This window comes from Pteropus medius, unplaced genomic scaffold (genome assembly GCF_902729225.1).
Source record: "Pteropus medius unplaced genomic scaffold, Ma_sr-lr_union100, whole genome shotgun sequence".
In the NCBI taxonomy this organism is placed as follows: domain Eukaryota; kingdom Metazoa; phylum Chordata; class Mammalia; order Chiroptera; family Pteropodidae; genus Pteropus; species Pteropus medius.
This window is the reverse complement of record NW_024353908.1, coordinates 2,612,091-2,671,276: the sequence shown is the minus strand read 5'-3', so window position 1 is coordinate 2,671,276 and position 59,186 is coordinate 2,612,091. Positions and strand designations below refer to the sequence as shown.

At 38.2% G+C, this 59,186-nt stretch overlaps 1 protein-coding gene and 2 pseudogenes across 2 annotated transcripts; 1 reads left to right on the top strand and 2 right to left on the bottom strand.

Moving 5' to 3' along the window:
* Window positions 1–6,078: 6,078 nt before the first annotated feature.
* On the bottom strand, window positions 6,079–35,020 carry GYG1 (glycogenin 1). Of its 2 annotated transcripts, none has more exons than XM_039851742.1 (7): window positions 34,826–35,020; window positions 32,413–32,543; window positions 30,415–30,589; window positions 29,963–30,125; window positions 19,595–19,721; window positions 9,039–9,258; window positions 6,079–6,942 (listed from the first exon to the last, which is right to left on the bottom strand). In XM_039851742.1, the coding sequence occupies exons 1-7, from the start codon at window positions 35,003–35,005 to the stop codon at window positions 6,769–6,771; spliced, it is 1,170 nt and encodes a 389-aa protein (XP_039707676.1). In that variant the 5' UTR covers window positions 35,006–35,020; the 3' UTR covers window positions 6,079–6,768. The 2 variants fall into 2 exon arrangements, with proteins under 2 accessions (XP_039707676.1, XP_039707677.1); XM_039851743.1 differs by having other exon boundaries at window positions 32,413–32,548; window positions 34,826–34,959.
* On the top strand, window positions 25,480–25,599 carry LOC120593834 (uncharacterized; annotated as a pseudogene).
* Window positions 35,021–57,633: 22,613 nt separating the features above from the next.
* LOC120593814 (uncharacterized) lies at window positions 57,634–57,752 on the bottom strand (annotated as a pseudogene).
* Window positions 57,753–59,186: the final 1,434 nt, after the last annotated feature.

Here is a 59,186-nt window from a genome sequence, read left to right as displayed (position 1 = left end):
ACGATAAGCAGATACAGTGTTTTCTTTCATGTTAATATGTTTATGTTGTGTGAAGTAAGGGAAAGTGGTCTTCTATATAAAGCCATAATATTTTACTTTTTAAAAGGTAAATTATTTCCAATCAGATCTTTTACTGGTTAAAATCGATTATTTTCTCTGTTCTGCTCCCTTCTCAACCTTCCTGTTCAAGAATGTGTTGACAAATTTAAACCCATTTCTACTGTTAAATATGTAAATTGATTTCTACATGAAAATACAATTTTAATAACATAGTTTAATGTATGTGGCACAGGCCACCTCCATTAATCTGAACCAGGTATTCAAAACTTTATAATAATTAGGCTATATTGGGACTTCTACATTTATAAGGGGAGCAGATGTCAAAATGATTTCTTAGCCTGGTGGATAAAACAAATTCTAGGGCATGTCTTTGCATATTTGAAACCCAGTCTAGACTACTCCAAGAGGGTATTTAATGTGATCAGAAGTGATGCTAAGAGTCATCAAAGATGTTATATGTTGTTAAATATGTGCTTGTTTACTAAAGCAGAGATATGGCATAATGTTTAGGGAAGTTTTAATTAAGTTTGCCATCTTTTCAGCATTCTAGTTTATTAAAATTAAGGCAGATGAAATTAACAAGGATACAGCTTCCCAAATACTTTAACTAATTTATACTTTTTGTTCAGGGGAGGGAAGGGCTATTCCCTAATAATACTTGGAGGTTTTTAAAAAGATTGCACTAGTATCAATATGTTGATAAAAAAGGTAAATAGTTCAGGAGAAATGGTCTAGTGAATGGTCTAGTTCTGCTTGTGGATGCAGGTATAAATTAAGTGAATTAAGATAAACATTCACTTTATATATGAATCATAGACCTTGATCAAGCTAATCAAAGGATCTGACTTTTGTGTAGGCAAATTTGTCTTATAGCAAAATATATCCACCATTGTTCATAAGAGGATAAAGAAATTTATATATTTATCACCTCCACAAAGTATGTTCTTGTAATCTGAGTTACTGTTTTTTTACACATTTTACTAAGTAACCCTTTGTATTTTAGACTCCCTGGAAAAGATTTTGCAGTAAAATTGTACAGTTTTGCATGTAAGAGTTACTACTTCACCTTAATTAAAGCATATCCTTAGAAGATGAGGGAAGGAAATCTGTTAGCCCAGTTCAGTGCCTTTCCAGCCTCATAACTCTATAGTTTTATGTGCATTTTCTATTTTCTGTGGTAAACTTTCATCCTTTCTGGTTCTAAGTTAATAGCTTTCACTGAATACTTATTTAAAATAAGAAATTACATAAGCTTTTTCACTTGTTTTATTTCATATGCTGTGTAAAAGGGAACAAAATGTAGTAAGTAAACAAAAATTAGTACCGAGTGATGTTTGAGTCTCTGCTCCCCACTTTGATGCTTTTTTTCAATTGTAAAAAAAAAAGCTTTGACTCTTGTGAGCTTTTCTGATAAAGACGGAGAGTTCCAAAATACACTTAATTATTTGGATCGCATATTGCGTGGTCATAACAATAAGGCAATATTCATTATCTGAAGACTAGGTTTCCGTTCATCTTAACTAGGGACCCAGAAGTCAAAAAATTCCTCTGACCAGCTAAGACGACTACAGTAAACCTCTATACTGGACTTGGTAGAAAAGTTCTAGCATTCAGAGGCCTTATTACTTGAACATTTGACTCCTCCTATTTTTGTTATATATAAACAGTAGTGAGAAGTGGTAACTGTAAGACTGGACATTGAGAAATAAACCTCAAAAACGTAACAGTGAACACAATAAGTATCAAAAGAGTTCAGCCACTTAGTATAGGTGTTAAAGAGACCTTACCCTTATAGGGATATGTTGACCCTGAGCACATCTCAGTATCACAGCATATTCATAGTAGAAGTTTTGCTTCTTTTGGTACAATAAAACAACTGCAAACAGGATAATTTTACATAAGCTTGTAAGATACAAAGGCTATTCAGTAAGTCCTCACTCAACGTTGTTGATAGGTTCTGTGACTAAGCAAATGATGTATAGTGAAACCAATATAACTACAGACTGATATAATAAACAAGTTAGGTTCCTACAGCATCTCATCAATGTTATAATGAAACGATTTGCTGTATGTTGTGAAGCTGAATTGTGTCCAAGTCAAAACTCACAACTTAATTTCTATCCATGGAATTTCTTATCCGTTTATTTTTATATTACAATATTTCAGACAGCCTATTTAAGAAAACCTTTGTAAAATGGTTTGTACTATTTCATAATACTATTTTGTACTGTTTCCCAAGTCCTATTTCAAGGCCACTGCTCTTACCTACATAACAAGCAAAATGAAAGCCTTTCCATTATTGTTACTCCCCAGATTTCTGACATTTGTATTTCTGGTTATATACAGAGGTTTCTCTGATCTCTGCCTGTTTCTCTGCTCTCATTGTTTGGACTGTAGATTTGTTTAATGCAGAGCTTCAATAGCTTTGGAATTGGAGCATACAAAAAATCTGAATCAAACTCTTTTGCAGATTATCTCTTTCTTATTCTCTGATTATCTGCAAAATGAGGATACTATGTATATATCATAGGACTGATAGAACTGAGATGTAAATACTGAATGTCTTTCCTCTTTTTGCTTTCTTAGATTGTTTTTACTTAAATGAGATTGAATTTCAGCATCTGAAACCCAGAGAAATCAGTTATCAGATAACATACCCAAGTATAAAAGTAAACTATAATCCATTTTTGTATTTGATAAGCAGAGACAAAAAGCAAATCATGTCAGACTAAGGAGAAAGCAAGTCTTACTTAGTTTAATGCTCCAAGTTTCAGTGACATTAAAAAGGTAAACAATTATATTTATAGATGTGATTTACGGTACTTTTTCCTCTCTCATTCAAGGAGCTCTTTTGTAAAAAGCCTTCACTAATTAGAAGTTGGAGCCCCTGCTGTGCAACAACCACCTCAGCTCTTTAGTCTTCTGCTAAAAAGTTGACTCCCTATTCTATTTAGTGTAAATGCTTCCTTAATGTATCAAGTGGTTCTCAAATGTCATTTGGGTCAGAGTCATGTGGAGTGCTTGATAGTTGGAGTGGAGATACTGTGGCCTCAACCAAGACCTATTGAAATCTGAACCTGTAGTGATAAGGCCCAAGAAACCGTACTTAAAATTAAATCTGTTTTCAGGAGCAGCCAGGTGGAGACTCAAACTTAACAAGCCCCTAATCTTCAATTATTCCTTTTCCCTCACTCTTCACATCCAATCTGTCAGCAACTTCACTGCCTTCACCCTGGTGAAAGGTAGGTTGTATTACCATTGTCTTTTCAGGAACACTACAATAAACTGGCCTTCTCATCAACACTTTTGTCTTCATTCAAACTATTTTACACCAGCTGCAAAGTAGTGTTCTTAAAAATAAATCACAGAGGTAAGACAGTTAGATCATCTTTTAGAATAACTGCAATGGATTGAAGCAAAAACTAGATTAAAATTTATTAATTCATCGTGGTACTATAACAACCCCCCCCCTCAAAACCACCTTCGCTACCTTTGGAGGATGCTAGGAAACCAATTCCTTATTTTGTATACTTGTGAATGAAGGGAAAGAATCAAGCATTATTCCTGCCTTCTTTATAGAAATGTAACTCAGGACAACCAAATTATTGATGAATGGAAATATATAGAAATATTTCAGCTACTAAATGGGAATACCACCATTCTGAAATCCCTATGAAATAATGTACCTAGGCAGTGATCATCAACAGCAGTTAATATAAGAAGGTAACCAGAGATTTAGAAGTGGCCAACACCACTATAAAGTATTGCTTCAGATATACACCTTAATAGAATACAGGGAAATAGAATACGTGTCAAATTGCAATCAGCAAAATGCAGAATGTGGGAGGCTACAGCACAAATAATCTAGTTTCAAACTGCAATCAGCAAAATGCAGAATGTGGGAGGCTACAGGAAAAATAATCTAGTTTCTTCAATAAATTGCAAGGAAACAACGAATGAATGGGTAGGGTAAGGAAACAGAAGATACATCTACCACAGATGTATCCTTCAATTGCAATATATGGACTTTACTTGCATCCTGATAAGAACAAAGTGGAAATAAAATAATGGAGGGCATTTGGAATTAATAGTTTTATGGTGTGATAATTTTCTGAAGTCCTTATGTTTTAAAGATATATATGGAAATATTAAATAAAAAATTCTTTATATGGGATTTGCTTCCAAAAAGTTTGGTGGGGGGAGCTGGTAGAGATATAGATGAAACATAATTGTTGAAACTGCTTGATGGGGTTTCTTTATACTCTTCTGCTTACTTTTGTGTGCAACTATAATTCCCCATTAACAAAAAGTTAGATATAAATTACATGAATAAAACTTCAGTCAATTGCTATTGAATTCAGAATCCAAAGCCTATACCTTGGCCTATGAAGCCACTACTTCCCACGCCATCCTGTCTTGGAATCTTTTTCTTCCACTAGGCCTTTGTTCACATAGTTCCCTTTGAAGGGAATATTCTTCTTTCCCCTTTGGCTGTCTCATAGCCTCTCTTTCTGGCTTAATCAGCATCTTGTAGGTCTTTCCTGACCACCCTGAGGCTGGATTTTGCGGGTTAATTGCTGTCAGTGTATTTTAGCATAAATTGTAATTACACTTGTTTCTTCCTTGGTCTGTGTTTCCTACTAGAATATAAGGAACTATGTTTGTCTTGTGTGGTCCTGTATTTCTAATGCCTGTCATATGTGATATAGTAGTGACTTAATAAGTGCTTGTTGAATGAATTATTGTGTTGTCTGTCTTAAATGTGTATGTCAACTCAAACTGTGTTTATGTAAAACTAAGATGACTAAATAAATACTTTGGTAGATGTTATTTTTGGAATAAGCTCAGGTAGTTCCTTGAAACCAGATACATATCTTTATGACCATTGGGATTGTGAAAGCAACATAGGGCTGAAACGAATTTTGAAATTATACAGATTGTCCAAAATTAAGGCTCATTTGTATGACTTGTAAATTACACGGTAATGAAATTAATTTCCATTTAGCCTTATTTCTCTATGCATTGGGTTCTCATAGGAAGAGCTCAGCTCATCCCCTCCCCAACCTAATGCATCTTAAAGATCTTTGTACCTAGCCTATGACACATGGAGGCACTTAAATCTTTGTATGGTAGTGCTTCATGTACTTGAAGATCCCAACAACTCATTCTCCACCAGCCCAAACTGTAGCTCATTTTATCTTCAGAAATCATTTATCGTTTAATATCTTACAATTTTAGGTAAATCCTCAGAGTCTTGAATTCTTGTGGTAACCAGCCTCCAAGGTGGCCCCCGATCCTTGCCTGGATTCCATACCCCTGTGTATTCATTCCCACCTGAATAGGGAGGGCTGATCTATGTAACCAATAGGATATTGTGGAACTAAAGGAGAGTAGCCTTTAAGGTTAGGTTATAAAAACCTAACCTTGCAGCTTCTGCCCAATTAAACCTCCAAAATTTCTTCTTGTGATGGTCTACTCTCCTGTTTTCATCAATAGAATGATTTCTCATTACTTACTTTAGTTTTAAAAGATCATTTTGGATCTTATTCTCCTCTAGCTTGCCATCCTTGCAACCTAGCACCATCTGTACATTTTTAAAATGTGCATTACATTTCTTTCATGTTCAGTCAGAAATAAAAACACTAGAAAACATTGGGCCCAATATTGATTCTAACAGTCCTGAAAGATTGAGTATGTTTAGAGACTGACAATGAACCTATGATGATTTTAAGGTTATAATATTCTAAAATCTGAATACCCATTTAATATGGAGGTGCAGTGTGGGTGACAGATTAATTTGATCTCACTTTCATCTATCAGATCCATAACCATCTCTGGAGAACACTAGATTTAATTATCTTTAGTTAGATGGAAACCAATTTTTAAAGCATATATTCCACTGTCAAGTTTTACACCAGTTTTAAAAACACCGACAAATTCTACAAATCATGAAAAATTATCTAATACATTTGTAAAGGGTAGTGGGAATCCTTAACTTACTTAATTAGACAACCAAGATATGGCATTATGTCTTTATTTTTCATACAAGGTGCCGTTGCAGGTAACCAGAGAATACACTGTTGTTTTCAGATATACAGAACTGAACAAAAGCATTTTAGCATGCTGCTTCATTGTACATAGAAAACTGGTGATCATCTTCAGACACTAAGGCTAGGAAATAAAATGAGTTAATGTCATTTGTTGGTATGTTTATGAATCAGCAGTGTTATAGGCTGCCTTTACCTCAAAGCAGAATTAGAATCATTCTGGCAGCTTTGGGCAATCCTAAAATGCAGGTCTAGTGAAGCAGGTAACAAGCGAGCAAGACAGGTAACTATGACCCATTCTGAAGGGAGACTGATTTGGTGCCTGGCTCAGCACATTTTAAAAGAGTTGATACAGCCATCTTAACAGTTTAAGACTGAGTTTCCCTTACCACATAAGTTGGCAATCAGCATGATTGAGAATTTCTGAAACATTAGCTGAATAAGCCTAGGGCTAAAAAAACAGAACACTGTCCATATAACAGAATTGCTACTTCACTTTTACCTACTTCTCACCTGTTGTCCTACAAAAACACCTCATCTGATGAATTAGTGAAAGCCTCTAACAACTGTAACAAGACCTTTCTTAACCCAGCTCTAGAAACTAAGTATCAGAAATAAGTGCCTGTGAAGTCAGGATGTCCAGGGGAAAATGGCAGTGTTTCTACTGGAGGTAAGTGTCAAGTTTCCTCTTGATGTTATCAAAGGAATCTGCTCCCATGTAATCAGCCTGGCCCTGTTCCCACCGCTCCTTCCGTTCTTCTGAGGATACTAAAGGCTGTGCCGTAGCCGAGATCTCCCCAAGGGACAGTTGTGATATAGCTCCTGAGACATCCTCCTAGAAATGAGAGCATAATCAGAGACTCCTTGAGAGCTGAAAATCAGACTGTTTTGAAGAATGCAATAAATTGAAGAAGGTGAGAAAAGCCAGGATGAATTTATCATGCAAAGTAGCAAAAACTGAAAAGTATTACATGAAACAAACAAAAAAAGACACAGAAATACAAGGGTCATATGATTTTTTCCTAACGAAATGAAGACTTCTTGACTCAGTGAAAACGTTGGGAGAACAAAGTAATTAGGGTTAATGTTTAAGTTCTGCATACCTTTCTACAGAAGCCACAAGAGAAAGCCAGTGTATAGACCAAGTCTGAAAGCTGCAAACAGTTCATTAGAAAGTGTAAGATGGATGGACAAGGGAACATAAGTTTCACGATAAATTCTTGATCTGTGTGGGCTCAGAAAGGTTGAGAACTTAAACAAAATGATACCTCCGAGGCTAAGCTAAGAATCTAACCAGAGCCACACCACATACACTAGTTGTCATGTTATAAAAGTGAGAGCTAAACCAAATTCATCTTCTTGTTCAAGCTTATTACCAAGTAGCATCTATTCTTGTAGCTTCTATTAATTTAATCAGCTTAGTTTTGAACAACTGTTTCAATTCCCATCTTCACCTTTCTTGGTTCATAATTCTCAGTCCTTGGGTTGCAGAAGGAACAAAGTAAATGTGCAGGAAATGGAGCAAACCTGATCTACCTTAAATTTGATTTTCATTATATAGATAGATATGCAGTTAATTTCAACTGTACCATAAAGGAATATCAAGGCTATCCTTCAAAAAGCTCTGAGGTAAGAAGGTACTGGAAATCTTAGCAGAGAGAAAGGCAAATGAATACATATAGGTATTGCTTTTGAGAAAGTGGTAAAGCAAAATTTTGATTACCTGTTTTTGTTACTATATATAAGTGTATATGTATGCATTTGAATAAAATGGAACATTATGGTATTTGGGTGGATTCCATGGGACCATGTTATGGCTGAGGCAACATAAGTCCTTCCCTTAGATTAGCCTGGGCTTTGTCTTCCACTTGCAATGGGAGTGGCAGAGAGGATCCTCCAGGGTCCTCAGCTCACAATATTTTTCATTAGGGTAACAGTCTCTCAGATCTGGATTCGAGTCCCAGTTCTGCTACTGACTAGTCTGTTACACAACTAAGAGAAGTTATGTGACTTCGTTAAGCTTCAGTTAATATATAAAAGGGGGATATTAATAATAACAATACTTGATAAAGTAGTTGTAAAAATAGGTAACTTTTCTTAAGCACTTACCATGTGCCCAGCAATGTTCCAAGTACTGTACAAGTGTTATTTCATGATCCATAGAAAACAATTAGAGTAAGAATGTGCAAGTTATTTTTCCCTTTCTCCTTTTTATATTTTGTTACAAGTGTTAATAAGTGAAATGGCTAAAATGTATACCATAGCAAAGAGACAGATCTCTTATAACCTTAGTCTCTTATAATTACAGCAAGGTAATTAACTGATCAGTTAGATTTGATTATAATTCACCCATTCGGTTCTATTCTTTTCATCTTAATCAGTAGCATAAAAGTTTAATTTCTTAACCTTTTCTAATTCTTCAAAAATAACAAACCTCAGAAGAAGACCTTTAAAGTCACAAAAGATGCTTAACAGTTTGTTATTATAAATGTTAATATGTCCACTTCCTCTTACAAGATTTCTTTAAAATACATTCTTCTGAGCAGATAGCAAAAATAATATAGGTATTTTTAAATGTCTGCAGTTTCTAAAACATGAAGTGGGTCATTCTTTATTTTTATAAACAACCGCTTTAGGAATAATCTTACAACCTTAGGACAATGGGCTAAGAATTTTGTAGTTACAATATATGGGTATACAGTAAAACCTCTAAAACCCTTTCTTATGCTCTAAGACCTAATGAAATTTGCCACAAAATCTACTGCTTTAGTCTTTGTTGGTAATATTTCTCCTCCTCTGAGTGGATATTGTTTTCTTTCCACAAAATCTTATTTATCTCTGTTTAAAATACCATGAAATACTCCATCTACTGGCATACCAAGTTTTTAAAAATACAGCATTAGTTATCTGAAAGGAAAAAACAGAACCTACCACATTTAGGTATGAGTGGGTGTCTTTGACAAGGCCAAATTCTTGAAGCAGAGGTAAAACACTGGTGGTAAAGATGTCCCACCACAGGTTGAGAAACTGTGGATGAATCATGGTGGGATCATGGGACTCACTTTTGACACTTTTTGTTTTAGGATCGTAAGCGTAATTCCACGGTTTGATTCGTCCCAGGAAATGCACAACCTTGGCATTTGCACCAAACCTGCCAAGTGAACACAAGTTGAAACGGTTAGTGGACTCTGAGTGCTTAACAAAAAGATAAGCAGCACTTTGTTCCCTAGCCTTAACAGTGCACCTTCCATTCTGCAGTACTGGTTGGAAAGGAAATTGAGTTCACTGAAAAATTTTTAGACATGTTTTTAAGTTATTCAATTTTATGTTAAATATACATAAAAACCCAAAAGTATCAGTGGATCAGTGCAACAACAAAAACAGTAATTCATTGTGGATGGGAAAGGTATGACCACTTGGGAAACCATTTGATATTATCTTAGTAAAGTTGAAAATGCTCATGCTCTGCTCTATGTACCCTAACAAAACTCTTACACAGTGTAACAGGAGACATAATCAAAATGTTCAGAGCAGCAGCATTGTCTGAAACGGGCACAAACTAAAACCAACTGGAAAGACTGTGTTAGGTGTGATTACTTTTCAGCAAGTGTTCACTTCTTTTCCCAGTCTCCATGATGGAGTACACTTTCCTTCCTCACTGATGTTGGGCATGCTCATATGACTTGCTCTGGCCAACTGAATGTGGGCAGAAATGACAGTGTGCCTTAAAAAAAGCATTGTTTTTGTTCACCCTCTCTGGGACGCTGCAACGTCTGCCAGCAGAAGAATGTGCCCTGGGTAAAAAAAATGAGACACACGGAGCAGATGTGGATTAAACCTGTGACCTGGCTCCGAACCCAGCTGGGATTATCAGAGCTGTCCTAGCCTTTCCACAAATATGAGCAAGAAATGCATGTTTACTGTTGAATGCTACTGAGATTTTATGGTTATTCCATCCTTTTTTTTTTTTTCATTCAAAAATATTTATTGAATATCAGCTCTATGCTAATCACTTCATTAAATATTCCCACTTTATAACTGCTCTTTCGACTTTTTAAGTTTCCATCATTTTTTTCCTAGACACAGACCCATATTCTCATTTGGTTGAAAGGAAAAGACTGAGATGAGGAGGCACACATTATCTGTGTTCCCCTTTCTATCTCTGGCAGAAAACTTAGCTAAAGATATTTTCCCTCATGTAATTTCAAAAGCAAGTATCACTTCTTCACCTTAAAATTTTAAATGGCTCTCTGTGCCTGTCCTATGTATTAAAACCCAAATTCATGACCTGGTTATTCACATTCTATTGTTTTTAAAGGACAACTTCTGGTATATTCATATCATGGAATGTGATACAAGAGTGAAAAATGAACTATAGCTATACACATCATGTAGCAAATGAGTGAATTTTTTAATTATACTGAAAAAAAAATACATACATTCAAATTAAACACCTATGAATCCACTTATATAAGGACAAAACCAAAAAAGTACTATTAAAGACTAGAAAAGCAATCTATAAATTTCATGGTAAAATGGGACAAATCCATGGGTGTTGGGCTCAAGTGTTAGATTTTAGTGAATTTATCCTATAGGCAACCAAAGGATTTATTTGATCATGATATACAGAAATAATACAAACTCTATTCATGTTACTTTTCCTGTCTCCTAAAATTTTTTAATGTCAGAGACCTGTTATACAGCTATCATTATCTAAGAGTCTACTATGTTTGGGGCACCAATTATTTAAGGACATGATTGGGAATAACAGTCCTCCAAGTTAGATTTTACTAATGAGTTAATGGAGGCTCCTAGAGGCTGAGTTGCCCAGAGCCATACAGCTATTAAGTGACAGAGATGGGATTTGGCAGTTTTGCCTCTCTCTTAAGCCTGAGCTCTTACCATTCTACCATGCTGCCATTCCAAAACTATTCAAGAAAAATAGAGCCTATTGTAAATTTCCTCCTAAGAGTGACTATCCCACAGTGCATTTCTTTTGAAAAGGAAGTAGATACCCGGTATCCACAAGTTTACTCTTTGTTTTATACACATAGTATATTTACATACATAACACACACACACTCACACACATACACACAAGTACTCAACTTTATCCTTAAAAGGATATGAAATCATAATGCTCAAATTTGTGCACAGATATGGCTATCAATTAAATAAGCAACTGTTATGTGAAAGGCACTATGCCCAGTGTATGGTCCCAAGAGGCTTTTGTCCAAACAGCAAGATAAGTCATCCATATAAAAATAAATAATAGCACAAGCAAGGCAACAATTCAAGGCTACCACGGCAATGCTGACATTAAGAGCTATGGAAATTCTAAAGCAATTTAGTGCAGGTAGGGGTTTTCAGAAGAGGCTTTGTACAGGAAGTGGGACCCAGATAAGGCCTGGGAAAAATGGGCAGGATTAATGTAACTGATTGGGGCTAGGGTACTGAGGGGCAGAACAGAAAGAGCTCACGAAGATTCAGGAGTGTGATGGCAGGGAGATTCATGAGAGAGAAAGGGAGAAAGATGCTGAAACATAAAGAAATCAAGTGCAGGCTTCAGATATTATTGGTTCAGGGTATGGTCAGCCCTATTTCTGGACAGTAAGGAACAGGAACTCTTTTTACTGGTATGAAGATATTACTTGAACCTAACTGCCACACACCTAACAGATCTATGGAAATGAACAGGGGTAGAAGGAAAATAAGTTTTAGAGCAAGGACTCTGAGAAGAGCAGGCTTGGGTAAGTCACCGAACATGGAAGGTTTTGGGCTGGCCCAGCCAGGGACCTTTCGGCGTTGGGGAAGGTGAGAAGTAAGATGCCTACTAAGTGGGAAACATAGGGCTCAGGAAGCTGGAAGGGAGGCGAAGACAGACTTTGAAGTTGGCATAAGGTAGCTATGCACAGGATGTGCCTGGAAATCACCTGGGGCTGCCCTGGGCCTAATATAAGGGGCCTAACAACACTGGCTACCCTATATGAAGGTTTGTAAGTTATACAGTTAAAGCTATATAACTATATAACTATGTACTAACTGTACAAACAGAACAGTATTTATTTACACAGAAAAGCAGTCTGAAGGACTTGCTCTATTAGCGTTCATAATAAAACACTTTGTTTACAAAAAGAAGAGCAAAATGTTTCAGTTTTTGTATCTAGAGTTTCAATTAAGATATAAATTTCATGTAACTTTTTAATGTATCATATTGCCTGAGAAATTTGTTTAAAAATAATTTTCTATTATTTTAATCAATTTATTCAGTCATTAATGGAAATCCAAAGTAACCATATTAAAATAAAATAAATAAGAGCACGAGTCATAAGCACAAGAGGAAATTACTACTTTCTTCAAAGAATATTTTATCCTAAATGCAAATTTGGGAGTGTTCCTCATAGAAGGGTAACCCAGGATAGTTTTCTGGCGTTAGCTCTCCCTCACCAAAGGCAACAGTCAGGTACCAGTTAGAGTTAAGGTTACTTGCCTAAAAGCAAAATAGTTGATGAATAAGAAGGGGAAATGTTGATGTCAGAAGATAAAGTCAACTGACCTCGACCCAGAACAAGGATAACCAGAAAATTTACTGACTCACTGCCTGATTTATCCATCAAATTACCAGCCAGGAACAATAAAAAAAAAAAGGTTGGTTACATATCACAATTGTCTCTAAATTACTGAGAGCCATTCATTCTGACCCAGTAATGGGGATTTGTCTCAGCTTGCACACATCTCTTAAAATAAGTGTTCTAATTTTAACCACACAGAATCTCAAAAGAGACGTCCAGATCACAAGACATAGTTTGAACCCGAGCCAGCAATAATACTGCTTATGTTAGCCATTAAAATAATCCTTGTGACCTAATGTTACCAAAAGATCAGAGAGAATTTTCATGACTAGTTTAGAAGTTGAGAAATGTAGCTGGTAACATGTGGATGAGACTATAGAACTGTTTAGAATGAAAAAAATCCATCACAGTGCACACAGGGACAATTTAATGTGAAACTCCTTATGTGCAATGTTCAATTAGGTACCAAGAAAGAGAAACTGCACTGCTTGTGAGACCCTTCTCTGGGAAAGGTGGCAGCAGTGCTAGCCATCCTCTGCCCACTCCAATGACTCGTGTTCTCTGGTACATGGCCACTCGCTCTTATACCTTCTTAGACTTACTCTCACACAAAGACCCTCCTCCTACAACCAATTAGCCACCTCTCTTTTCTCATCAAAAAAAAAAAAAAAAAAAATTCCTATGCTTACCCACTCAGTCTAAATCAAGTGTCTTAAACTCAAGTGCCCATAGGGTGGGCTGGTCAGGCAGAGGAGTGGACCTGGTGAAGCGGGGACTGTGGAGCATGAGCAAGCGCATGTTCCATCATCAGAAAACAGCTGCTATCCAGAAAACAACTGTGGCCACCAGGGACCCACCCAATTCTTCCTTGCCTTTCAAGCTAAATAACCCTCCCAATTGTGCTCTGGAAATCAGTACGAACATCAGTACTCAAAGCCAGACTTCAATTACCTAGACTAGGACCTACCAGGTCGGCCTCTCTTCACAAAGTAGGCCAGGGAAAGCCCCACAAAGCCAGGCCACCAGGGAGACTTTCCTGGGGTTAGTATGTCATTCTTAGTCTCTCTTGGCTCATTCATTCATTCATTCATTCATTCATTTAAAACAATAAATCCACCTCCCTACCTGCATCTGTACCCATGCACTCTGCCTTCCTTCATGGTATTGTCCTGACTCTCTTCTGAAGCTGACCTCTCCACTATGCACTAGGATGCATCCCCTTTCACCTACTCAAGGACATCCTGCCAGCAAGTCTCCCTTCAGCTTTCTGCATTATAACTGTTCTCTCTCTTTCTCCCTCCTTCATCATTCCCATCAATATACAAACATGCTGTAACTTCTCTGATCTTTACAAAACAAACACCACCCTCTTGATCCTACATCGCCATCCAGCCACCAACCAACTTCTCTGCTCCCTTTTAAAGAAAATGTTCAGAAGAGTTGTCTACATTCACGATCTTCAATTCTCTCTTTTCTTGGATCTGCTTCAATAGGCTCTCTCTTCCACCATTCCACCAGATGTGCTCTTGCTGAAGTCACTAGTGACCATCACATTCTAGGTTCAGTGCCAGTTCTCAGTTGTCCTCTCTCAGACCCATCACAGCATCTGGCACAAATGGATCACTCCTCCCCTCTGTGAAATGCTCTTTGCTTGGCTTGTGCAGCACCTCTCTGACCCAGTAATGGGGATTTGTCTCAGCTTCCCAAACCTTGGAAGCTTTGCTGGGCTTCTTCCTACCATGCTGTTCTCAGAATCTTGAATCTGTTCCTCCTTATTTCCTGCCTCAGGGCTCAGTCTTTAGGACTCTCTTCTATCATAATCATGCTCTTGGTTACATCATCTTGTCTCATGGTTATAAATATCACTCATATGCTGACAACTCCTATAGTTATGTCTCACCCAGACCTCTCTCTTCAATTCCTAACTCTTATATCTACTAACCTGTTACACATTTTCACTAGAATGTTTAATATGCACCTCAAACTTAACACAACCAAAACTTAATACATTCAATACATCTCTGGTCAATGCTTGCTCCTGCCAACCTGATTCACCCACAGTCTTTCCCAGCTCAGGAAATGGCAATACCTTTATTCCAGTTGTGTAGGCCCCAAACCTGTAAGAGTTATCTTTGACATCTTTCTCCCACATCCCATTGAATATCTGATTTTTTTCATAAGAAGTTGGAATTCTGGGTTTCATGTGAAATTCCCTAATTTTTAAGCACTGATAATAGCATTGAAAAACAACTGTGAGAGAGACAAAACATATCTGTGGGACAAATACAGTCTGTATCTTACCAATTTGCGACCTCTGAGGAGAGTATGACTACCACTCAATCTCATGAACTTTCTCTCCTACTGAGATGGTGTTTCTCAACCAGACTTCTGTCCCTGAGATATCACTCTGTGTGCCCTCTTTGACTATTGTCGGAGCAGCCTCTAAAGGCTGGGCTGGGTCTGACGGGAAGCTCTTCCTTGGTGATGAGCACCAAGGTGGGAGAGCGGAATAGGCAGCAGTAAGATCTGAGGACAGATCAACTGATAGAGATAAACACCTGAAGATGAAGTCAGATGATCAGATGGCCATGATAAGAAATGGGACATCTGGGGCCCAACAGGCATCACTAATGCCCAGAAGGGAGAAATAAGACATCTATGCAATCACCACTTGATTCTTCTTCCACACTCAAACCATGATGGATTGTGCCATGTGATGTACAGGAAACCCTGCAAACTTACGCAGTTGCTAGGTTGATAAGGCTCTAACTCCCTCCTTCATCTATGAGGCCTCCAGTAAGCAGAATGTGTGGACTCCTCTACCCTGCCAACTGAATGAAAAATGGGTGAGTGGACCAACGAAAGGCTGAAAAAATAAGAGTGATCCAAACTACAATGCCTCAGAGTTTCAGGTAAAGAAGTAGGAATATGAAAAGAAATGAACACTGAAAGGCTATGGCTTCAATGACAATAGTCATGGGGAAAGCTGGAGCCAAAGGCATCTCAAGGACCAAAAAAACCCAATCAAATCAGAAATATACAAGAACGATAGAATTTAGTACACTGAAGGTTCGGTATCATTTTTGGAGAATATTAATTTTTAAAGAGGTTTGATAAGCTCTTAGTGAATAAGCCACACTCCTAAAAAAGAACTAACAGATATGAATGTCTTCAGAAAGGTTAAAAGCAGTGAACAAATGGAAAGAAATCTTTTACGTTTCTAGACCTAGTTTCTGAGAGTAGGCCAGGCTAGGTCTCAGATCACATCTAAACTCAAATAAAAGGGTAAGTTAAAAGGCTTATTTGGAAATTATTTGGTAGATCAAGCTTTATAGTTAATCAATTCGACCAATTAATTTGTATGGCAGTTTTAAGCAATACCAGAGAATTCTTTAGGACTGCTTTAAGCCCATTTTATATAGCACGATATGATATACACAGCTTTTAGTAAGTGGATATACTAGAAAGCTAAAATGGAATTAAATGACTAATTTTAAAAAGACTAATGAGATTTTGCCTAGTGCTATGTATGCATAAGCCAAATGCTATGCTACATAGATAAAATAGCCCTTCCAGATGGAGAAAACTTAAAGAAAAAAACCTAATATTGATTAAAGCTTGCTATTTCCCAAACATTATGCTAGTCGCTTTCGGAAATATTTCACTAAAAAATGAACTTATTAATTCGTTTTTCACTGCACATATTACAAATTAACTCAAAAATTACTCAACGAAGCATTTTAGTTCTCAAATTATGCTGTGTTAAAGAGGATCTTCTATTACAGAAAATATTACTAATTGTTTTTCAGAAGCTATGTTTGATTATTCAAAGGGGTAAAACTATTTAAGTGTTTCATGTTTTACTCTATCCAAATGGTATATAGAGAAAAGTATTAAATGTGCTACTTTCATGGCTCAAATTCTTTTAAGTTTGCTTCATATTAGACTATCCTTTAGTGGAAACTTCAAATAATAGCAAGGCTAGACCTGTTCTAAGATATCTGAAGCTCTAAGATTCTGGGGCACCTAAATATTGCCTTGCTGATCTCATGGCACATGGTTGCTTGGAGTTGGTAAGACAAATTCTCCACTCCCCTTTTCATGAAACTCAAGTTGCTCTAAACCACTCCATGGTTTCTCATTCTACCTGCCACCACTGATGCTGTTCTAGGGATAACCAGAAAACCACAGAGCCACTCGGTCCTGAAGACCATCGAGGTTATTCTGAGCCCAATAGTGGGTTTCAAATTCATGCTGAGGTCCCAGAGGTCCACAAGGCTCCTTGTGGAACAGCTAAGGTGGCCTGGATGTTTGGGATTGTCTACTGCAGCTTAAAGATGTGGATCACAATTTTATATTAACTTGAAATGAAAATGAAATATCTGCCTTTTTAGCCCTTCCCAATTTTAAGAAAAATGTAAGAAAAAATGTCTCTGGAGATGGATCTCTGAAAATAAAAGCATTTTCTGGCAGAGGGAAGGAAAAATGAGTTATCTGATCTGGTTTTAACACTCCTAAATAGGCAGCAATGCGGTGAGACAAAGTCATTACTATAAGCAGTCTTATCATAGTAATGTAGAGCTGACATCTCCAAGGGTGAGCTTCACAGAACGTAGCACTAGCTCCTGTCAGGCCACAGGCCAGATGACATCTGCCTAATGGATGGGTGACGTCTGCCTAATGGATGGGGTTGCTCCCAATTTCCCCAGTGCGTCATATACTCTATGATTATGGCAATAAACCAAGGAGACTTCCAAAATTAGCACTCGTTTGTTGAGCCAGGAAGAAGGAACCATCCTAACCATTTTGGTAATTTAGATCTCAAATTGTTTTTCTGGGAAATTCACTTAGAGGATATAAAAACAACTGGATTCCTTAGAGAGGGGAACAAGGTTCCAGCAAATGAGTGAAAACCTTAAAAACTTAACTCTGCTTCACCTGGTTCTTGTTTTTCTTTGTCAAAATAAAATAACTGCAAGCAGTATCTGTGCAAATCAGACTATTATTGAAAGGTACAGTGTGTTCAATTATGGCAGCAAGGTGAAAATCAGATGAACTCCAAATGAGCCATAGGAAAAACAGTTGCTAGGCACTGGGGCTCACATTGCATGAAAAACATGAATCTTTAAATGCTAGGATGACTCTGTTTAGGAACTGAGACCAACTGTCAGATTCACGTCTCCCCAACATATTCACCTCAGGACATATGCTCACTGTGCAGAATTGAGTGGAATGGTGGGCAGAATTGCTCACACTATTAATGATTTTTTCTCCTTTGCACACTCATCTCCTTTGCACACTCAGCTGAATCTAGTTAATTAAATCAAGCAACTCCCCTATTAAAGACAAATTCAGTTCTAGGGGGTCAGCTGTCATGGTTTACATGAATGCTGTTCAAACTAGCAGGGTTAGTTTTGAGGCAATAAGGATTAAAAAGAATCAGGCCCATATTTTCAAGCAAGACAGGTTTGGACTTTATCAGGCCAAGGACTAAGAGGCAAAAATATGCTTCTCCTATTCTATCCCTTGATTATGAATCCAGTTTTGTTTGTTTTACTCAAACCACAGTTAGTGTGTTTGAGAGTCTGCCTGTTTTGTGCTAGAAAGGGAAGAGAATCAAGAGGCTGTAACATGTCGGAGAAATATGCCAAGAAAACAGTTAGGGAGGCAAGAACACAAGATACTTATCATCTTTATCTGGGAGACGTGACAAAGTCTGCCCAGAAAAGAATGGAAAAGGAAACATTCTGCCACAAAAAGCCAGACTTACTCATTATTGTGGTGCAGACTTATAGAGAGGATTCTGGATAATGAAACATGAAGAGTAAAAGGCCCTTTGTTTTCTGCTCACTCAGGAATGCCCACGTAGGATGGAGAGTGAAGAGCCAACCCATCTCAATGAAGTTTTGCTGTTCACGGCTGTGTCTCAGGATCAACCTGACAGCTTGGCCTCTGTTCAGGAAACCTGAATCATCTTCTTGGTTAAATACAAATGAGTCAGAGGCTAAAGAACAGGGCCCAGGCACTCAGTGAGACAAGTGCTGCAACTAGGCTGTATTGGTTGCTGAATTACAACAGCACCAGCGACAATGCCAAGCAAGCATGTTCCCCAAAACAACAGAGCACTTTAAGTATATGAGCTCACTTCATCCTTATGGTAGGTATTATTTTTCTCCTTGTCTTGCATCTAGGGAACTGAGGCACAGAGCCTGAGCCATGTAGCAGGTAAACAGCAGAGTGAGGCCATGTGACCTACCTTCTTGACTTCAGAAATTACTCTTATGTTATACTATCTCTCAAACAGAAAGGACTAATAACCTAATGTTTATTGAGTGCCTAAGGGAAGGCCAGGCCCTGTTTTAACCACTTCACATGATTACCTCCCTCAATGCCCACTAAAATCTTTGTGGTACATTGAGGCAGAGAGAACCATCTAGGAAGTGGCTACTCCAAGAAATGAACTGAGATAGTCCAGCTCCCCCAACCCCTGCTCCTGACCATGACACCACACTGCTGCCAGCATCTTGCTTAATGCCTACAACCCCGTGGAGGGAACTGTTATCACCCTCATTTTACAGGTGAGGAAACTGAGACTCAGCAGCCAGCACGAGGAAGGAGTTGGGTCTGCATCCAGCCTGTTTTCTTGACCATGACATACAGATGATTTATCAGAGGGCCAGGCACCCCAGGAACTGATGGGACTTCTTTCTCATAAGTTAGTTAAGTTACTCCAAGCATAAATGGATCGAAAACATCAAGGCCTCTCCCCACCATAGCTATGTTTCTTACAAGAGAAAGACATCCCTCAAAGTTCCCACCTGTTGTTGCCATCAGACTGACAGTGCACCCAAAAAGTCTTAAACCCACTTCCCTGTCCCCACCATCCTCAAGAAGAGTTAAACCATTTGCACTTACGCTTTAAATGCTGGAAGGTAGGAGTATATAGAAATGCTGCTTAGGTTATAAATAAATGGCAGGTGTTTTCTGATATCTGTTGTTGCCCAGCTGCTAAAAAACGTATTCAGTAAACCCTGGTCCCCACCTGAAATTAAAAAAAAAAAAAAAGAAAGAAAAGAAATTACAGTCACAGTCTTCAAGGTCAATTCAATAATTTTAAAGGAATATATACCTAGACCTTTAAAAACAGGTACTAATTCCATTTTTTAAATAAGAAATTCCATGTTAACATACTGAGGACATTTTAGGGGGTGACCATTTTCCGGAGTTAATTCATTAATGCAATTAATATTTACTGAGCAGGTACTAAGTACCAGACACCACACCAGGCACTGGAGAGTCAATGGTTAACAGAGACATGGTCATCATCTTCGTCGGGATCTGGGAGGGGTGGGGGTCACTGGGTACTGATACTGGCAAAACAAGAATCAATATTATCCAAAAAGGGGAGAGGAGGAGTAAAGAAAAATAAAGAGTACCACAAGTGCACATGGAAGAGGCTCGAGACCTTGCCTGATGGGTCAGGGAAGGCTTCCACGAGGAAGCTATACTTAAGCCAAGATCTGAGGAGTGCATAGGAGTACTTGACAGATGCAGGGGAAGAGAAGGAGGGCAGATGAGGTTCCAGGCAGAACAAAGAGCAAACACCAAAGACCTGTGGTCGGCACAGACTAGGCCACATCGGGCCTGGATTTTAGATTTTATGCCCAGTTGAAGATTTAGACATTATATTAAGAGCAATGGAATAATAATTAAAAAAAAAATAAAAAAAGTAAAGAGAGAGCAAACTGGATAATGAAATTATTTTCTGGGGCCCCCAAGTGTTGGCTCATTGACAGAAGGCCCAGAATACCACAGCCCCATGGTACACTCTCCTGTTGCTAACCAAGCCTCTGGGCAGGTCCAGGTCAGTTACCACCAGGACCAAGGTCAGCTACAACCATATAGCACAGTGCTTGTTCAGCCCTTGGGGGTTCCTGGACTTCTTGTCTTCCTTGCAAAGTGAGGACCATGCCATTCATTTGAAAGAAATAAAAGCAATAAAAATATGAGCACCTAAATTATAAACACACAAGTCACCAAATAAGTCACTATGCCACCTCAAAACATATTCTGCCATATAACCCATGGGCTTTGTGTTTTAGGCTCATGAGATTTCAGAAAACACAGAACCAGAATCTTCCCTGAAGCAGAACAGCAGCTCAGATGTGTGGGTTGCGTGTATGTGTGTGCGTGGGGGATGGAGGTGGAAGGAGGGAAAATCCTGCACTTTCCAAGTTCGAAGCCAGTGTACTGAAGTTACTTCCCTCCTTGGTCTGCTTTACCTTGAGACCCAATTTCCTTTTCTAAACATGTAGCAGGTCTAATTGGGTGTCATTACTAATTGTTTTTTCTTGGTTTTAAAAGAGACTTTAAAAACTTAGAGATTTATTCAATATTTGGAGCTAAGCAGTAAGATGAGGGCATTAGGCTTAAAGTCCAACTGCACCTTATCCATCCTGTTTATCCCATCCTTTCCAAATACCCTCACAATCAACTCTGCAGATCAAAGGCATTAGTTGAGCAAATGTCTATGGAGCAAACTCTTTGTATAAGGAGGCTCTGATAGGTTCCCATTCCTTAAGGGACAAACAGCTTAACAGAAAATTGCAGTTTCGCCTTTGTAAGTTATAAAGGACAATAAAAATGGCATCAGGATATGCTTCATTTGTTACATGAACAAAAGAAGATTTTAGTTATATAGACAAATTAATGTTTTGATACAAAAAATATTAAAGCCAAAACACCATATTATACATCAGGCGCTCACTTTGGGTTCTACAAAGATATCTCAAATGTGGGCATAGACACTGATGGTTGAGTTGCAGAGGCCTGAAGTCTAATTTCCTTTTACAAATAATCATCCAAATAAAGCCTGAAGAAATGGTCATCTTCTTGGTTAAACACAAATGAGTCAGAGGCTAAAGAACAGAGGCTAAAGAGCAGCTTTATTCATAATAGTACAAAACTAAAAACAGCCCAAGTGTCCTTTAGTGTGTGTATGAATGTGATACTACCAATACTGTTTGAGTTCTCTGTGTGGGCTCCCCAATCCAACCCTGCTGTCTCCTCTCCCCAGAAGTAACCACTAATCATGAATTTTGTTTGCAATTGTCTTGATTTATATGTATGTATCCCCAGGCAACATATGTAGTTTTGCTGGTTTCTGAACTTTGTAAAATTGGGTTTCATACTATATATTTTGCCTGCTTCTTGTTTTGCGCTACATTAGAAGACCTTTTTTTTTAAATTAAGCAATTTACTTAAAGCAATTATTTTCCATACATAATGCAGTGAAGAAATCTATCTAATTCCATGAAGAACAGTAGTTGTAAAACAGAATTTCCAATCTCGTGAGTTGAGCCTGGGAAACAGGAGTCAGAGCTGTTGCTCCCTAGAAGTCTGTGGCTTCTTAAATAGTTTTTAAATTCAGCATGCTAACCATCTTTTTCCAAATGCACAATCCAAATCTCAAAGTTAGGCAAATGTTTTAGCTTCATCAGAAAAATCTATGTGTGCTGTTATCAATATCCTCTCTTTAGAAGTCCCTAAATTAGAGCACAGTTCAAAGGAGAATGCAAATCTAAGCACATCTGTGCTACAAAACATACGAGGATACCATTAATATTGCTGAATTTTCACTACAAAAACCCCAGGACTTTTGTCCAGTATGTTATAATCAAACTTCCAGAGGCAACTTTATTTATGCTGACAGGTTAAAACATTTTTAATCTCAATCATCTGAAAGCCAACAAACATGATTAGCAGGCATGCTGGCAGCTGTGATCCTGTAGCATGGGTGTGGCAACACAGGTGAGAGACAGAAAGGAAATGGAACAAGGGACACTTGGCACCTGTTTGCAAACAAAAGCAAATATCAGATGTTGTATCATCCTCCCTCCCACTCTGCCTAAGTGCTAGTAATAACCTTATAACCCCTTGGTATTTTCTAGTTCTTTTGACTAGGGTCATGAACCTGGTAACCACAGACATACTGCAGCATTTATCAGAAAGTGGGCCTATTATTTTATAAAACAGAAATGGAATTGAGTGCTTTCTTTTATATTTGTGCACTTGTTCTGTGCTTCTGTAGTTTGCATGATCTTCCACAGTTTGTTGGCAGCTGGCTTGCCTACTGTAGACAGCAAGGGAGGGTGGGCCAATTCTGGTTTAAACATGAACTCTAGTATCTCAGCCATAGCAATGTTCTCCCTAAAACTGTGCTACTCAAAGTGTGGTCCAGGTCCCAGCAGCATGGGCATCACCTGAGAGCTTGAGAGAAACGCAGAATGTTAAGCTCCAGCCCAGACTTACAGAATCAGAATTCACATTTTAATCCCTAGGTGATTTGTTTGCCTATTAAAATATGAAAAGCATTGATTTAGAGTCCTTTAGAGAATGACTCTTTTTTATGTTATTATATCAAAGAATGTAATTATCAGAAATGTCATTTCTATAGAAAATGTCTAAAATTATATAATTAGGTGTAAACATCATAAATAGGATGAGTAAGACAGGTTCCAGCTTTCAAATGGTTCTCAATCTAATAAGGAGACAGAGGGGCAGATATCAAGTAAAGTAAAATATGCTTAATACTGTAATAGAGATACAGGTAAGTGCTGAGATGAAAACGTGACTTACTCCTTAACACTGACTTCGCATAACATACTTGGCAGGTTTCATCATCCCTCCCTGTAGCAAGCATGCCAAGGATTACTAAACTGCAGTTTATAAATGGCCCTGCTCGTGGGGAGGTTTACTAAAATTCATCGGATTAACCCCAGGGTAGCTCATGCTAATCCAGGCACTGGGAGAGCGGGTCTCAGCATCACTGCCATCTCACTGGCCTCAACCTATTTAAGCCAACAACAACTGCTTTACTTTACATTTTATGTTCTAGCTTTTATTTTTCACTTTAAAACAAAGATTCTTAATAATCAAGCTAGTAAATGGTTATATAAATTGCAAGGGAACATTTATTCTTGGCTTAAATTTCACTTTCTCAGTCTAAGGCAGATCCTCCTGGTCTAGATTCCTTTAGCACTCTGAATTTATCGGAATCATAATTACATAATTAACTGTGTAATTAGTTAAGTGTCTGTAAGGTCTCACAGACTATAAGCTTTAGAGATGCAGAGATAAAAATCTCTATTATTTATCAGTCTATTCCTAGCCCTTAAATTTAGCATCTTGCCCAGATTAGAAGCTAAAATAATTTCTGAAATACTGAAAAATGGACTATAGAAACGTAGATGGGAGTACGATTTCCAAGAATACGTCCAGACCCATAAAACAATGCAAGAATATCACCTGTGCTGCTGATTTAAAAAGACAAAAGTATTTCTAGATATTGTGGCTCAAAGGGGAATAGTGGCTGTATAGCAAGAAGACTTATGTTTCCATTTCTTCATCTGTAAAATGAGAAATATATTAGCTGTTCTGTCAGAGAAATGAATTTTACGTAATTAATGTATAAAAAGGCCAGTGTAATAGATTTTCCTCCATCCTGTGTCATTCACAGGATACATTTTCCTGAATGTTGCTACACACACAACCCAGGCACAGAGCTGAGGAAGTCTCTGGTTCAGATCTGGCTTTGCCACCAGCTCAGGGATACTGGGCAAGCTGCTGTCCTGAACTCAAAGGATGGCAGGTTCCTAGGACCAGCTAAACTGAATGAATACATTAATGAGTGAATGAATGAATGACTACCTCACAGGATTGCTAAAAAATGTTAAAAAGGAAGTAAAATGATGACTGTAAGAGCCTGTACACATGTAACACTTTTAGTCCCTTCCTCCTCCTCTGCTTCTCACAGGGTTCATGATCTCTGCTGGTTATAAGGCTAGAGACAAATAGATGGCTAAGCAAAAACAAAAACAAACAAAAGAAACTCATGGGTACAATGAAATAAAAATAGATCTTAAGAAAAAACTTATGTGTGCTCATTTATTTTGCTATTATATGTTATGACTTCTGCTTTTCATCTTTACTTATTCAAGATACTTACTTATTAGCCAAACTATCGATTAAATGACAAATGCAAGAGAACAGACAAATTTTCAAAGCAACTGATAAAACACCCTAAGGGCCACAAGCAGCCTAATATTTGGGCAGCTGGTGTTTGGACAAGCCTCCCCCAGGCAGTTGTCAAGGTAGAACGTATCAAGTCAAGAAACCAAGTGAGGCAGATTTGAATTTCTGAGCTCACTGGGTTTGGACAAGTACTATCTGGAAATGCCTCTTCTCTTCATTCCTTTTTTGGGCAGGTCCAGCTTGAAGCCTAACTACAAAGATCAGAGAAAGTGGCGGTGGGGTCGATTTTACCCTTTAAAAGAACTCAGTACCAAATTTTTTCATTAAAAGTAATTTTAAAACTTTATTATACTCACCTGATTTACTACATCTCCAAGCACAAAAGAAAGATCTTGCAATTTAAGCATCTCAGTGACCACTTAGAATTAGAATATGAAACACACAGGTATAATGACCTCACAGCAGAGCTTGGATTCTGTTTAAAGTTAAACCATACCTAACATTCTATCACCAATTTATTCTCTCCAACAATTTTTGAAAATTCAACCACAGTCCAAAATTTCATCACTCCAATAAAAAGTTTAGGATAATCAAAATGAATCCCAATTTTTTTTAAATAAGAACACTTCATGTTGGAAAATATTAATTCTTTTTAAGTTTTTTGAAACTAACACATACAGATGAAATTAATAGCAACTCTGAAGCACTAAACTCTTGTCTTCAACTGTATAAGCACCTTTAATTTAGATTCTTTAGAGTCACAGGGGGTCTATGGTCATGCTACCCTGAACAAGCCTGATCCTGTCTGATCTCAGAAGCTAAGCAGGGTTGGGCCTGGTTAGTAATTGAATGGGAGACCACCTAGGAAGACCAAGGTGCTATAGGCATAAAAAATAAAAAAATAAGGGATTATAAGATGACAAGGTCCTTGCAATCTGTGAGGTCAACCAAGGGCTGCCGCTCCTAAAAAAACAAAACAAACAAACAAACAAAAATAAAGTCACAGGGGAAAAGAAAATAAACTTCAACTTGAATTCAGATTGATTTCTTCAAAGAGCCAAGACCATCAGCTTTATTGCACACAAGTGTGTGGAGACAAAATCGCTGATTAGTCTCTGTGATATTATGACCTCTCTTTCTCTCTCACTGTTAACAAGCCCTGAAGTTAACCTTATTTTGTCACATTCTATAAAATATTAGTTTACATTTATTTCACAACAGCTATTGTTCAACTTTCAGGAAAAATGTAACTTCGGTTATGAAGTAAGTGCCAAGACAGTTTGCAAATACAAACAACAGTATAGGAACTTAAACACTTCATGATGGGAAATTAGATGCCAGCCATGAATCAGGTATGGAGTCACTTGCTCTAAATTCTAATATTCTAGATATCTAGTAAGAAAAGAAGTCAAGGTATCTAGCACGATTTGCCATATTAGGATTATGCTCTTGGCTGGAGGTTGTGGTAGTGGAGGGTGTGACTAAGGACTAGTGATTAGAAGTATGACAGCCACATTCTTTCCCATTAGAAGAGTTGTGAAAGCAGCTGCAAATGCTCAGCCAGTAGCAGCCTGTGTGGCTTGTCAGTAGACACCAGGCCCCATTAGTTTTTGTTGAATATATGCAAGAGATTAAGCAGAACCTGCAAGATATTCAGACTGAGATACAGTCATCTGCAAAACAGTTTTCTGTAACACGAGTCTAAAAATGCTGGAACTTAAGCACCCTGCTCCTGAAACTGGGGGAATAGGGTGGACAGTTACCTGTGGATATTAAAAAATGTATGGTAAAGTGCAAGGAAATATTAGAAAATATTCATCTCAGTGCCTATGGCATAACACCTAAACAAAATTGGGCACTGTATGGAAAACCTGAGGCAAAGCAAGCTTACCGCCATTAGAAAAGAATGTAGCTCACAAGAAATATTTTATTAACATTAAGCATCAGTCCAATAAGTCTTTATGCTACACAGGTATGAATTTAATAGGCTAGTATAGTAGTCCCTCCTTATCCATTGCAAATATGTTCCAAGACCAGCGGTGGATGCTTGAAACTGTGAATAGCACTGAACCCTATATATATATATATACACTACGCTTTTTCTATGCATACATACATTTTATGGTTCTCTTATGGATACTGGTAATTTGGCAGATCCAAATTACCAGTATCACTACTCTTGCACTTTGGAGCCATTATTAAGTAAAATAAGGGTTACTTGAACACAAACACTGTGATACCATGACAGTGAATCTGATAACCAAGACAGCTACTAGGTGACCAGCAGGTGGGCAGTATATACAGTGTGATTATGGATACACTGGACAAAGGGATGATTCACATCCTGGGTAGGACACAGCCAGATGGAACAAGATTTCATCGTGCTACTCAGAACGGCGTGCAATTTAAAACTTAAGAATTCTTTACTTCCAGAATTTTCCATGTTTAATATTTTTGGACCACGGTTGACTGCAGGTAACTGAAACCACAGAAGCAAAACCATGGATAACGGGGGACTACTATAAACCCTTCAACAGAGGAGCAGGCTCCCACAGGATGGAGTGAGTTTTCCTCAATAAGTAAAGCTTATCAACACATCAAGCAAAAACAGCTTTTCATTTAAGAGCTCCTATTTTATTCTGCTAAATTTAAACAACATATTGAGAATAGGTATAAATTCCTATTTGCATAAATTTTCAACTTTGTCAATTAAGCATTTCTATTAACAAGAAAATTCAACCCTTTACCAACAAAGAGCTAGTGAATAGTATACAGAAAGGCCAGCTCCTGGAAACCCTGCTGCTAAATAATGAAATGTGTTAGCAGGCACAGGGAAAATCTCTCAGTAATTTTACATTCTGGCTGAAAAAACAGAAAGTACTTTCTAGGTGAGCACTTTTCACACACCCTTGCTTCTTGACAAATTCACCAATTCCTCTAGTGCCCCTTGATCTTAGAACAAGATAGATGATCCAGGTTGGTTTTTACCTGTTAGTTAATTAGTTTTATATTCTAAAAGTGTAACCATGGCATACTATTGTTTGGTATCTAAACTCTTATCTCTCAACAACAAAATCTAATACTCTTCTAGATAAGAAGTTGGATTCTCTTTACACTATTACAATCATGTGGATTTCAGGCCACTGGACCTATTTCAGAATGTGACTCACACACTGGAGTTGAGAATTTACAACGAATTTCTGACAGGATTACACTACTTCCTTCAAATTTGATGAGAGGAGGTGAAGAAAGCTACACTCTGACAGGAAGGTTAAGACCAACAGTGGACTTCTGCTAAAAATACTCTTATCTTCTTTCACGTAAAGGTAACTTATAGAATAAGCAGTAGAAATAAAAAATACATGTTTTGAATTCAAATACTAATACAGCTGTCATTCCTTATATGAAAGGAAAGAAGCTAAAAAGCAAGTCAGTAAGTGAAGAAGTTACATTTAGCCTTGACCACAATGAACGCTCAACACATTTCTTACTTAAAATGGTTTAAAATAAGACTGTGCTTCCTGTCAGATGCTGCCATTCATTATGGTTCAGATATTCTTGCTCATTGTTTTAGAGCATGTAATGTCCTTGCATAGAGCAGTTTCTCAACCTTAGTATTACTGACCTTTTGGGATGGATAACTCTTTGTTACGGGGACTGTTCTGTGCATCAGAGGATATTCAGCAGAATCCTTGGCCTTTACTAACTAGATGCCAGTAGCACCCTTCCCACTCAGTTGTGACAACCAAAACTGTCTCCAGATGTTGCCAAACATCCCCTGGGTGGGGGGAGGGGTGGAGGGCAAATCACCCCAGGTTGAGAACTACTGGCATAGAATATAAACTAGCCAAATAGTGAAAAAAGACTGAAACTTAAACTTCCTTAGTCTTTTCAAAGATATTTCAAATAACTGCATATCTCAAATCCTCAAATAATTAAACAGAATTCAATTTCTGTGAACAGCAATTGTTAAATCCCAATTTCAGTGTTATGTATAACTTAAAATGTTTTAACTTCCAATCTCTTAACTTCAAACACACTTTTAATCTTTTAATTTAAAAAGTTTAAATCTGAGATTTTGATTTTTAAATTTAAAACTAGTTAATGGAAATGAGTCCTCATAACTGCACCCAGGTTATACTTTATATCAATTGAGGAAAGCTGTTTCTGCTAGTTTCACAGTGCAAATATCAGGTTTGCTCTTGGAGAGAAAAAGGGAAGAAAAGAAGTCCCTGGTACCGAGTCTGCTGCAGAGCTCAGGGCCCAGCCCCATGTTCCTGACCTGGCCTTCCGCCACAATGTTAAGTATCTGACAGAGAGTCACTGCTCAGACGATGACTTCTTAGAGCATGTCCTCCTTCCTAGATACACTGGGTCTCTCCTTTATTTAAAATATCCATCAACATTAATTTTAAAAAAGAGCTGCTTTTACATATTAACTACTAGTTTTGTCTTATTGTTTACGGTTTTGTTGTTTAAAAAACAAAAATGGTTTATTATTATTTCAGAGACTGGCCTGAAATGGAAACCCACCTACTAATTCATTTGATCAAAATTCTCAAAAGGATGTGAGGCCCTAAATCACATGTAGTCAGAACTGTTCGTTCTCGTTCTCTCTCTCTCCATACACACACACACAGCTACAGATACATTTACACATTATGCAATATGGATGCTGACTTTGCCAATGATCTACTCTTCAGTCTTGCAGATACCACTCTATCTTATGCACAACCTTATAGGGAATGAGAATATAGAGACAAAAATTATTCATGTAAACTTTCCATCTTCTTTTTTAATGTCTCCCAGGAGAACAGAGCCAAATTATTTCAAATTATTGGTTTATTCCTCCAATTTCCATGGAGACAACATTTGTTCCTCCTGTTACCTCTTGCACATAAGTTTACTCAGATTTAAAGATAGTTGTTAAAGTTTTTGATTTGTCTCACAGTCTTGAATTCTTGAATAATCACAGTTAACTTACTATACTCTAATTTAGACACAGGAGAGCCAATTAAAGAGAAGTCTGTAAAACTGCCTGTCCTAGTTTAGGTTAATCTTATGTACCTATAGAAAAAAAATCCATGTGCACACAACCACACAATATTTCCAGAAGCACACAACTTAAAATGCTACATCTCATGTAATGCTGTCTTCCAGGCACAAGGAACCATTGTAACTATACCCCAAGAAGAGCAGCCCCTAAAAGTTACTAACAGCTTATCAGTTATAATGATAAAAGATACATACCATCAAAACTACCTTGCTCAGAAGCAACGTGCAATAGCTGATTATATGTTTCAACTGAAGGTTGATAAACAAAGACTCCAGAATTGAAGCAGTCAGGCCACCCTGGATCTGGTGCCGCTGACAATTCTTCTCTCTCAAAAAGGTCATCAATATTTGCTAGGACCTGATTCAAAGAAGGAGGAGCGAAAGCATTACAGAAATGTTCTGCTGCAGCCTACCCTTCTTAAGTTCTCCCTAAGTTATCTAACACAAAAGATGCGATCTGTCACTGGTCTTAACTATTCAGATGACAGCTGTTAAGGTGGCCTAGGCCTACTCTCTTTCACCACCTGACACTTTTTATGACAGTGGTTTTATCTGAATTTTACTGTCAAGTCTAGACAGTGTTCCTCAAATGCCTAACTGATCTCAGTTACTATATACATCTTTTTAGCTATCAAAGCCCCACTCACCAGAGTATCTGCATCCATGAACACACATTTTGAATACTGTGTAAGTGACCAGCAGTGGAGTTTAGTTAATGTGATACCCAACTCAGGCCTCTTCATTAAGGTTAGATGAGCAGAATCACCACTGTCCAAGACGTCTACCATGATGACTTCATCAAAGACTGCCTCTAAAACCTTTCTGTCAAAATAAAATTAAAAAAAAACAAACAAACAACCATGCTTAGCATTTTGGAACAAGAGACAAATAAAATAAGACTGCAATCTTATTAGCCCATCTCTCAATTACTAGAGCAATCTGTTACTTTGATATAGTACAATCTTTTAAATGTGTCCTAATTTGCTTCAGGACAAATTAAGTTAATTTGTATGTGCAGTTAACTTTACTAAAATAATAAGAATTGCTTAAGTGAAGATGAAGCACTTGTCTTAAAACATTATTGTAGAAGAAGTTTTGTATTTTTTATTGTACTACTAATACCAAGAAAATTGTGGAAATGTGACTGACATTTGGTAAGAGTACATCTTTGCAACAGCTTATGCATTTAACAATGGTATCTTATTAGAACTGATTCTTGCTGACAACCATATTTTCACAAATGATTCTGGGTAAAGTACATAGACTGTCTGCAAAGAAACCTATTAACTAATCATTTTTGCTAAAACAGTTGATAAAGAACTGCCTGTGTGTCCCAAAAGGATTTAAAGGACTCAGTTATTAGGCTGCCATTTTTTTTAGAACAGAATATAACTAGCATTTATTATGTCCTTAGCACTCCTGGCATAAAGACTCACTGGTTTGTGACGTACAGCACTTCTCCATGCCCAAAATTAACTAAAGATTTATTTTAGAAAGCAATCTTGAGGTGGGTTAAGGGGAGTATACTTAGGCAAGACTCTAAACTTAGCATAAGTAAAAACATATGATAAAGACAGATCATCATTGAAAGGTTATAAAATCAAACACACAGAACAAAACTGGTATTGTATTATCTGTCTCCAGAGCTGTACAAAAATATGTTCTGGTTTCACACAGTAAATGTGATCTTTTAGAAAATAAATGGTCGGTGGCACCACTTACTACAGTAAAGAGGTGAGGGGAGGAAGGGAAACTAAGATTACATCTGTCTTCTTACACACATCCTCACTAAATAGACTACAAATTAGGACATACATATTAGGAGACAGTCTTTTTTGGCATTTTCCTAAATTATCCTTTAAGAACAAGGTTGTTAGTGTATATATATATTTATCTCCTCTTCTGAGGTCCTTGGAATGTGCTTACATATTTTGAAATAGTCACAAAAAAGGCATTTTCAATTTCTAAGAGGGTAGGAGAATATAAAAATAAACACAATACAGAGCTGCTAGTGTGCCCAGATATTTTTAGAGTTCATATTAGGAACTAGGTAGTTCATTTAGATACTTCAAAATTTAATTCCAGCAAATCAAAGTGAACTAACCCAGTCAACAAGCAGCTTGTGCCCCTCAGGGTGCTCTCTTAGCACAACTGAAATTCTGAAAGTCCTTTGGCAAATAAACTAATTTATTAAATTGTAAATAAAGATCTTTAGGTTACAAATGTCAACTGGCAGTGGAGAAAACTGCTACTGTCTTTTAAAGTCACTTGAGGTTTCCTTGGTTTGAAACAGGAAACAAAGTAGCCCCTGCTGCATTTTCGGAAAGTAGGGCATATGAAGTGTGACTACATAAAGGGAATGCCAGGACAGAATCCCTCACTCAGATCATCCTGAGAGGACTTGCTTAAGGGAGAGTTCTATTCCTTATTAGGATCAGTAAGAGCATGGGATAGAACACCACTTTACAGAAGGGGGCTTGGCTGGAATATCTTCCAAAAGCTAGGAAGGGGTTTCAGACCCAGGAATCCTTCACTCAGCAACTCTCATCTTTCTCCTGAAAATGGTATGGCCTCAATGTCCACTGATGCCAGAAATGGGAGAAGGATGTCAGAGTACCACCACAGCTGGGTAGTGAGGTCCTCACCTCATGGAGTCTGAGACCTGGGGGGTGATGAGCACAGCCAGCTTCCTGGTGGTTCTGTGCTGTTTCAGAGATGAGCCCAGGACCAGGGCTCCTTTGGCGTAGGCATCGTTTGTGGTCAGTGTCACAAAGGCCTGATCTTAATACAAAACAAAACAAAACAAAACACAAAAGATTCATTACAATATCCTAGCTAGAAAAAGCTACCCAGGATCCTCTGAAACTAGTAATCTGGCAAAAATCAGCTCCTCTGTCAACTTGCCCTAATTTAAGAGTACAGACAAGCTAAATTCTCAGACTAGCTTGAAACCCAGAGGGTGAACCTCAGCCAATTAACAGGTGGTAATGAAGAGATCAAGAAATGCAATTTTTGTTTCTCCTACAAGGTACCATAGTTTTTTTTCAGCCAGGCACAAATCCAACAAATGACCCCAATGGAGAGTATCTGAAAGTAGAGGCCATATTCTTCATTCTGGTGCCAAACCTCAGGCTTTCTATACTGTTTCCCAACCTGGAATGAAGACCACCTCACCCACCCTCAAGAGTCATTTTGAACCTCTGCTCAAATATCACCTCAGAGAGGCCTTCCCTCCTAAGGCTTTTATCTAAATGGTGGCCAATCACTGTTAAATGGATTTTGAAGTCGCCTCACAAGGTCTAAGATATCTGCCTCCTTTTCCCTGGAGAAGAAAGCAGTACCTCCCTCCCCTGTACCCTGAGGTCCCTCAACATACATTCATTTTTCATCTCTCTCTCTCTCACACACACTCAATCTCACAAATCATCACTTAATTGCTGAGACCAAAGGCAAAAACATGGATTATTCTTCCTACTAAACAAGCCCCACCCTCCCAAGACCACCAGACCAGCCTGTGGGATTTCTCCAGTTCTTCCCTGGAGTGATTCTGGGGCACACTCCGTCTCTGAGGGGATTTTAACATTAGTAAGTTGGGCGGGCATCCAAATGTACAGGATACTTAGGATCAAGCTCTAGCAGGGGTCACTTGGGGGCACTGTTGCCCAAGCAGGGAGTTGGGACATTTTGTCACAAAGTCACTCTCTTTCTATCTTAGGTTTCCTCATTCTCCCTTTGCCCATTTTCCAATGTGGAGGCCAGAGGAGGTGGAAATTCCGTTGAGAAGTCTTCTTTAAGTTGTCAAGTGGCCCTGTCCATCCCCTAGCCTCTGACCTGAAGGCCATCTTCGCAGATAGTATTGGACTCTCTTCCAGGACAGGCCCACTCTTAAGGTGTAGAAAGAGTGGTGTTCCCCACCCCTGGAGGGACACCAGCTTCCCACCCAGTCACACTCTAGGAAAGCTCAGAAGAGCGACACCTGTTACTTGACATGCCCATCAACCACTGTGCTTGTTCCTTCAACTCATCATAAGATGGCAATATTTCGGTCTGCCCCAAGGGTACTTAACCTGGAGAATAATGAGTGATGTTTTAACTCAAAAGTGGTCCAGATTCTGGGGGATTGTGAAGAAATGTTCAATAAGGTAAGTAGGATTCAAGGATTTCAGGAAGCAAGGATATGGATGATTTCCAAGATGAAGCAGGTGGCAGGACAAATGTTTGGGAACACGGGCTAGAACATTAGACCTAGCAAACATTACAAATGAATAGAGAAACCAATGACAGTTGGGTAGGGTTCAACTTTCCCAGAGACGGGTTACATCTGCAATCTTTTTGCAGCTCATTTGTTGTAGCATCCCCGGCTTTCAGCCTCAACAACACGGGAACGACCAGGTACCTCAGAGCCTCGGGTCGGTCCTGGGGCAGATTCGCCTTGCAGCCCGGACACCTTGCAACAAGTGGGCCGGCGCCCTCCCTCCGCGCGGGGCCCGCTCCCCGGAGGCGCTCGCCGGCCTCCGGCTTCCCGAAACCCGGCCCCAGCGGCCTAAAAATAGGCTCGGCGTGACGGCCAGCGCCCAGGCGGGCGGCCGAGGAGCTGGGCCGGGGCCGCCGGCGTCCCTGCCTCGCGGACGCCCCTCCACAGCTTCCCGGGGTCGGGGGCGGCTCCTCGACGCCGCTGCGCCCCCGGGGAGCCGGCTCCCCACCCCCACGCAGCCCCACTCAGCCGCTCCGCCCGCCTGCCCGCCCTTCGCGGTTCGAGCGGGAGGAAGGGCGAGGAGACGGAAGCAGGAGTACGGGCGTCGGCGGGGGCCCCGCTCTGCCTGGCTGCGCCCACTGCTGCGCCCCGGCTTCCAGGGGCCGCCCGGGTCGGCGCGCAGCAGGGCCGCCGCTGACGCAGGAAGCGCCACGCCCGGCGGCCACCAGCCCGCAACTTTGCGGCGTTCCCCGTCCTGCCGAGAACTCGCCCGGGGCTGAGGGGCGGGGAGCAGAGGAGAGGCGGTGGGGCCGCGCGGGGCGAGGAGCCGAAGGTCCGGGGGCGGCGGGCGGCGCGGCGCGTACCTGCCATGGTGCTGCCGGGGCTCGGGCGGCCGCCGCAGCTGCAGGTTGGTGGCTGAGAGAAGCCGAGCGCCGGGAGGGAGCGCAGCCCGAAAGGAGGCGCGGCGGGAGCGGAGCGTCGGCCCCCACCGCTCTTATAGCGGCCGTCACGTGGCCGCGCGCGCTCCCGGCACCCGCCCGCATCCTCGCCGCTCGGCGCCCGCGCGGGTGGCGGCGGGGCCGCGGGACCTGGGCTTCCCCTCAGCGGTTCCGCCCTGGGTCCAGCTCCCCGCGCCACCCGCCCTGTTCCCGTGGGGCACCTGCCTGGGACCGCGCCTCGGGTACCCCCGCCCTCCACCCCGGGGCGGGAGATTTGGATGCGGACATTTGGGCAATGGGGAGCATCAGTGGGATAAACTCCCAAAGAAGCCAGGGGTTAGGGAACCTTAAAACAACAACAACAAAACAACAACAACAACAGAAAAAACACGAACAAACAAAAACCCACATCGTTCTAGTTATAATCATTCACCTGAACTGCTTTAATGACGCATAAAGTTTAATTCCACTTTTTCACCTAGAATCTGAATCAGCCCCTGGAAGCATTTCTTAGTATTCTCACAATGTTTTTGTGGTTTTGACAGAAAAATAATGAATTTTCAGAGTATTATTTAGATTTTTGGAGCCCTCTGCATCAATTAGATATTTAAGTTTCTGTTAATCTTCACACAAACTCAGTGAAGTAGGTGTTATGTCCTTATTTTTACAGATATGGAAACTGAGGCACAGAAAAGTTGAATTATTTGTCTATGGTCATATTATGTACATGGAGAAGAATTTGAACTATACAGTTTGGTTAACAATTGAATTTCCCACCGGCAAGGCCATGACAACTCTGGTACACTGGTGCCCGAAAAAGGTTAGTAACCGGTTGGGTAATGTACTTGTTTAGGCTAATCTGTTTCACAAATCATGAAAGGGTGAATCTGTCATTTTTCTAGGAAGTTGAGAAATAGCTCTCTAATGTGATCAAATCCTTCTCTCCCTATCCCTTCCACCCAGCCCAAACACACCAGGAAAGCAGTAAGTAGTATAATTCTCTGCAAAAAGTGTTGCTCAGTAAATGCTGAATGGAAGCCAAACGGAAAGTTGACAGCATCAGTTTTTTAAAAAAATAGAATGGATGTTTAAGAATAAGTAATTTATTGCAAAGGTGGGTTGCTAATCTCAAATTATATCACTATTTCCTCAAATGTAGGCCTGGACCTCCTACTTCAGAATCACTTGGGGCACTTGTTAAAATGCAAATTTATGGTTCTAAGCTCAGACCTTCTGAATAAGAATCTTAAGGGTAGAACCCAAGAATCAGCATTTTAAATATCTTCCTCCAGGAGACTCTCTCGAATCCTTCCCCTTCTCCCCAACTCCACCATAGCATGGAGACCACTAATTTACTTGGGGAGACCTGGTTACTTGGCATTACAAACTTCCTTTTCAGGAAGTGGAAACTTGGGGACAGTGGTGCAATAAATGAGTTTCCACTTATTCAAACCCTGTAGACTTTGAAGAGTTGGAACTCTTTAAGGAATGTAAAGACTATACTGGAAATGTACCTACCTGGGAAGAGGGGAAACAGAGAGTGGTAGTTCCAGATCTGAATTGCTCCTTTCCATATCAATAAGTGGACCTAGAAGAATAAGGATTCCATCTTTGACCCGGGAATCCTCCTACCGTCAGTGTTCCTTAACCACCTGCTGCTTGAAGCCCAAGTGTCTAGGCTGGGCTTTCTGCAGGATGTGGTGTGGGAGCCTAAAGGGCAAAGCTAGGAGGAAGAGCTGGGGATAACTAGAAGCCTCCCTTAGGAACAAGGTCTTTTTTCCACACCCAGAGTGTGTAAGTAAAAGCGGTCAACATAGCTTTCTTTCTCATGTTTCATGCATATTTACAGAAACAGAAAGATTATACCTTTTACCACTTTGAATCAAATAAGAACATTTTGAGGTTGCTACAATCTATTCTTACATGTTACCTTAATCCATATTACCAATAGTGACCCACTGCCCAGTTTTCCTGAGGCTTCTCTACATTAATTTCAGTTGGGTATGAGAGCAAGGCGTCTGAAATTTTAATGTGCACACAGATTACCTGGGGGTCTTGCTAAAATGCAGGTCTGACTTAATAGTTTGGGGTGGATCTCTCAGGTGATGCCCAGGCTCTGTACCAACCTTGAATAGTGGGGTGTTTGAACATTCTGGATTGTAAGGCTTTGGAGGTAGTGGATAGACATAGACGTTGTGGTGGGACAAACATTTGAGACTTTAATTTGTTAATTTTTTTTTTCTCTAAAATTTGAACTAGCAGAGTTTCTGAATCCTAAAAGAAAGATTTACATTAAAAAAGACAAGCTATGCTCTACATGAGGACGCATAACTATTAACCATTTAAACCTGTGCTAAATGTGTATATTCAGGATGATTGGTCCTAAATTCATTTTTAATTGGCTTTGGAATGCATTATATAATTTTTTGGCAGGATACCTACCTTCCTAATTATGTTTTGTTTAAGATAATGCTGAAACCAGTTTGCATCCCCTTGAGCACACACACTAATTGATGGTGGGAACAGCTGACCTGGAAATATATTCCAGAGCAGAGGGCAACCTGCTAGCCTGAGACACAAACAGTTCTCACGGACAGTCCATGAAATAGATATACCACATCTGGCTTGACATAGGAACTAGCTAGTTAATTACTACTTAAAATTTTGCCCTCAATTGATAACACACACGATCTGTACTTGAAATTGTTGCCAGTGATCACAACCCTGTCCAAATTTAATCGGAAACTTAGTTTCAAGAGATATTATTCTTGTAGGACTAAAGTAGCTCATTCTTCAGTCAAGAGCTGGAGTCCCAAATTCCACAAATTGCAGGAGCCTGGTGACTAGTTACATCGCCTTACAAAAATCTTTATTGAGATATAATTTACATGTCATAAAATTCATCCATTTAAAGTATACAATTAAATGTTTTTAGTACATTCACAGAGCTGTGCAAATATCATTACAATGTAAGTTTAGAACATTTTCATCACTGATAAAGAAACCTATAGCCATTAGGAGTCACTTCTCATTCTCTCCCTCTTTCCCTCAGCCCTTAGCAACTACTAATCTACTTTCCAACTCTATAAATTGGTCTATCGAGATTTGCCTATATGTGGTCTTTTGTGACTATCTTCTTTCAATTAACATAATGTTTTCATGGCTCTTTCATGTTGTGGCATGTATCGGTTTTTTATTCCTTTTTATTGCCAATTAATATTTCATTTCAGTATATGCATATACCATATTTTGGTTATCCATTTCAAGGATAAACATGTTAATGGACATTTGGATAATTTCTACTTTTTAGCTATGATGAATAATGCTGCAATGAACATTTGAGTCTAAATTTTTACGTGGATATATGGTTTTCTTTCTCTTGCTATATACTAAGAGTGGAATTGATAGATTGTAATGTTACTCTGTGTTTAACATTTCAAAAACTGTCAGACTGTTTTCCAAAGTGTCTGCATCATTTTGCAATCCCACTAGTATGAGGAATTTTTTTACAGCTTAGCCACTACTTGTTATTGCTTTTTTAATATAGCCATCTTAATGGTTTTGGAGTGGTATCTTCTTGTGGTTTTGATTTGTATTTCCCTAATGACTAAGTGATGTTGAGCATCTTTTCATGTGCTTATTGACCACTTGAATATCTTTTTTAGAGGAATGTCTATTCAAATCCTTTGCCCATATTTTAATTTTTTTTTTATTATTGAGTTTTAAGAGTTCTTTATGTATTCTGGATATAAGTCCCTTATCAGATTTGTATGACATGCTAATCTATGAGATTTGCAAATATATCCTTTCATTCTGTGGGTTGAGTTTCACTTTCTTGGTAGTACTTTTTGATAGCGCAAAAGTTTTAAATTTCTACGTTGTCCAATTTATATTTCTTTTTTTGCTTGTGTTTTTGGTGTCATATCTAAGAAATTGCCTATTCTAAGATCTTAAAGATTTACCCCTATGTTTTCTATTAAGAGTTTTATAGTTTTAGCTCTTACATTTAGGTCTATAATCTATTTTGAGTTGATTTTTGTGGGTGGTGTGAAGTAAAGCTCCAGCTTTCCTCTTTTGTATGTGAATATTGAGTTGTCCCAGCACCATTTATTGAAAAGACTATTGTTTGTCCATTAAATTGTCTTGGCACCTTTGTTGAAAATTAGTTGACTATAATTGTGACAATTCTATTTCTGAACTCAGTTCTATTCCATTGATGTGTATGTCTATTCTAATGCTAGTTTCCACACTATCTTGATTTCTGTAACTTTCTATTTAAGTTTGGAATTGGGAAGTGCGAGTTCTTCAGTTTTGTTCTTTTTTTCAAGATTGTTTTGGCTATTCTGGATCCCTTACAATTCCATATGAATTTTAGTATCAGTTTATTAATTTCTGTTGTAAAGGAAGCTGGAATTTTGGTAGAGATTGCATTGAATTTGTAGATCAATTTGGAGAATATTGACAACAACAAGCTTTCTGATCTATGAACATGGAATGTCTTTTCATTTACTTAGATTTTTTTTTTAAAAGACATTATTCCTCTCAAGTTGTGGATACTTTATTATTTATTTATTTTTTAAAATGATTTTTTATTTTTCAATTACAGTTGACATACAATATTATATTAGTTTCAGGTATACAACATAGTGATTAGACGTTATTATAAATTATGAAGTGATAATCCCATTAAATCTAGTACCTATCTGATACCATACACAGATATTACAACATTATTAACTATATTTCCTATGCTATACTTTACATTTCTGTGACTGTTTTGTAACTACCAATTTGTACTTCTTAATCCTTTCACATTTTTCACCCATCCCCAAACCCCTTCCCATCTGACAACGATGAAAATGTTCTCTGTACCTATGAGTTTGTTTCCGTTTTGTTTGTTCATTTATTTTGTTTTATAGATTCCACATATAAGTGAAATCATATGGCATTTTTCTTTCTTTGTCTGACTTACCCCACTTAGCACAATAGCCTTTAGGTACATCCATGTTGTTGCATTTCAGATTGCAAGTTTTCATTCTTTTTTTTATGGCTAATATTTCATTGTATATGTGTACCACCTCTTCTTTATACATTCATCCATTGATGGAACCCAGCCTGCCTCCATATCTTGTCTATTGTAAATAATGTTGTAATGAACATATTGAGCACATGTCCCTTCAAAGTAAAGTTTTGGGTTTCTTTGCATAAATACCCAGAAGTGGGATTGCTGGATCCTTCTTTGTCTTTTTTTATAGTCTTTGTTTTGAAGTTTATTTTGTCTGGCATAAGTATTACTTCCCTAGTTTTTTGTTTGTTTGTTTCCATTTTTGTAAAATATCTTTTTCCATCCCTTTACTTGCTGTCTGTGTGTGTCTCTTTTGATCTGAAGTGAGTCTCTTGTAGGTAGCATATGCAGAAGTCTTGTTTTTTAATGCATTCAGCCACCCTATGTCTTTTGATTGGAGCATTTAATTCATTAACATTTAAAGTAACTTGATTGATATGTAGTTATTGCCATTTATTATTCATGTTTTTGATCTTTTTTCTTCTTTTTCTTCTTAAAGAAGTTCCTCTAACATTTCTTGTAATTCTAGTTTGGTGTTGATGAACTCCTTCAGCTTTTTCTTCTTTGGGAAGCTCTTTGTCCTTCAATTCTGAATGATAGCTTTGCTGAGTAATCTTGGTTGTGGGTCCTTGCTTTTAATCACTTTGAATATTTCATGCCAGTCCCTTCTGGCCTGTATAGTTTCTGCTGAGAAATAAGCTGACAGTTTTATGGGAGCTCCCTTGTAAGTAAGTTTCTGCTTTCCTCTTGCTGCTTTTAAGATTCTCTCTATGTCTTTAACCTGAGGCATTTTAATTACGATGTGTCTTGATGTGAGTCTCTTTGGGTTCCTTTTGTTTGGGGCTCCCTGTGTTCCCTGAGTTTGTATGTCTATTTCCTTTGCCAGATTAGGGAAGTTTTCAGTCATTAGTTCTTCAAATGGGTTTTCAATTCTTAGCTCTCTTTCTTCTCCTTTTGGTACCTCTATGATGTGAATATTGATACGCTTGATGTTATCCAAGAGGCCTCTTAATCTATCCTCATATTTTTGGATTCTTTTTTCTTCCTGCTGTTCTGATTGGGTATTTTATGCTACCTTCTCTTCCAGATCACTGCTTCAGTCCTCTGCTTTATCTAATCTACTGTTGATTCTCTCTAATATATTCTTTATTTCAGTTATTCTTCATTTCTTACTGGTTCTTTTTTATGTTTTCTATCTTCATTTTTATGTTTCCTATCTCTTTGTTGAAGCTCCCATCATTGAGAACTCTTATAATCAGTGTTTTGAACTGTGCATCTGGTAGATTGCTTTTCTCCATTTTGTTTAGTTCTTTTTCTGGACTTTGTTTTGTTCTTTCATTTGGGACAAGTTTCTTTGTCTCTCCATTTTGGCTGCCTCCCTGTCTTTGTTTCTATGTATTAGGTAGGGCTGCTATGTCTCGTGGTTTTAGTACAGTGGCCTTATGTAGTAGATGTCCTGGGGGACCCAGTGGTGCTCCTGGTGTGTCCCATGTGTGGGTTGTATGTGCCTTCCTGTTGTAGTTGAGCCTTGGTTGCTGATTGACCCTCAGCTTGATTGGTTGTGAGGATTTGCCATGACAGTCAAGGAGCTGTTGTGCAGGTGTGGACCCTACAGAGCAAGGTTCACTTTAGCAGGGTTCTGGGACCTTCCCAGTCTTCCCTTTGGGTGTGTTGCCCTCAGATACAGCCATGGTAGAAGCCAGCTACCCGTTATGTCAGCCCCAGGGCCTCCTAGGATCCTAGGAGAGGCCCCCCACAGGCCAAGTTTAGCCATAGCCTGTGTATTGCCTGAAACCACCTGGCAAGAGTCACCCAGTAATCCACAGATGGTCATCACTCGCTTCGGCTTAGAAGTGCCTCGAGAGGCCAAGCTGTCAACCTAGGCTGGCTGCCGCTAGTGCCGGACTTGGGGCTGCTCAGCAAGAGGTATGGGGCATGCCAAGGCCAGAGCTGCTTGTTTGGGTTTTGTGAACCTTTGAGAGATTTTAGGAAAGTCTGCAGATAAGTCGAGACAGGCTGTTTGTATGGAAAATCCACTGGAAGCAGCTTGAGTGGGCCTGCAAGTTGGGTGGGGTGGGGGTCTCAGGGAATCACCAGGGCAGGGCAAGCAGTGTTACCCAGGTTGATGGAAACTCAGATATGGTGGCCAACTGCATCTACATCCTGGGAGTGGGGAGGGCTCAACAAAGGAACGATGGTTCTGCCAGCACTTCTGTTTGAGAGAAAGCTGCCCCTTTAGCCCTCGCCCTGAAGGCAGACAATTTAGTTTCTCCCTGTATGTCCCTTGTGCTTTTCAAGTAGCTGCTCCAGCACTGAAGCTCAGAGCAAGAGAATAAGTTCTTGCAGGCCCTTTAGGAGGAACGTCTGGGACTCCTGCAGCCCCTTGTCTCACTCAGCGACAATCTCCTCTGTTTTTCACAGCCAGAGGTTGTGGGGACTTCTATTCCTGGCACTTGAACCCTGGGCTGGGGAGCCCAGTGTGGGGCTGGGACCCCTTGCTTCACCAGGGAGACCTCCACAGCCAAGATATTTCCTGATTCTCAACCACCAAATGTGGGTGTGGGAGTAGCCCTCCTACCAGTTTGGCCCCTCCTATTGGTCTGAGTGTGGCTTTTTATGTATAGCCTTAGCTATAGGACTTTTGTTCAGCTAGACTTCAGGTGATCTCAATGAAATTTAGTTGTAATTTTCATGTGGTCGTGAGAGGAGGCAAGCACAGCATTTACCTACTCCACTGTCTTGACCGGAGGCCTCATTATCTACTAAGATCTTCTTTAATTTCTTTCAACAGTACGTTGCCTTTTAAAACACATAAAACTTAAACAAATTAGCTGCATAGACACCACAGACATGGCAACTCATTTTCATATCTGCTAAATACTCTAAATTTATATTCTTCACTAAAATCTGATTATCACTGAGCTTTGTACATGGAGCAGAATTGTTTTGCAGAACAATTCACAAAACTGCACCATCACAGAACAATCTTTACAAAACTGCACTTTGGCATTGTCATTAGCAATAGCTAATGCTTACCCGATGCTAAGCTTTTTATACATATTAAAACATTGAAACTTTCCAATAATCTCATAGATAGATAGTATCTAATCCCCACTGTAGCAGTGAGGCATAGAACTTACCTAACATTATACAGTTAGTAGTTTGTGGAGCAGTGAATTGAACCAGGCAGCCTGCCTCCATAGTCTGTACCCTAACCACTGTTTGGTAATGTGTGTAGGTTGCGCACTACTCAAAAGCTGCAAAAGGAAATGTGTACAGTGAAAAGTAACTCTCCCCTGCCACCTTTCCCCTCCCTGGATTGGCATTATGTTCTTGGCTTTTTCTGTGGCTTTAAGGTTGCCACAGAAAACTCATTGTTGTGGCTTTTCTTATGTGCTGTTGAAGATACTTGCTGTGCTACACAATTTTCTCTTTTGGAGGATCCATGGGAAAATTTTCATATTGGCCTTGGTATCACAAATATTGCATCTCCTTAATATTTAATTTTTTCTTTACCTTATAGACATTTAAGTCCTGTATCAATATGTTTCCCCATCTTTGGGGCCACTTAGAAGCTTAGAGCATAATTTGCAGCCACTTCTAGTAGTTATTTGGGCTCTCCACCCTGTGTTTACTTGTGCTTTAACTTTTCCCCCTGTTATTATAGTTGCTTGACTTATTTATGAATTTGCTTGTGATCCTTTGGAAGTGGGGAAGGAATGTGGAATTAATTAGTAAATATTAAATGAGAAGAGGTTTCTAGTGGGAGTAGAACATGTAAGATAAAATTTCAGCCCAATATGGGTGACTCTGGAGGTTTTTGTAGTGATTTGTCGGTAAAATGAAGATTTCATAAATTAGAGAAGCAGAGTTACTGATCCAGGCATGGGAATAACTTTGTATAATTAGTTTAAAATCTGGAAAAAACAAAGTAATTGTTTGATCTCTCAATCTTACTTTTATTATTTATTCTACTAGTAACATAATAACAGCATGATAGTGGCCAAAAAGGAAGGATAAAGTTTTCCAGGGTCTCTAACCTTGAACATTTCAAATATATTACACCTTTCAAACTTTAGTTACCATATTTGTTGGTGGATTAAATAGTTTAAATTAGCTAGTTATATGACTAAACATTAAGAGAATCTTTTTGGCCATTACCTTTTCTTTAAAACCAGCTTTATTGTGGCATAATTTATAAACAATATAATTTACTTTTTAAAAGTGTATAATTCAATGTATTTTGACAAATATATGCAGTCATATAACCATCACTACAATCTCCCAAAAACTTTTCTCTTGTGCCCTTACTCTGGCTTCTGGCAAACACAGCCCTGATTTCTATCTATACAGATTTATGTTTTCTAGAATTCGATATAAATGCAATCATACAATATTAGTCTTTTATGTCTGGCTTCTTTCACTTAGCATAATGCTAAGATTTATTTATGTTGTTGAGTGTAACAATGGTTCATTCTTTTTTTATTGCCGAGTGGAATTCTTTTGTATGCATATACCACCACAGTGTATTTATCCATTCACCAGGAAATGGACTTTTGGGTTGCTTCTACTTTTGGGTTTTATGAATGTTCAAGTACAAAGATCAGTATTGCTGGTTGTATAGTATGGTATATTAACTTTATAAGAATGTCAGTTAACTTTTAAAGTTCATTGACAAATTTGGATGAGATCATTAAGAATGGAAATAATTATTTTTATAGAAAATCAATATGGCCTAAGGTGATCTGATGTCTGCTCATAGTACAGTGAGAGAGAATGGAACATAAGTCCCACATATATTATTGGGGAATTACTTTTCTTTAGCATGCCAGTGCTACCTGCTTCTACTTGTGTCTAGTACATGTACTCTCAGGACCTAATTTGAGAAGGATTAGAAAAGATGACTCTAAGGTTCGTTACAATCCAGTCTTAGTGATCTATTGATTACAGGGATTTTACCTGAAGAGCAGAAAATGTGGAGAGAAAACATCATTGTCACCAAACTCCTAGGTTACAACATAGATCATAGAAAGTACTCTCTTGTGGATTATCTCATTTGATTCTCAAAACAGTATCAGGTAATCTAGCTGGATCCATGGTATTTTTCAAGGCTACTAGGAATCTAGCAACAGATAAAATCTAGATTTTATCATTCTTTTTTTAAAAAAGCATACTATTTACAGCTGAAAAAACCTAAAGGCTATAGAAGATATTGCCCCTTAGTCCTGAGCCCTCTTCACATCACTGAACTGTACCCCATCCCTCAGGCTCACCGTATCTCTGAGTTCAGTCTCAGCCCTGAACCTCCAAGGTGAGGGTCAGAGTGAGGGGTATCTATTAAGCACGATGTCTGAAAACAAGAATATGTTTGTTTTCTTTTTTTTTCCTTTTCCACCAGGTGGAAATGACTTTCTTTACTTCATACAGAATTACTGTTCCTATATTACAGATGGTATAACTGAGACTTGGAGAAGTTAGAAAATTGCTAAAGGTCATTTTACTAGAAAATAATGTGTTTGGGTCTCCTTAAACTGAAATTTGAGTGGGAAGCAGAGTATTCCCCAGAATTTAGGACCTAAGAGGTATTCATTCCCAGAGTAGGCAGTCAGTATGTCAATAAGCTCCCAGTATCTGCTTTTCTTTTTGATATAGAGGAAATGTGTATGTGCGTGTGTCTACTCATTTAATCTTTCCAAAGAGCCCTGTGCAGGAGATATTAATAGCTTCATTTGGTATACAAAAATGATGAAATTGAGAGATTAAGAAACTTTTCCTTCAATGTGCGAATATGTCTTTTATGATCTAGTAAATAGATTCTATGTTTTGAGATACTTTTGTCACACATGAGTATATATATTGTTACTCGAAATGATCACTAAAGATTTTTGAAAACAAATTCTTAATAAAGCAACATGTTTTGAGAAGATACATTGATTGAGGCATCACTATTTTGCAAATAGAACAATTATAGTAACATATAATTCTTGGAACTATGAATACCTAGCACTATTGTGGTCATTTAGAAATTGAAGAGGTTTTAAGGTAGAAGTAGAAATTTACTCAGTCCTAGTACTTAAACTTTTTCAGAGGTATTTAAAGTTTTTTCCACATGTGTATTTTAAGCATTTTTTTTGCAAAGATGAGAATAAGTGGCTTTTTATTATTCCACGCAGATCAATATGGTCCTTGAGCTTTAAAACCCTTCCTCACTTCTGTTGTATATAACATGGCTCTTAAATATATACTTCTGCTTGTTTTCACTTTTGCTTCAGATGAACTTTCAAGTTAATTATTTTTGGATTTGCTTGTAATGACTAGGTAAATGTTTGGTTCCCAAAACATTTCAGGTTTTGTTCTCTTGGATGATTGAAGTAATTTGGCATTTACATTTAAACAGCTTAAGAATTTTACTGAAGTGTGTACCATGGTAATCTTAATTGACAAGTATTTAGGAATTCCAGTCTGTTAATATCTACATTCCAGAAATAAATTTGCAATCGATAGTTTAAAGGCTTGTGGGGTAGACTGCCTCTATGCAGCATGGACTAATCTTGACCTGACGATTTTTCTGTGCCAGTTTCCATCAGGAAAACCCCTCCTGCAGCCCGGGATCTTCCTTGAGTACTACAGAGCTGAAAGCTATCGCTAGAATTTGATACCACACAGTTCTAATTGCCAAAGAGCTGCAGCCAAAACAGTTTGGTCACAGTACATCATTAGAACGCACTCAGCTTCTGGCCTGGCCAAAAGCTTAGGAGGGGTTATGGTATCTAACCGGTTGGGCCTGTCAAAAAGTCAGCATGTGAACTCTTTGGCAAGGTTCGTTGGTGTCAGCTGAGGGCAGCCCTTTCTGGAGGCAAGTGAGTTCTTCCCAAGGGAGCTGCCCAGTCACCTGCCCTGAGGAGATAACTCATTTTCGATTCTGGTGTGTTGGGCTAGATTGGATTCATTCAGAAAGTATGTGACCACCTAATGTGAAACTTGCAAGGGTGTGTCTATAAGATAGGTACTAAACACCCTAGGGATAAGCAGAGGAATGGCTTTTATCAAAGATATCACTTCCAGCAATTTGAGCCGCAGATCTCTTGGGTAAATCAGTTCTGGAAGAGATTGCATTTGTCCAGAAAAGGTGTTTGGATGCTTTTTGAGGTCAGGAGGAAAATACTTTATAGGGCCAGAAGCCTCGCAACTAGCAGTTCCCAGGGGATATGCTCAGCTGGTAAGGATAGCTGAGTGTTTCAGACATGCCCATGACACAGATAGCACCATATGTTCTCTGCCTGCAGAATTTTCTGGATTGGAGGCTTAATAGTTAAGGCCTTAAATGGCAGATAAGTAACAAGACTGATGGCTAATGTGTAAGGTGAAGATTAAGAAAAAACGGAAGGCAGAAGTCAATACATTTTTCTCTTTTGGAGATTTTATAGGATTTCCTTTATACTTTTATTAATTTCAAGAAGATTGAAAAATGGATCCAAACTTTCAGAGCTAGAATAAATAGACCATTGTGTGATTGGTCAGTTTAAAAAAAGTTATAAAAAGAGTTAACTATTTGGGGCAGTGTTTCAATACTGATATGGGTTTTTTAAAACTGACTTTAAGAAATGGATAGAATAAGCTACTTATTTTTCATGTACTTTTAATTATTTTACTTAATTTTTTGTAGGTAATTTTTTAATGGTTCAAAAATGAGTATACAAAGGTCTATGGTGAAAAATCTTCCTTCAGCCTCTGTCCTACTCTCTGCAATATAAGAAAGACGAATGTATATGTAATCCCTTCCCACATTTTATGCAAATGGAACATCCTATACATCTTGTTATATGGTACCTTGCCTTTTAAAAAAATTTTAGAGCAGTTTTAGGTTTACAGCAAAGCTGAACAGAAAGAACAGAGTGCCCATATACCCTCTGTCCTTTCCCCCAACTACACATGCAGCTGCTCCACCATCAGCATCCCGCACCGCAGTGAAATATTTGTTATACTCAATGAACCTACCCTGACACATCGTTATCACCCAGAGACCGCAGGTCACCTTGGGATTTACTCTTGATGTTGTTTATTCTATGGGTTTGGACAAGTATATAGTGACATGTATCCACCATTGTAATAACATACAGAGTAGTCTCACTGCTCTAAAAATCCTTGTGCTCTGCCCTCCCCTACCTCAACCACCTGGCAACCACTAATCTTTTCATTGTCTCTATAGTTTTGCCTTTTCCAGAATGTCTTATAGTTGGAATCACACAGCATATAGACTTTTCACATTGGCTTATATCACTTAGTAATATGTATTTAAGGTCCTTCCTTAAATGTCTTTTCATGGCTCAATAGCTCATTTTTTTTTAAAGCATTGAATAATACTCCATTATCTGTATGTACCACATATTATTTATCCATTTACCTACTGAAAGACATCTTCGTGGCTTCTAAGTTTGGCAATTATGAATAAAGTTGCTGTAAACATCCATGTGCTGGTTTTTCTGTGGACGTAAGGGTAAATACCAAGGAGAGCAATTGTGGAACCACAAGGTAACAGTATGTTTAATTTTGTAGGAAATCACCAAACTGTATTCCAAAATGTAGGTACCATTTTGCATTACCACCAGAAATGAATGAGAGTTCCTGTTGCTCCACACAGTCACCAGCATTTGGTGTTGTCAGTGTTCTAGATTTTAGCCATTCTAATAGGTGTGTAGTTCATGTTGTTCTAATTTGTCTTTCTCTGATGACATATTATGTGGAATATTTTCATATGCTTTTTTAGCACCTGTATATCTTTTTTGGTGAGGTTTTGGTTGAGGTCTTTAGCCAATTTATAATTGGGTTGTTTGTTTTCTTTTTAGTTTCAAGAGTTCTTTGTATATTTTAGATAACAGTGTTTTATCAGATGTGACTTTTGCAGATAGTTTCTCCCAGTCTGTGGTTGATCTTTTCATTCTCTTGACAGTGTCTTTACAGAGAAGAAATGTTTAATTTTAATGAAGTCCAGATTATCAGTTCTTTTTTCATGGATCGTTTCTTTGGCGTGGTATGTAAAAAGTCATTGCCAAACCTAACTTTCTCCTATGTTATCTTTGAGGAGTTTTATAGTTTTGTGTTTTACATTTAGGTCCATGATTCATTTTGAGTTAATGTTTGTAAGAGGTATAAGATCTATAATTAGAATTATTATTATTTTTTTGCATGTTGATGTCCATTGTTTTAGCACCATTTGTTGAAATGACTTATTTTTCTACTTTGTAGTGCCTTTGCCCCTTTGTCAAAGATAAGTTGACTATATTTATGTGAGTCTACTTCTGGACTCTCTATTCCATTGAGATGTTCATCTGTTCTTTTGCCAGTTCCACACTGTTTTGATTATTGAAGCTTTATAGTAAGTCTTGAAGTCCGGTAGTATTAGTCCTCCAACTTTGTTCTTCTCTTTTAATACCAAGTTTGCTATCTGGATCTTTTTGCCTCTCCATCTAAACTTTATGTTCAGTTTGCCAATTTCCACGAAATAACTTGCTAGGATTTTGATTGGGATTGTGTTGACTCTATAGTTAATGTTGGGAAGAACTGGTATCTTGACAATATTGAGTCTTCCATATATCCATGAACATGGAATATTTTATTTATTTATTTATTCTTTGGTATCTTTCATCAGAATTTTGTAGTTTTCCTCATGTAGATCTTGTACATGTTTTGTTAAATTTATACTTAAGTGTATCATTTTTGGGATGCTAATGTAAATAATAATGTGTTTTTAACTTTGAATTCCACTTGTTCATTGATGATATATAGGAAAGTTATCAACTTTTGTATAATTAACCTTGTCTCCTAAAACTTTATAATAATTGCTTATTAGTTCTGGAATTTTTTTGTCTTTTTTTTTTAATTGTCTACATAGACAATCATGTCACCTGCAAACAAAGGCAGTTTTATTTTTTCCTTCTCAATCTGTATATCTCTTATTTCCTTTTATTATCTTATTGCATTAGTGGAGACTTCCAGTATTATGTTGAAAAATAGTGGTAAGAGGGGGCATCCTTCTCTTATTCTCGATCTTAGTGGAAAGGCTTCAAGTTTCTCACCACTGAGTATGATATTAGGTGTAGGTTTTTGTAGTTGTCCATTATCAAGTTGAGAAAGTTCTCTATTCCTGATTTGCTAAGAGCACCTTGTTTTTTTCCTTAATACAGTTTAGAGAACTTTCTATTCTGGACATTAAGAGCTGCTTTATTGTTGTTATTACTTACAGCCTCATAGTACCCCATTGCATGGACATACTACAGTTTATTTAACCTGATCCTTGTTGATGGAGTGTAGTAGCTTTTTAGGTCATTTCCACGTCTTTTTATTAGCAAAAATAATGTTTCAGTGACTAACCATATATGTAGATCATTTTGCATGTGGGAAAATTTCTAAAAGTTGAAATAATGAGTAAAAGCATATGTATGCATGTATTACTTTGATTACTTAATTACCTTATTAGGGATTATAGCAATTTATACTCATATCAGTAACATGAGATATTTGAAAAGTATCTCAGTGTAGTTTTGATCTGCATTTCTCTTATATGAGAATCTCTTTTAGATTTAGATTAAATCTCTTTTTAGATTTAAGAATCATATTTCTTTTTATTTCCACGTCTTTAGCTCATTTTTCTATTAGACTCTTGGGTCTTTTTCTTAGTGAGTATAGTAGCTTTTTACATATTATGGAGATTATCTATTTGATACAAATTGCAACCACGTGTATGTATGTTGACTATTTTAACACAGAGTAGATGCTCTGCCCTAGAAGGTTCAACCATATGAGTATTATAGCAAGTATTCTTGGATCAGATCTCTATACTTTATAATTTTTAAAGTACATTTTCATTCTTGGCTTTTATGATTTATTGATTAAATGTTGCCTTATTTAGACTAGAAAATGTAGGTCCGGTTAACTACATACTCTCCACCTAGAGCAGGTTAATTTCACAGAGTCTACTCAGTATCTCTTTAGAAGACAGAGCCTAAACACTTGGCACTCACACATTTGTCAAGTATCCAGTGACCTGCACCTCTGCACCCTTTTCTCTAGAAATAAGGAAGCAGCTGTGACCTATCACCTTTGAGTATTTTGGCCAAAAGCCTGGCATCTTGGGAATTTATCCAGCATGCTTTTCAGAGGTATTCAGATCCTTTTAGAAGAAAGCAAAGTCATTAAAGGAAACCAATAACATTACAGATTTATGCGTCTTGTGTAATTTGGCTATAAGAAACAAAGCCAGTTTTTGTTCAGCATCTAATATAAGATGAACTGAAAACTGCAAAGAAACATGCTTAAAGACAATTAATAAATTTTTATAATATTTTTATCAAATAGCTCACATCACACATTTTACAGGCAGCTTGAAAACATTTTACACACTAGAAAGATAAAAGCATTTAATATTAGTTTTCTGGAGGTGGAGGAACAAGAAGAGTCCTGGGTTTTTTGAAGTCCCCAGAAAATGATTCTGCATATATTGCACATAGTTACCAACTGCTAAAAATCAGCAAGACCTCATTTGGGACTTTGGACATGTCAAGAAACAGTATGTGGCTGATTGAAGTGAGTGGCAATGAGAGGTCAGCAACTGCTGAGGATTTTTATTCAAGTGCTGTTTTTTTACTTTTCAAGTTTAAGAGCAAGACCTCACTAACTTAGAGTACTTAAAGGCAGACATTTTCTAGAAGAGATGAAGTTGGTTTAGGTCATATCAAACAGTTTGGTACTTCGATTTTCTTTTTTTCTTTTTTTGAAAAGTTTTCTTTCTTTCAACTCTTTCGTAATTAGCTTTCTGATCTATATAAATCTGTCTCTCATTTTTTTTCCCCTTCAAGTTCTATTCTTTCCTATCTCTAGTGGATGTAGTCAAAGGAATACATTCTTTCCTTTCCTTTTGTCTTCTTTCCTTGAGGGAACATCTCTGTGTTTAGAGACCACCTAACATTGTTCGAAAAGGGTGTATTCTGGATCTAAAAAACAGTGCCTGATGCGATGCAGCAAAGTGCACAATTGTGACTCCAACCCAGAGTGGAGGTGGTGTTAGGGGAGGCCAGGAATGAACTTGGTTACTGGCATTTTTTGTGGTTAACTAGACCCTGATGAAGTTACAGATAGAAGCTGATGCTCTGGGTAACTATGGATAAGCCAGCCCTGCCAGGATTCATTCAAGTCAAATAATTGTGGAGCCCACTGTGTTTGGCCAGCCATGGAGAACACTCCAAGACATCTCACCCATTAGGCACCAGGCAGAAACAGTCAGTAATCTCTGTCAGTTAAAAAATGAGAGAGGTGGGTGGGAGGCGAGGAGAGGGGTGAGAGAGAGAGAATTAGAAACAGCATTTCTTTTCTTACCCATGTTATAAGACCTCCAGGTTGAATTCACAATAATGATGGAAAAGAGAAAGTTCAAATGGATATGTCCCACACATGGCTTTAAAATGGAGCTTGAGCATGTGCAAATAGCATATTGGCTGCAGCTCTGAGGTGATGGCAAAGCAGAGGCTGTGGGGTAAGAAATAAGCTTGTGCTGAGAAACCATCTGGGAAAACTTTTAGATTAATTTGAATTGAACCAAGCTGAGACCTTAAGCATTTCTTTCCAGTGAGATCTAAGCTAAACAATGACAAACTGATGTTCAGTTGTGGAGATGCCCATGTGTCCTCGCCTAACAGCTGTCATGGTAAGTCCACGCTGCTCCTGAAAGCTAGATAATTAACTGACATTTGCTTTGAAGTCTTTGGAAAGCTGCTTCCTACTGTGGTACATTTACAATGTCTACAACTGCTCGTCAAGTGTTCAGTGCCTCAGCTGCATAGGTCTCACTAACTCCTTTATATGTTCAGGTTTCTTAAAGGTATTCAAATGCCCGAAACTTTCCCAGAGCATCAAGACAGGTGTTTTTTTAAAAAAACTATTTTTTAATCATTAGATTATTAAACCAGTTTACCCAAAACATGACTATAAGTCATAGATATTTGTAGCTTTTTTTAGAAAAAAAGTTATTGCAAGAAAGCTGTTTTCAAGGGATCAAATTTGGGAGGAATGGATATAGAATTGTTAAGTCAATAGAATTTTCCAGATAGTAGCATCACACTAAAAAACATGAATAAAAATGCGTTAGTTTATTTTTTTGAGACGCATAATAAGGGAGTCAATTTTGATTTTCTTTATCTTAGAATTTTCAAAATGTGCCTTAGGAAAAATATATATTTATAAAAAAAATTCAGACTTAAGGTTCAGAACAAACATGAGTTTAATAGTGTATATATATATATATGTGTTGAAGGTAATGGAATAAAATACAACTGGATGAAAATTTGATTTATTTGTGTTTCATATATAGCTCTTTGTGTCAATGTGACTATTGGATCTCTGTAAAGGACTTTGGTTTCTAGATCCTAATCATTCAAGCCAAAGTGAATATAGTTTTACTTTGAGACTGCTATAAAAAGAAAATCATTAACATGATTTGAAAAATTTTTTAAATTTATTTTATTTTTCAATTATAGTTGACATTCAATATTATATTAGTCTCAGGTATACATCATAGTGTTAGACATTTATATAACTTACAAAGTGATCCCCCAGTAAGTCTTGTACCCATCTGACACGATAGTTATTACAGTATTATTGACTATATTACTTAAACTGTACTTTACATCCCTGTTACTATTTTGTAACTACCAATTTGTACTTCTTAATCCCTTTACTTGTTTTACCCAGTCCCCCAATCCCTCTCCCATCTGGCAACCATTAGTTTGCTCTCTGAACGTGATATCTTTAAAGATAATGTTTCATAGCATAATTTTGAAATGGGTTACTAAGACTGTTTGTGAAATTATGTTAGTTAATTCTATATACATTTCATTGTAGTAAGAAAAATGCCAGTGTTTTCACGCTGAGATTATTTGGTAGGGTTAGCAAAGGGTAATTGCCAGTTTGGGTTTATCTTTGTAGTAAAAATCAAATGTAGACTTCATTGAGACAGAAATTCAGGGCTTAACCTGTACTATGGAAATCATCTGCACTTAGCGAAGCTTCATAGTTATTTTTCTTTTAAATTTAAGTTATTTTGCCTTTAGGGAATTGAAGGAAAGTCACTGTGAGAGTTTTTGTGGCTAAAGTTAAAATCGTTTCATTAAATGATAATGGACTTAATAGTCCAGTTAAAAAGAGCCAATATATTAGCCTGTATTCAGCATTTAATGCTGACATGGCTTATGTCCAGAATTTGCATTTAGGCCCATAGAGCTGAACATCATACATAAGCATAGGTTAGGAATGGGTTTTGTTCTCTTGCTAAAAGGAAATAACCATTCTGTCTGTAAATGACCCTGATTTTTAACAAAGCAGCTATTTTAGATGCAACCAATTCATTTATTTCAGTCCAAAGAAATATTCAGACATCTATTTGTACATTAGGAACACAGCATGGTTCACTAGACTCAACAAAAGACTAGGACTTAAGTTATATAAAATTCCATCACATGCCCTTTCTTTAGTACTTTTACTATAAAATGAGCTAACAATACAATTGGGAGGAATTACTGATTTTAAGTCTTCATGCAAAAGATTTTTTGATGATTGTTTTTGGAAAGGGGACTATTATGCTATTAATGATATGTTTTGAAAAATGCCTTTTTTCTTGGCTCATGAAAGAGATTTAAAATTGTGCCATTTCCTCCAGATTAGATTGGAATATATATATATATTTCAGTTTTGAGCACTTAAAAATACATTTTGTAGAGCAAGCAGGGAATATAGGCTCAGCTTAGCCCCAAATTCCGTGTGACATCCCTCATTTGTGTCTTCAACAATCACCAAATCATGTGGCTTTGGATACATCTTTGTCACTCTTTTGAAATCAATCAACACTCATTTTAATATAATCTTTAAACATTTGGAAATAGAAACACTTCATGTCTCCCCAGCACTTGGACCACATGTAGTCATGAGCTGTATGGATTCCATGCAGGCTGAGAATGTGATAATACACGGGAGTCTCTGTTTCCCCCTTCTACTTTATAATGTGATGAGAAATCAACAATAAGATCACAAGATAGGATGAAAGGAAAACTCAGAGAACTTTCATTCATTGAACAAGTCTTTTTTTTGAGCACCAACTATTTTCCTACCAAAAGAAGTTTAAAACCTGCACAACAATCTATAACTATCTTTAGCTGCAACAGTTCTAGCATTAGAGATATGTACTCGTCCATAAGAATTCATAAAAAGCAACATATGCAAAATGATGACAGGTGGCTGGACCAGACATAGAGAAAGAGTTTGAGACTAATCAATGTGACCTTGAAACATCTGAGTTCTCTCAACCTCAGTGTCTTTGGCAAATGAGGGATGGATTGGTAATGTTAGAGGCTTCTTGCCATACAATTCTGAGGATCACAACAGAAAACACTGTTAATAGTTATCCCAGTACAAGAGAAAACACTGATACCCTGGGTCCTCCCTGTGGTGTGAAGTTTTCTAAAATTCTCGTTTTTTGTTGTTTTGAAAATATGTTATATCATTGTGTAATGTTCTAGTGCTCTGAAAGCTTCTAGGCACTTGATGAATGCAAGGAATATTTGTTAAAAGATCACATCTCTTTAGAATATAAAACACAATCAATGGATAAGTTTTAAGCTCCAGTTTCCACTTTGAATATCTTCTATAGGCAAATGGGGGATATAGCTGTTAGAAAGAACATAAGGTATCATTAAAAATTAGCCAAGGCAAGCCTGCATAGACATTCATCTGTCTCAGTTAAGTTACCTTTGGGAAATTATGATAAAGCTATTGCCTTCATGACCTGAGAATGGTTGGTTCCTCAAGAGTTTTTACATGTTAACTTGATAATTTTATCAATATCTAGTCAGCTGTGGGGACATAAGAGAACGAAATGATAGTAATAGCTAACATTTATTCTTTATCATTTCTAGGTACTTTTCTAAGCTTTATATATATTAACTCATTGAATTCTTACAGCAATCCACAGGTGGGTACTGTTATTATTCTTATTTCATGGATGAGGAGATCAAGCCACAGAAAGGGTAAATGACTTGCTTAACATCACTTAAACTGTACATAGCAGAGCTAGGATTTGAACCTATGTGGTCTGTTTTTAAGGCTCATGCTTATGTCCACAATAACAGAGCTACCTCCCAACATGAGTATCGATTTGCCTAATTTATAGCGACACACACCAATAGCTAGTAACCAAGAGTTTTCACCCAGCATTTAAGCTAAGCACTGCTGAGCTGGAGGCAGGGCCAACATATTTTAGGTGCAGTAGGCCAGGGCCTAAGGCCCATGATACTCTTAGGGGCCCAAGAAAACGTTTTATTTTCTTTTAAAATCAGAAGAAATATATGAATATACTTGCCTTTATACTGGCATAGTCATAATTTATATTTTACATATTTTAAAATGTGCCCAGGGACATCATAATGCAGGCCCAATTGGAGGGCAGAGCAGGTATGGACAAAGCTGCTGCTCAGAGGCCCTTCCGGAGTCTTCTTGTGTGTTCCACTCCTTTCTGCAGGTTGGTGCCCAACCGCTGCACAACTCAGTCAGACCTTTGACTGCAGCTGACTCCTTCCCCTTCCTACCTTTGTCGCCAGGTGAGTGCTGGCTTTCCCCATTTCTCTCATGTACTGTACTGAGAGGCAAGCTTGCTAATATGTTTCATTGTTGGTCTGCAGGTGGGTTTGTTCTGCTCTTTACAGTTTTTAACAAATCAGAGTTAGTTGCCAACATTAAAAAAATTGTGAGATTTCACATTAAAAAAATGGATTCGGGCTTCTCTTGAAAAAGCAGAAGTCTTAGTAGCATTGGGCCCATGCTGCATGGTTCCATTCGGCTGGAGCTGAGTGGAACTATTTGCTTCAGTCTCCTCCTCGCCCTTTCTGGCCCTGTAGACCCTGGAATTTCAACCTTTGTACTAAAGTATATATGAAAACTTAAAGTATTATCTTTCCTCAAAATTTTTGCTGGTTCACAGAGAAGGAAAGAAGCTGTAGAGATTATACAGTAATAACGGAATTTCAGGCTTTAGCCAGTGGGAAGACCTGGAGGGTATCAGGGTTTCTACAGATCATGTCAAATAAGGCCTTTGCATACTTTCACTATTATCAAGGCTTGTCCTGAGCCTTCCCACGAATTGTGTAACCAGGGCAGCCTGGCTTTCTAGAGATAAAGGTAAGTGGAAAGTGAGGCAGGAAGGTCAGCTAGAAGACAATGATTTGCACCCAACCCCACTTCCCACTTCCCTTCAAGTGCTTTATCCTGCTGAAACCAGATAAAATATGAATTTCTTATTCTTAATATTATTATTATATTATCATTATTTTGAAAGATAAGACTTCAAAGAAACTGGCAGATGCTCACTTCAGAGAATGCACATAAAACATTGTCCAGACAGTTTAGTTCCATTGGGCAACTCTATGCAAGGCCATCAGGCACCCAAAGGTGAAAAGAATTTTTGCTGTAGCTTCTTGTTGAAAACCTTTCTATTTAAGAATGAGATTTTAAATTCTCTAGATAACAATTCAGGCTTTATAAACCTTGCCTGTGTTTTTATTGGCACACATGTGAGCTTTCTGTGTTGATAAAATATTGCTGTTGCTCAGCTTTTTTTTTTTTTTTTTAACTCCTACAGCACCTAATATTCCTAGGTGGTCTCCCATCAAAGTACTAACCAGGTCCAACCCTGCTTAGCTTCCGAGATCAGACGAGATTGGGCATGTTCAGGGTGGCATGGCTGTAGTATTGCTCAGCTTTTGACATTGGTACTGAAGACAGAAGAAATGCGCCTTCTCATTCTCACTTTCATAAGGCTCCTCTGATGTATTAGCATTAGTGATTAGAGGCCCACATAGGTGTGTACAGTTCTCACATTTGGTTCTACCACACTGACAACTTTTCTCTAGAGAGTTTGTAGTTACATACACTCAGTGCTTAACATAAATAATATGAGATATCTGATTACTGAGATTGCTAGTTACTGAATATAGGAAGTGAACAAAATAAGATTTTTGTGATTATGCTGCTGAGCTTATCATCCCTCCTATTAAGAGGGAGATGACCTGCCTAAAGAGACATTTTTTTACCTGCAGAAAAAAGAGGGCTTCATGGATACAATCTGATCATTTTATTTCATTTTTTTTCTTACCTAATTCAGTGCCCAATAATGTAGAAAACATTTTGTTAATATTTATTCACATTTTATGAATTATGGCTTCTACATATATGGCACTTAAATGACGAACATGATGTAGAAGACATGGTTCCCGCCCTCAGTGAATTCAGTCTAGTTGGTGAGCCAGTACTTAAGAAAGAACAGTGGGCCTTCTATACTGCTATATATGAAGCACTAAATTGGATAGAGATATAAATGACTTAGTGTACCAGCTCTTCAAAAGAGGAGGCAGTCTGGTTTGGGCCAGGCCGCCCAGAGTAGGCTAAAGTGGATCTTAGGCTGGGTTTCAAGGGTTGAAACTGAGAACACAGAGAATGGGATGATGGGTGGAGGTCACTGGAGTTGAGAAGGTGGGAACAGAGTGATGGAATTTAGGCCAGATTGAGTCAGGGATGGGGGAGGTACAGGCTAAGGAGCTTCTGCTTTATCCTACAGGTACCGCTAAACCATTTTTATGCAAGGGAGGAAAAGACATGATGAAAGCAATGCTCAAGGAAGATTAATGTAGAAGCTTAGAGTAAAGAGATTAGAGCAGTAGAAGCTGCAAGAGGCTGAGAAGCCCATCAGGAGGCTCTTGAGTAATCCAGGTATAAAGTGAGTGTGGACTGAATTCAGGTGAGAGAGGAACAGGGAAGGTGATTTTAGAGAATAATTCTTCAGAAAAGATAACAATATAGCTGGATTAAGGAAAGGGTGGGGAAGAGTAAAAGAAACTATAGTTTAACTGCAGTTTCCAACCTGGAAGGGAATAAGAGCTGAAGACATGCCTTGCCTCTCATCCATCTTGCTCATTCTTCTCCTACCACAGCCTTGCTGTTACCCGAACGAGGCAAACACATCCCTTTACACTTGCCAGTTCCTGCATCCTGAACATTCTTCCCCCATTTATCTACCTGGCTTGCTTCTCCACCTTCAATCCCTACCTGTCCCTCTTCACTTATTTATGTTACCTTTGTAAACAGTACACTAAGTATGAAAATATTGCTCTCCCTGAAAGTTCTTGC

Excerpts from the sequence above, each read along its gene's own strand:
- GYG1 (XM_039851742.1), bottom strand. The coding sequence starts at position 35,005 with ATGCGGGCGGGTGCCGGGAGCGCGCGCGGCCACGTGACGGCCGCTATA. Across the intron at positions 32,544-34,825 it reads CCCCGGCAGCACCATGGCAG|GCCTTTGTGACACTGACCAC; the intron begins GTACGCGCCGCG and ends TATTAAGATCAG. Across the intron at positions 19,722-29,962 it reads TGAGCAAGGTAGTTTTGATG|GTGGGGACCAGGGTTTACTG; the intron begins GTATGTATCTTT and ends TTTTAATTTCAG.